This window comes from Buceros rhinoceros, unplaced genomic scaffold (genome assembly GCF_000710305.1).
Source record: "Buceros rhinoceros silvestris isolate BGI_N320 unplaced genomic scaffold, ASM71030v1 scaffold3868, whole genome shotgun sequence".
Taxonomy (NCBI): Eukaryota; Metazoa; Chordata; class Aves; order Bucerotiformes; family Bucerotidae; genus Buceros; species Buceros rhinoceros.
This window is the reverse complement of record NW_010428503.1, coordinates 1,328-61,363: the sequence shown is the minus strand read 5'-3', so window position 1 is coordinate 61,363 and position 60,036 is coordinate 1,328. Positions and strand designations below refer to the sequence as shown.

At 39.6% G+C, this 60,036-nt stretch overlaps 1 protein-coding gene across 1 annotated transcript; it reads right to left on the bottom strand.

The window, feature by feature from the left end:
- Nucleotides 1-25,038: 25,038 nt before the first annotated feature.
- Nucleotides 25,039-26,727, bottom strand: LOC104498862 (patched domain-containing protein 4). Its single transcript, XM_010142297.1, has one exon. The coding sequence runs from the start codon at nt 26,725-26,727 to the stop codon at nt 25,039-25,041; it is 1,689 nt and encodes a 562-aa protein (XP_010140599.1).
- Between the last annotated feature and the right edge of the window lie 33,309 nt (nt 26,728-60,036).

Genomic DNA, 60,036 nt, shown 5'->3' with positions numbered 1-60,036 from the left:
AAGCAGATGTGTTTTCTCATCCTTTTTGTTCCCTCCATATAGTTTCCAAATTTCTGAAAGGTTTTCTATTTCTAAAAGAATAATTGCCTTTGAAATCTAATCTTAAATTCCGTATCCAGGAGTAACAGTCAGCCTGTGGTGCTTGTTATAACAGAATAGCTGCAGTACTATGTTGTGGTTTATTGACATCATTAATTGCAGTGGTGCACTCAAAACTGTTGTTGTCCATTGTATCAAATGTAGCTAAGGCACTTTATATGTTCTTACTTAGTGAGGCTTCACCTTTTAAAATGGATATAATATTGCATAAGAGTGTTAGTGACCCCATGACAACGCAGAAATTGAAGAAGTTACTGTTGATAAAGACATCCTGGGAACTGACTTTGCTTGGGCTTAAAAAGGTATCAGATGCATTTACAATGTTGTACTTTGGCCTGTGTTGGCAGAGAGTCCACTTGTGATTGGTACTGCACTACTTACGAAAGGGCGTCAACCCATACACCCATTGTGCCAAACGCTGTACTTATCCAGGACAAACCCTGCTCAAAGAGCTTATCATACATCATGGTACCATGATATAATCCTCTGGCGCAGCTCTGCTGCTCTCAAAACCTTGAGCACATGGGTAGGCTAAATTTGAAATTAGTGCCAGGTTAAGCGTTCACAAGGATGACCCCGTTCTGTGTCTTATACACATGCATCAACAGCCACTTCCAGTCCGTGGAAGGTTGAATGGATCTGCACAGCACAATGAAATGCGTTGACACGGGACTTTGCAAATGCAACTGCATAATTTTATTTCACATGGCTGTCCCCCCAAAGAGACAAAATACATGCATATTTATTTTCCTTATTTGACAAATCTTTAATTAGAAAATCAGTCTTTTCTTTACTACAAAATTTCACAGGCTGATAAATCTTGGTAGGTTTTAGAGAGAATATTTTTTCCATGAACCTAATATAAAAGTTAAAATAAATAACAGCATTCATCAGATTGTCTCTCCCCCCCCACTATGTTACCTATTACAAAAAAGCCTGCAGTCATCAATTCTTATTTAAAAAATCGTAGATGTATATTGCAGCCTTTTATGACTTGAAGGTATGATATTAATATTTGATGATTTATTAATCGTTTTCTGTGACTCTGACTGATGGGAGTGGAAACGCAGCAGGCTTGCATCTGAATCCATACATGGAATTTTAATGTGAACTCAGCAAAACAACTATCTGCAGGAGATCGCATTGTCAAATTCAATGACTATAATGCTGTCCTTTTAAAAAGAAAACCCCAAGTATTAATTAGCATTAAAACATTGAAACTGGTTACACAGCAAAGCTTGCACTATTACATACGGTTTTCGCACCAGTGTGCTGCTAATGTTGTGCTGGTGTGTTGTGCTACCTATGAGGTGTGGGCATACCTATGAACCAGGGCTCTCCAGCTGAACACCACAGGGCTGCCATTCGCATGAGACTGGTGTGGAGAGACCTTGACCAAAGGTGCAAGACTGTAACCTGGACATTTTATATAGAACTGCATTAAATGACATGATCACTGCTTAACTCACCCATGCACTGACATGCGAGGGTACTTGAAAAAAGGCCAAAGGTTTTTACGGTGTGTTTACAAAGCAGCTGTTCCCCTGGGAAGAAGCGTCCAAGTGATAAAATGAAATCTCGTGTGAAAAATGAATATACAGTATCTACATTATCTTACGTTCCTCATTACAATTACGAACAGTTTATCATTCAAATTTAATTAAGAGAACAGAGCCTAAAGTCTGGGATTTTGTATCTGTTTTGCATAGCCCATTTAATACCCGGTATTTTCTTGCTTGCATGATTAGTGTCTAAGAGAAACAGTTAAATAAATACACAGTCATTTACATAATGTCACAGTTTATTTAAAGCATTTTGAAGCTGAAAGGATGAAAAGAGGACTGGGTAAATTACTTGGCAAACTGCACATAATTTATTACTACACTGAGCAAGTATATTGCACTGTCTAAAACAGTCACTGTTAAAATACCAACTTTTAGATAGAATTACCTAACATCTAAATAATTTTCTGTGATTTTGCCCTCCCCTGCCCAAGCTACAAATAATTATACGGTTTTAAATCTGGATTTTAATGGAAGCCCCATTGAAAATAATTAGTTGTTTTCACCCCAAGGGCAGGATCAGCAATGAATATGGCAATAATACAGCTCTTGTTAGACACTTCATTGCTGATACCCCCATATGCATCCATACCTCTTCTGAGGCACATTTGTCAACACGTTCTCAGATTTTTCTCTCAGGAGGCTTGTTCCAAAGCCCGCTGATGCTCATAAAAATATTCTTCTTGTTAGGCTTCAGGCAGGCCTTATATGTGCCTCATCCTGATGTTTGTAGTCTTCCTGCTACTCCCTGGGAACAGTTTTTGCTAGATATTTGGCTGTACCCATTGTTCTGCCTGTTGGCTGCCGTCCTCAGGGGAGACATACTCCAAAGAAATCCCTTCAGAAACACAGAGGACTTATTCACCTCACCTCACCTCTGCGAAGTCAACATCTATGCCTTAACTAGACCTCCCAAACTTCCTTCCTCATCAAGAGAAAGAAGTAGGTACTTTTACAGCATAATTCATTTGTTCTGCTTATTTTTAATCTTTGTTATGATACAATGGATTGTGTCCAGGAAAAGCCTACTTTTCTCTCTTGGCCAAGCATGGACTCTACAAATGCCCTTTTTTTGGTCAGATGAATCCCAGGATCTCAGGAGACAGTGAAGCCATCCTCAGAGCAAGCAAGTGAAACATAGATTGCGACAGAATGACCAAAAGTGGGAGCCTGTATTCAGAAGAACTGAAGTCCTAAAAGCAGGACTCAAAATGTTTGGTGTTCATACACTCTAGTGATGGCCATGGTATGAAAGTTTGCATAGAGCCTCACAAACAGCTGTTCAGCAAGCATTGCTTATACTGCCCTTACAGAAATATAATCTAAATTATTTTACTAAAACACTGGACATCTTAATGCTCAGTGGTAAAAAATATCAGGAAATGCTGGAGCACGGAAACAGAGATCCTCCTTTGTGGTGTGCATTGCCTTCCGTTTGAGTGATGCACGAGGTGTCACACTTTGCAATGCGTGCTCTGAGAAAGCAGAACCAATCGCTGATTCATGCTGTGAATTTTCATCCTCATGGAGCATGAACTAAACTCTGGGTCATGAGCTGGTAGAATCTATAAGTTGATTACAAATAGCTGTTTAAATATATATATACACATATAAAATAAATGAATCATTTATTTACACTTGGCAATAAAACATGAGGTTACTCATCCATTATTTATCCCTGCAGTAGAAAACAAGAATGGGGATGCAAAACTTCACGGAAAATTTTCTTGCTTGTGCTGCACAGCACTATGTTCTGAAATAAATTCCCTGGTGCTCCTTCTCCCTTAAATTTTGATCCAAAGCAATCAGTGAAACTTCTGCACAGATGGGAAAACACATGGTACTCCTTGCCCAGGCTTTCAAGCAGGGAAGAAATAGCATCTTATTTTTGCTATCTTTTTCTTTTCTTTTTTTTTGTTAAGCATAGTTTGATTTCACATGTCACAAGCAAAAACCTGAGACAATTATGAAAGTAAGAGGGAGATGTGACAGCTGAATCTCTACTCATTTTTTTCCACAATAAATCCATTGTAAAACTATTAACATAAATTTTACCAATACTGGAGTGATATTACATAGGTAGTACAGTGTGGGAGATTTCATGGGACAACAATTACCAGCATTTTCTCATTATTTCATCATTATTTCATCTACCTCACTCTGTGTGTCTTTATCCACTGGCCCTCCCCAGAGTGGTAACTCCCTTGGTTCAGTCTTTGGTTTGTTTTTCTGGGTGGGTTTTTTTTGTTTTTTTTTCCAAGAAAGCCTAAACAGCAGAGCCCTACGAGCTCTGCTGCACATCTAATGGTTCAGCACAAATCATTTTCTAGTCCTTGGAAAATACTGTTTTGTCAATGCTTGTTTTTCTTACAAACTGGGATGAAAAGTTGAATTTTACTATTACTTTTGTTATTTACTATTTAGTAATTACTATTATTTATTTTATTTTTAAATCCTGAAGGAGAAGGATTTATAAATTCTTCATTTTGGTGTGTTTGAAATGGGAAGGGGCATTTTAATATTTCTGCCTCACAATATTTTGTTTCAGTTTATCGAACTTACTCATATTCTTTCAGTTCTTGTCCTTGAAACATTAAAGGACTTTTTCCTGTCATGGCACACTGCCTTCTCTCAGGTGTTATAGTTCCAGCATCCCGACTGGCTCAGAGTGGAGCTACCCCTCCCACAACATCAATGCAATTCCCCTGGGATACAATGCTCCTGTGGCAACTTTCTTAAGGGAGACTTAAAGATATGTCACATTGGCACCCCGTGAGATGTGCCATTTGGCTGTAGAAACCAAACAATACATGGTGGAAAAACAGATCTTTGTACAACAACTCTTCGAACGTACTGAGAACCATTGGCAAATGGGGTTTAACGCTGAGCTGATGTTGAGGAGACATCACGTGATTTGGGAAACCTTAACCAGCTCCGATCATGGTTAAAAGCCTTAACGGGTGGAGAAACTCCACTACTGCCATGAGAATTTAACAACAGCACAGCCAAGGAGTCTTCCCACCTGTGGCCACTGTAATTAGTATTTGATGCTTGTTCAAACTTTACACAGAGAAAACTTCATGGGTGAAATTGCTGTGTACAATGCGATGAAAGGCATACCTATAACAAATGAAAGACGTAGCTCTCAGCAGCTCTTTTCACAAAGAATTGGCCATAACTGAGTGAAAATACAAGATGTTTACACACCCCTCTCAGGGTAAGAGACATTTGCACTGCCAGCAGATAAATAATTGTATCTTCTGTGCAGAAAAAATTTTCAATGGCTACCAAAGAAACCTGCTTTGTCCAGGAGAACCTTCTTTCAGAGTTAGGAGGAGCATTCATATTTTACTCACAGCCATGAAAAAACATTCATGCAAATTTAATACCATGGGTGATGTGCAAAAACAGAGAGATGTGCACACTGCAGAGCACGTGAATATCTTTCGAAGAGGCACGATCTCTTGAGGACAAAATAATTCAGTGTCCTCACTTAACACAACTCCTTACAGCTCCTTCAAGAAGCTGCTCATCCAGATTAAATCTAACAATATCCTCTTATTCTGTTGCTACATCTGTCCTCCTACTCTGTTGCTATCTCCTGTATCTTCCTTCACCCCCTCAATATACTCTTCACTGTGTTATCTGGCATTTCACGCTTTATCTCTGCTCTGGCTGCATCAAGGCATTATGTTTCTAGGACTGTCAGTCCATCAGTTTTCACAGTTATTATGATCACATAAAAAACCAAGAAATTTCTGATACACCCGTATCCAAAGCCTCAGATCTGTCTCTTCACACCCTCTAGAAATGTGAGCTCATTTGTTGCTATTGATCTTTGAGGAATTAATGCTATCTGGACATAATAAACCAAAAGCAGTACTTCACGTCATAAGTTTTTTCTCTGCCATTCCTGATGTCCTGGTGGATGTATTTATTTTGTTGTCAAGTTTCTCAGATCCCCTAATTTTTCAAAGTTTTTTGTTTATGATGCTAATTATACCAGGGATGCCTGTAAAAATATATTCCTGATAGTGGCTGTTAGTGTAGAACTAGTTTTTCTCTTCTATCTGCTTTATCTAATTTAAAAGTAAGCTCCTATTTGGCTTTCCTCTGCTTAAAGTTTATCGAGTTCCAGGTCACAGCAAAAAAATTACTTCATTTCTTGGCTTACTCAGCTAAAAGGTACTCACTGACTTGACATTCTTTCTTCTGCTCTTATTTATTTGTTTTTCAAACATCTCACATCAAGCATTCAGACGCAGTTGTTTATGAACTTCAAAATAGCAGTCAGAAAAACAAATCACACAAGGGCACAGTTTTACGCCCAATCCCAAACTCTGCAGCGAGTGAAACCAAATCACTGGCTCTGGATCGTCTCCACTTAGGAATGACCTAAATGACAATATGGATGTGTTTCATTTCTCAGACAAGCAGCTCTAAGGTGTAATCCAAAGATTATGGCTGCATGCTGAGTGATCTTCAGTCATCAGCGAGATCTCTGAAAAAACTCCTGTCGACCCGAGATGTGTCAGGACAGTGCAGGCCACCTGCAGAACAGAGGGGAGGAGGGCAATGTGCTACCTGATTATTAAAAAGCCCTCGTTAATAGGGGTTCTCAACTTAGCTCATGCAGGAGGGGCTTTTGTAGACAGAATTTAATTTTTTCTCAACTGTGTATGCCCCTTGCCTCCGCGCCACTTACATGCAATTTCCTCAGATGTGTCCTGTCCATTTCCCAAAGCGTTTTCATTTTGAGTGTTTACACTGTGATGTAATCAGGATTAAATTTTTGCTTGGATTTTTCTTCCAGAGTACAGACTTAACCATTTTTAAGTAGCTGATCATGCAAGTGGGTCAGCCCGGGTAGAGCTCTACATAATGCAACTGATTTCAGTGAGTTCCTGCCTGCATCTAGGGAACAGGATTGATCTTTTCCTTTCTGTTAAGTGAAGTTAGAGGGTTGAGACATCAAAGGAATTATGACAAGATTTTATAAAAAGCCTCTTTTAGTTGACTTTACCTGCATCAGTAGTGGAACCTATACCTTACATTATTAAAAATGAATGACTTTTTTAAACATTAATGCACTTTTAACTGGTTTTAACTGCTTTCCTTCTGCAGCACACTCTTCAAAAGCACTGAAACTTATTCGGACTATTTCAGTTTTATTTCCAGGCGATTTCACATTTTTGGGTTCTCCCATTAACACTAGGATGACCAGGATATTGAAGCACATCTAAAGATTTTTAAATCCTTGATTAGATATCCCTTACTGGGTGCAAAAGCGGCAAAAGTACAGGCTCTGAAAAATGGGCCTCTTGAAGCTCTGAGTCTGGGAAGCTCCACTAATGAGGCAATCATCTCAAAGGTGCTGTACAGCCAGGCTTTTCAAAGACTTTAGAATGATAAAAGTACATTTCTGCTAGATTTTTAAAATGTCCTAAGCAACGAGCCTCAATAGGACCGAAGCACCATCTTTAGGTATCTCTTAAAAAAAATCTATGACATTTCCTGATTTTGTAGACGTTGGCCACCTTGGGTCATTAGTGCTTTATAGAGGTTGCTTATACTTTTGGCAGTGTTTCAAGGGGGTTTCTGTTACATTGGAGCTTCTATTTTTGGTTCAGCCTCATCTATTTTTAGCAAGCGAACACACAAATCACGTTGCCAGGAAGCAGCTGTCAAGGGACTGCTTGTTAGACTTTATGAGCAGGAGATCCCTTACACTTCTGCGGTCTAAAGAGAGTTATTCCTCTGGGAATTCCCGAGAAGAATCAAAAATAGCAACTTGGCTAATTGAGAACGCAAGTGTAAATTTATTCTAAGGAGATGAGTTATAACAGCATGGCCAAGATGACATGAAAAATGTGTGCTTTTTAGAGGCCACTGCTGTATAATATATCAATGAAATTTTAAAGAAAAAAGGGCCGCCTATGTTTGAATGCCAGGGGGTGAATTAAATGCTTGGAAAATGAGAGAACAATAACGTACAGAAGAAGTACACAAAATTTATATGCTGCCAAGCTGTCGGTTGATACAAATCATATTATCTTTAAACTGAGGCTTTTCCATTACAAGGATGTCAGAAAAAATTATAATGAAGTCACCCTTATTTGTATTCCATCCACTTACAAATTGATTTGGGGAAGCGTTTTAATGTTACAGTCCATATTAGACAGAAATTGATACTTTTTCATTTAGAAAGTTGTCATCTCTGTGGCTGAATATGGATGGGAAATACGTGCCAATGTAACTGCATTTTTATGATCACAGTTATAAGCCTAATTTACAGCACTAGCCGAAACATTGCTGATAGCAGGAAAAAGGATTTCAATGAAAGATTAATTATTTTGCCTGGTGGATGTAGCACAGTACCTCCCAGATGCAGTTCTGATCTGAACTGTCTGTAAATATCAAACCTTGGATTTAGTTTCATTCAGAGCTCTCAGAGGTCAAGCCCTGCTCTTTGTTGTTCTAAAAGCCAAGGACAATGTTGTGGCTGAGCCTATCCATTACTAATCATGTCACGTACCATAAATGATGGTGTTGGTGCTGCCTTTCTTACACCCAGTGATATTTCATAACCAATCATGTAGGGTATGCCTCAGGGGAAAAGAAAAAAGAAGGCTGAGACAGTAAAATGAAGTATGCAGCTCACCTACTGAGCCAGGGAGTTGAAACACGTATGTCTCCATCCATCACAAGCCCGTGGCGTTACCCAGAAGGCGCAGGGTCTGTGTGGGAAGGGGTGACTTGACTGATTTAGGTTGTTTGAACCTCGGTGTATGAAGGAAAGACAGATAGGAAGACTGTTGAAGACACAAGGAAATCAAAGACATAGAAATAACCAAGACTGCAGCTGAACTGGGAGCATCGTTCTGAAAAATGCCTATGGGAAACTTCTTGGTTTGAACAGGGGAAAAAAGAGAGGACTTTCTCTGAGCCAGAGAAGCTGCCTCCTCCTGCCTGGAAACAGTGTCTTTCACGTGCCTCATAGGTGAAAGAGGAAGACACTGAAGAAATAGATGAATGCTTTATTGATGAGTCCTGCCAACAGAAATTACTCCAACCTCCAAAATCCAGATAATTGCCAGGAAAGGAAAGAAAAAATTATTACAGCTCTAAGAACAGACCTACTCCTCTCACTTTCTGTTCATATTTTGTTGTTAGCTTGTGTTAGACCTTGTGTATGTAGGAAGGGAGTGAGTTTTTCCTTCCTCAGTTCTAAATTTACTAATATTCTGAGGGCTGTGGACTCCTTCAGAGATTTTAAGATGTACTCTGAGAAAATGGTTGGGACTGCAAATTTCCAGCCATTTGACAAGAGATACTTGCAAGCACCTTTGAAAGAAAATGTTGCATAACTCTGAAAGTCTCTTTTCTGAAAATGCTCGAGCCTGGAGAGGTTTTCTAGAATAGCAGTTCTGTATTGCCACGGGTGCAAATTTTATTGAGTAGTCCTAAGACAGCAGATGCTTAGCAGTATTTTTCAGGGATTTGTTCAAATCTGTTTCTGCTGACCTCTGCTAACACCATTACCTGCAAACATAACTATTTATTCTCTAAGTATCATGACTTTGAGCTGATACAAGAAATCACTGACTTCTCAAAGTGTCATGGCCCTTTGGCACAGAGGGAACTAAACATGTCAGGTAAAATTCGAGCTGTTCCACAGACACACACTCAAGGAATTATATTTTGTCAACTACTTTTGTCAACCAATAGTGTGATCTGTACAGTACAAAAGAACAGAGGCAGAGAGATAGGAGCTGCATTTACCTTGTCCGCAGATAGAAGAAATATGAGCCCGATGTTTATGACGAGTCATAAGCTTCAAATTTACAGTGGTAGTTACTCAATCATTATCTTTGGCATTATTTCATTGACAAGAAAACCCCTTAGATACAAATTTTCATCTACACAAAAATTCTGGTAAAAAGGCTCCGACGTTACACGAATTGAAAAGAAGGCACTTCAACATATTCTGTTTTGCTCTGACTTATTTCCATAACTTTATCATCTGTACCCAGAAGCATTTAGTCTTCTAACAAGAAGCCAAGAGGAAACGGTAGCATGGTTATGATATAGTTGTTTCCTTGCATTGCTAAATTTCATTTTTGGCTTTATAGTTTTCTTTCCTCAACCAAGAACAAAGCAAATCCCATTTGCAACTGGTCTTTGTTGCTGCCTTAGAAGGAATAAAATAACCAGCTACTTACAGTTCAGTAAACTCCTCAAATCCTGTGTGAACAAAATGAACAAAGCTCATGGGCACATTCTTCTCTCCCACAGACATCAGTGAGATGTGAACCTGTGCTTGAAAGATATGAGCAAAAGTGGGAATATCTATGTTTTTAAAGCTATGCTGTGTCAGACATATTAGTGTTAATTGTAGGGGATCTGTGTAAAGATACTAGCCTGGTTTTGAAAATGTCATAGTTGTGTTGGTGTGATGTTACTCACATGATAGCTTTATTTCTGAGCAGGAGTGACAAGCTCCAGCACAGTATTATACTGACACGCTTGCAAAGCTTTCTTGTCTTCTCATCGTTGCAGCACTCCTCAGTGAAGAGAGGCTCGCTGCAAGGCTATAGGTTTGCTCAGATTTTGATTTCAGTAAATAGATTCCCCTGCATACTGTAGGATAAGGCTATACAAACAATGCTTATATTTGTCAGTGATGTCTTATTGGCCAAACAGCAAAGCGGATGTTTCAGGACCTAGGCATCAAGTTTTGAGAACTATTAAGAGTTACTCCGGGGAAACGTCAGTGCTACGAAGCCACTTAGAGCAACTGCAGGAGCTGTTACAGAGCTCAGGGGAAAAGCTTCTGTGAGCTGGGATACAGCGCTGGTTGCAAGAGGCAATGACTACATCGTGAGACTGAGCAACTCTACTTGCTCCTTTGGCTCTAGAAATCTGAAGAATTTCCACACTGCATCACTGATTAAGGTCTTAAAATGCCATGGATTTGGAAATGGTGGAGTAATGATGCGAAGAGCATGTTGCCTCAGCTCCTTCCTTTGACAGCCTCAGTACTCTGGTATCCAAATTTCCCACATCTACCATAAGCAAAAACATCTATGGGAAAAAAAAAAAGGGCTTGTGCCCTGGATCTTGAATTGAGTATTTTTGAGCTCATCTGTTGGGAATAACCCAGGTTTCCAATCTCTTCAGCTGATGAGTAGAAGAGATTGGAGTGATTCTGAGTGAAAATGTAGTAGATGCCAAATATCAGCACAAACTTACACAGCGGATAACATCCAGAATAGAGATGACCTTCTTGTCTATCATAGCTCAAAAAGTATTATGGGATTCCAATTTAATGTCATAAAATGTCATCACAAATGTGAAATTCTAAAGCCATTACTCAATGATATTATGGCAAACTGCTCTGAATACTAAAGCTACTATAAAAGGTGAATAGTCTCTTAATTAGCAAAGATGCAGAAAATGTGTGAGACTGACTCATGTCTGGGAAGGCTCCAATTAACCTGCCCGGATTGAGGTGATTAGGAGAGCAGCTCCAATTGTGCAAAGGGTTTAAAAACTGCAGGCGTGGTACTAAGTCTTGTACCTTTCTACCCTTTGGTCTGTTCTTCAGTGCTACCTTCAGGCACATCATCTGTTAACATAAAATTAATTCCTGAACTGGCTGCCGAAAACCAGGCCTAAATCCAGCAAGCCCTGATGTCACTCTGCAAACCTTTTTGGTTATTAACTCCTTCAGTGTATATGATCTGTACAGCAATTTTTCTGTCTGGATGTCACATGATCCTGTTCAAGTTATTGTTCAGTATTATTGCAGGCAAGTCTAGACCAAAAGGATTAGTAAAATTACCACCCCAGACTAACAGAAAGCAAGAAACGACGCCTTTCCATATAGTGGCATCTTGCGGACACAACACCTCACACTGTGTCTCTGATTGTTGCGTTGTACCTGAGAAGCTGCTTAGCCTGGACTGATCTTACACCTAACAAATTCAGTGGCTGCTTCTCATTGACTTCAGCAAGAGAAGATCACACCACCTCCTTCAGATTCAGACTACAGGAGTACTGACCTGTCTTGTCCTGCCGATCACTGTACAAAACCAGAACACTGCAATGTGTGTGGGAGCCAGAGTTTAATTTAGTTTTAACAGCAATAGCATAGTTACTACTGATAATCAGGGCAATGGGGATTTCTGCACAAACCAATCACTCAAGCACTTAGCTTCTCAGAAATGTTTTGTCTGCATCCCATACTCTAAAACTCAGATATGTCTGTAAAAGCTGCAGTCATATCTTTGCAATATGTCTTGGGAAAGAGCACTAAGTAGTTATATTCCTTTAAAGGAGAAATGGAGAAATAACCATCAGCACAACTGCAGCATTCCCAAGAAAAATGAAATTACAGCTAGAAATCCAAAAGTGGTCATGAATGAGAGGGGGAGAGTAAAATATGCTAATTTTTTTTCCAATCTCTAATGCTTCTACATGCACCCACAATCAGCCAGGATATAGGTCAGGTCACTGCAGACAATGGGTCCTTACAACAGCACCACCAATAATGTTTCTGAAACATTTCGTTTGCTTTAAGAAACCATGCCAAACCTTTTAATTGCTGGGCCATATACATGTTTTCATTGCATGATGCCATAACCTCATAGAAACACCAAATGTTAACATCAACCACATAATTTTTCCACATGCTGCCATGAAGATACCACCTGTCTGCCACACTGTACTGATTTCTGAGGTGCATGGGAGAGGGCAACTCAGAATAGAACTAAGGTTCATCAGTCAACACACCGCCAAAATCCATACAGATCCAATGCTGAGAGTCCAAGGGAGTTATTTTCAGGAATAATGCCAGTGAAAATGGACTTGCTTTGGTACAATTAAAACTAAAAAGTCAATCTGCATTAAAAGAAGGAATTAATTGAAGATCTCTTTAATTGGGGACGGTTTAACTTAGTAGGTCAGAAATTAAGTATTTATGTTTTTTTCACATTCAAATCCACGTTACGTTACCTTTTGCTTCTCACAATGAATAGTTCTGCGTTTACTTTCACTTTTTCAAAAATTGCAAATAAAATAACTGCAATTATATTATTATTGTTGTTATTATTAGACACAAACTGGCTAAAATTCTCAAATGAGGACTGCAATTTTCTGTATGAATTCAGGAAAGTCTAGAAATAAGCTGCTACAAAAGACTAGGGTATAGATTGGAAGTACAGATGGGAACAACTATCTTTATCACTGGAGGGCAGTATAAGTACCAATATAAGCTCAAACAGCAAAACCCCAGCCAGTATCCTCAACTAAGTGACTTTATCTGCCAGGACAATAATTGCTGCTTCATCGTAATGACTGGCTACAAACAAGAAATTCTGCAGACAGCAGGTCAGACCAGTCACTGAAAGACAGAAAGACAGTTTTCTTGTCATCAATTTTTCTCTCTTGTTAAAATTTCCCAAACCGGACCTGGGCTGTGAGGGTGAAATTTTCTATGGCCAGACAGCTTCTAGAAGAGAAATATGTTTGCAAAATTTGTATTGAGGTTTTCTCTAACTTTAATAGCAAATATAGTTGCAGAAGCCCTCCTCATGTCACAGCTACTACCAAGCTGAATGCAGCCCCAAGCCTTTTGGATCTCTCTCTTACTGCCAGGCATACCATGGAGCTCAGCAGAGTTTGAGGGCTTGCTGGTTGAAAGGAGACTCTAATTGTTTCCTTTGCAACATGCACAGAAAACTTTATCAAACTTCTCTATGTCCTTGGCAATGAAGAGGAGAATTTCATGCCACAGTCTTGGGCTACCTTTTCTTATTCATAGCAACCTACGAAGTTTTGGGACTATGCATTCCTTAGAAAACAGTGAAAAAAGCATGGGATACCTCTGTTACTTTGGGTCGTATCTGCGTCTTTCCTCATGAAAGCGAAACTAGCACAGAATGAAAACAAATAGGAATGGCAGCATCTAGTTCAGGCCAGGAGAAATAGTGCTGACTTCTGGTTTCATGCAAAACCAGAGCCTCTGAGGCAACAGTAACTCTCTGCTTTGTTTGTCTAGGCTGGTGTGAACATTTAGACTGAAGTAAGACTGTATAAGGAGCTATGATATAATCAAGGAAAATTCTTTTATGTTTCCCCTTCAAATAAATCTCTATGAAGAAAAAAGGAGAAATTTGTGTGCTTTACACCAAATTAGTTAAAACAAATAAAAAGAGAAAATGGAAGAGAAAGAAATTAACTCTTATGGCAATGTTAATAAACCGGTTGGGCTAATATTTCTGATACAACAGCCTTAATCAGACACAGAAACTTGAGGACAAAGTCCTCAGTAGATACGGAAGTGGGCTTCATTTGCAGCTATAAGTTTCTGGATGGCTTATATGAGCTGGGATTCATGCTTATACATGCAGGAACCATTCCGATAAGCTAAACAATTTGATTTCCAGAGGAGCCTGTGCAATGGATTGACAAGAGGGCATTTGACATGGGACCATCGTAGGTATGTTGGTACAGCTGAGTGTCTATTTTGTAGGCTACAGTATTTGGTAGCCCTGAATTTCTAGGCAGAAACCTGGTAAATTGCTGTAGTATGACGAGTATTTTGCCACATGAGCTGAACAATTTTGATGACAAATAATTCTTCAACTGAAGAACTTCCATGACTACTTGCAATTCAGCTGAACATCCTCAGTATCACTCTACTAACACACATTTTTTTCACACTTGATATTACCTATGTTTGGCAGCTGATGTTTTGCAGTTCAGAGACACAATACAGTCACCACTTCACCATGCGAAATCATAACTAGCCACTTTCCTTTCACCAAGGAGAGTTTCCTCAGCAACAACTATCAGAGGCAGTTTTCTATCAGTGACCTCTTTTTAGTACCTTTTTTGGGACCACTAGCTGGGTTTAGAAATGGAAAATAAGTGTGTCTGTGGAAAATAGCCTGACAAATATGGACAGGCCTACATTCTGGGTCAGGTGCCCTCTCCAATGTGACTGACAAGGTCATGTCCTCTGATACTGCACCATCTTCTTTTCATTTGAAAGGAAACCAGATTCACGGGTAAAGAGAGAGTCTTAGGACAGTAGGTTCATTCTAGATAGTGTACCAAGGACCAAGTCTTCAGGATACAGCCAGTGATTTCAAGGAAAAACCCAAAGGTTTCCATTTGTACCTGATGGGGTGAATGTGAATAAATGTGAAGTATATGATTTAATGTGCCCTTCTAAGCTCACTATTTACTCAAGGACCTGAGAGATGCTCATGCTGGTACCTCCATTATCAAGAGCAAGGGAAGTGATAACACAGAGGTAGGGGCAGATCTCATAGGTGTGGGGCAACATTGTAAGCACAATGTGGGGAGGTTCCCCCAGGCTTCCCAGAGATGATCAGAGAAAACCTGAGAAAACTGCGCCCTGGGCCTTTGCACTTGAAGGTTTTAAACTCCCACTCCACCACTGCAGAAGGAGAAGATGAGGGCTACCAGGATTGCTGAGGAGAGACGAGAAGCCTGACTGTGAAAGTGAGAGAGAACTTGGTGAGAATGGAGCTGTTAGCAAGAGCTGTTGATGAAGAAAGGAACTGGATTATGTCCTACAGAGACCATTGTCTATTCATCTCTGTTTGGGAAATTGAAACATTTGGTTGCATTTAGCATAGCTTCAGGGCAGCTGTAAATCATCTATCTGCCCATAGTCTGTGAGGGACCATTTGCCAGCTCACGGTTGCCAGTTTCTTGACTCTGACCCACTCTTCCCAAGCCCTGAAATGCCCTACACCTCCTGGTGCTGCCCAAGGTCTTAGCTCCACATTTGCTCTTAAAAATACCCCTGTTTATTTCCTCTAAAACTAAACATGAGGGGACAGGCACCTGACAAAATGGTCCTGTAATATGCATTAATGCTGAGTATCTTTCTATGAAAGAAAGGGAAAATTCTAATGATTAAGAATAATGTATTTTATTGAAGATTTCAGTCTTTCAAAGAAGTAAGTATTTGGTATAGAATTTCAAGCTCAGTAAAAGGCTGTTATACAAATATGATCATGTTGTAATCTTGAAAAATATTAACAGTTTTCAGCAACAAGGGAGCTTTACGAGGGAGGAAAATCAATATTGACTTATGGTGTTTATTCATAGCATAGTAAAATTGCCTACACCTGAGAAATTCCAGTAATTAAACACCTAATGCTAAATTCATTAAAAAAAAAAAAGTAAGCAAGTTCTGCAACTTAAAGAGAGCTAGAAAAGCTGACCATTGCAGGCTAGGAAAAAGAACGAGTGTTACATTAAAATAGGGTGCAAATGCACATAAATAACAACTGGAAAAAATGACCTTCATCTTCCCTACAGTACTTGCTTAATGCTGTCCTTTTTGTAGAGACCCTTGGCTGCACACAACTGCATTGCTTGCAATGCTCCAGTCACTCAGCTGCCACCCTGGAGCCCTAATGACCCAACTGAACCCCCCAACAGTTAGTGAACAGTAAACCTGATTATTGCCCATCACTTCAAAAGTATTTCTCAGTGAACAGAGATGCCTCAGAGGGATTAGTCTGACCCCACTTCAGACACGTGTTCTCAAGTATATGAACTAGTTATCCCAGGCTATTCACCAGCTCTGGCAGCTGCCATCAGACGCGTACCATGACCCTCATCCTAAAGTAGCTATATGAGTTAGATGAACTGCAGTACCTATGTCTTTCCCTTGACTATAGCCTAGGAGGGGATGTCTTTGATATCTGATTTTTCCATGCCCCTTTCCATCAGGTCATGTGCTTCTGTAAAGTATTGGCTGCAGACACCACAGGGGAAGACTTATTTCAGGAAAAGATATTCTTTGTCATTAGACTCTCAAATGCTTATAGTGCTTGTGTTTCTATTGAGGAGCTTATGTTTTAGGGCAAAGCTTTTAAAAAAGCATTGTTCTTACAAGAAACAGAGATCAGTTATGCCAACCTTTTTAAGGATGTTGAGGAAATGTCTCATTTAAGACCCTCTGTCTCCTTTGCGGCTTGCTTATCCCAGTCCTCATACTGGCAAAGGCATATGGGCATATCTTTATATATCTTTATATACGCCCCACTGAAGCCAATGGAATTATTCACAATGTTTACAGCTTGGCAGTTGCATCTAGTTTTTGCAGGAGTGGGAACTTGGTTTCTTTTCATGGTATACAGAAACGTTCTTCACCAGATGCAGCCCAAGGACACGTGTAGTGTGATCCTCCACTTCTGCCCTATTCATGTCACTATTCACATTTAATTTGATGAAAAAAGCAACAGATGATGCCATGGCAAGTTTTACAGTAGGCACAAAGCCACCTTTTTTTTTTTTATTGGCAAAGCTGAATTTAACTTAATCAAGCAATTCCTCTCTTATCCATAACAGAGGCATATCCAGCACTTCTCCAGAGTATCACTTGAAAGAAATAATGAATTACATTAAATGAAAAGTTTCAATTATTCTTTCAGAAATGAGCTTTAACATCATAAAATACTGTATGCTCATTCTGAGTCAAATATCTAGTTATATTTCCAGGAAAAGTGCTCAGCAAGGCTTTGTTCTTGCCTGAGTGTAGTATGACTGCAACAAATCACTAAAATGTCCCTGAGATGTCTCACATCAGGGAAATTGAAACCCTGAAATATGTATGTGCTTGGCACGGTCTTTCTACATATTGTGAAATTGCTACTATAGCTGTAGGATTTAGTATGTTATGGGTAAAAAGGTCTTTTCTTCAGAAGTAAAATCCTAGTATGAATATAGGTTGCATTGGTATGTAAAGTTATATATTTGCTAGTAAACCCAGCAAAGTCAGGAGTTGCTCTGCGGCCCTGGAGGAGGCTGGGATTTTCTGTCAATGTCCATACAATTAGCTATTCCTGTAGTTTGAAAAATGGGTAACTGTAAACAAGCTGTCTCTGGACCAAAGCTGTGCCAGTGACTTCCCTAGATTTTTAATAGAAATTCCAGTACCTGTGTCATTACAAAAACTGGAAAAATGTCTAAAAGTAACTGCCTTGGGTTTAAGAGGTTGTACCTTAAGTTTGGTGCTTCAACTGGTTTTATCATACCTAGGACTTAGATCAGGTTTCACAATGTTGTTTAGTTGCAGTTTTAATTTTGTATGTGTGGCTCTCTGAGGTAGTGAGAAGAGAACAAATTGTTGCTCAGGGCTAGATGCTGTCACCATTTAGGCTTTCATAGGTAGATGAGCCGTCTCCAAAGTTCTCACACAAGTACAATAACTGAAGCTAGCCTGGCACCTTGGTCACTCTTTGCTTTTCTATCTCATGGTGGAAAGTGGATCTGGCTACAGAAATGAATTTTGCAACTACCTCTTCTTTTCCTGTAGAGGCAAGATCACACATCCTACAAATCCTACATATTTAGTATTTGAGTCTACACATTGGGAATGAGTGCTTGTGTCTGAAAAGGTACTAACAACACTTCTGTGCCAGATGATGCAAAATCTCCCTTGAAATGCAGTTGAAACAAATGGAGTTTCCTCCAAAAGAAAGCCTGGTTCTGGCAGACAGGATGTTTTATAAGGTCCGGGATTAATTTTGGTGTGATAAATGTGAAAAAAATTCAGTCCTTACTGGTGAAAGGAAATACTATCAGAGAAGTATTATGTTAGAATTGCAAAGGAAATGGGAAAAGAAATGGTGTGAACCAAGATTTCTCCCTTCACAGAGGCTTTCATTGGCTTGTGTATTCAAATTCTTGTTCTAAAATATTTCACGTCATATTCTCAAGTTGTTTATTAGAATGAAAGTGTTGCTTTTTTTCCTTTACAGAGGAACTCAGTGCAACATCCAACATACAACTGGGAAACTAAAGAAGCAGTCTTACAGTAGAGGTCTTGGGATTTGTCCCTTCTCTAGAAAAAGCTGTGCTAATCTGTTCGTTATTTTAGTGCATAAAATGGGTAGACTCTGATGTGTGCTCAGGAGAACGGTAACAGCTGATATTACCAAAACAATGGTGTTGCAAGTAATGGGGAGACCATTATCAATCTGTGTTAGAAACATTGCCTGGCATATCCAGCAAGGCTGATGCAGAATACATTTGAGGTTCCAATAATTTTTCTCTAGTTAAGGTTGCATCAGCATTAGCACTAGGATACTTGTTTCCAGAGGCTTGTATAATTCAGCCTGGAAAATGTGCTCTGAACAGACAGTTGGCACAAAATGTTCCAAGCATGGGCAATATTTTTTTTGAGGGCATGAAGAAATACCCTTTTATTTTTGTTGTTGAGACAGAAAAGCAGTGAAAAATTAAGCATTTCTATGATAAAATTGTGCTGAAAAAAGAAATGCCTACAGTAAAAGGACTCAGAAAGAGTAGAAGATTCTGTGATAAAAAGAGAAGAAAAATGGAAATTTAGGCTTAATTATTTGAGTTTTCTTACAGGCATTTTTCTATCTGACTAAAGTTTTTAGCTATTTGGGTGCTGTTATAAATTAGCTAGTTCTGTACCAGAGTCTGCACTTTGATGCATCCAAACATCTTCCATTTATTTCAACATCGTTATGCTCTCAGAGTTTTCAAAAATAAATAGAAAAATTTTGAAGTGGTTGAGAGCACACACAGAAGATTAAAGCACAAAATAAGTTGAGCTGCAAAGGAAAGATAGCCTCAGGGAGCACGAAAGAGAAACTTTATTTTCTTTAATGAGGAAGCAGGAAAAAAAATGAGAATAGTGTTGTGGGCACATTGGTATGTCAGAGAGGAAAAAAAAAGTCAAGAAAAGATGAAGTTTAGAACTGCTTCACATTTACTTGTTTTCAGCAGAATTTTCATTGCCTGTCTGGGCAAGAAGGCCTGGAAACCCACAAGCCACCTAAGCCTTATGGTTAAACAATGATATTTCACACCACTATGGGTAGGATGAGCATCCAAGTTTCACATTGGATCCTTCGCTTTTAAGCCACGAAGAAGGTGGAAACAGTGGGGGAAAAGAAGTCCTTGAGTATTAAAGGAAAAGTCTCTGGAAAACTTTCTTCTACATGACTGATGTATCAGAAGAAGCAGTTGCACTTCTCCAGTGCTGGGCAGATGAGGAGATATGTGGGGCTCTGTAGTGAGAAATGGGGATCTCTCAAAGGACACCTCTAAAAAAGCCCTTAAACTCTTCTTGGTCAGAAGTGTATGCCTGTGAGCTGTGGTGATCACAAATTCCTGGGGAAATTCTGAAAGCCAGCACTCAGCACCAGATAGGTACACTCTGCGTATTGCCAGGAGATTGCGCTGCTGCTGCTCTTAAGAAGGTAGAGAGCAAACAATGGGGGCATGCAACACGTGCTTGCAGTATGGTGTGCACCTTACAGCTCTCATTCACACCTTCATCATGTAAGGGGGCAGCTCCGAATCTCCTCCTCAAGGATGTATGATATCCAAGTTGGGATCCCTTTCCCTGCTGTACATGAAAAACAGGTCATAGGCCCGTGCTGAGGTGGGAGCACAGGTGAGCCCATGCACGCACTTGGCTGTGACATTGTTCAATGCAAGACTACAGTCAAGAGATCTTTCTTTCCACATTCAGTTTCGTTCCCTGTTCAAATGCCTTGTTGTTTGTGTAAGATGGTTTGAAAGAAGAATCAGAGTTTTGACTGCCTACAATTTTATTACACTGCCCTCCAAACAATATGTTTCACCTGCTTTCCAATTCTCCTTAATCTTCTGAGATAGCCTTGACATAATTTCTTAAAGCCTTGTGTGAGGATACACTGCCTTTTTGTGAAACATCCTTTTTCCCCAACACTACAACATGTCTTGAGCTCACTAACCATCTAACTTCGCTTCCTTTTGGTGTTTCCTAGGACATCAAATGAGAGCTTGAGGCACTCAAAAACCTAGTGTTGCAATGAAAAAGAACTTATTAAAGTTTATAATTACATAAAAATTAATCAAAGAGGCTTAGCGTGGTACTTGCATAAAGACAATAAGCCAAGATCTTGTCATAGTGAAATATGAAATAACTCAATTGAAATAAATCTTAATTATGCTAGATTCACTACTCAGTGTGACTTAATTAAGAGTAGAGAGTGAAAGCCTTTTGGGAGAAAAGATCACTGATTACACAACTACTTTACTTCGTATTTCTTCCTTCCCCTCTTGGTTCTTTTCCTTCCCACTGGAGAAAATTTCAAAACTGGAATTGTTCAAGTGAACTTGAATAGATGTTACCACTTGGCAGGTTACAACCCAAACAGGAATTTTTCGAAGTAAACAGCTGAGAATGAAAACCCTGAAGATAATATCTTTAAATTATGCATGCAAGGTGCCATGCATCCATACCTATCTTGGCCATAAAAGGTATGTTGCTTTGTTAGGCAATAAATTTATGAAACATCAAGAACTGGACTACAGAGGTGAAGCCTTAACCTAACAAAAAAGACAGAGGAATAGATTAATTAAGGTTAAAATAACCTGCACCGAAAAGTGTAAAGAAGAAAATCCAGAAAGAAAATATACCTTCAGTGCAGCCTCCGGAATGCAGCATGCAACAATGACTGTATAGAGAGATAGATTGTTCAACAAGCATATCAACAATGTAAGAGGTTCATTTGTCATGATTTCACTTCTTACCAGACAGAAAGCATGCAAAGCCAGATATATCATGGCAATAAATCTGTTGACTTCAACAGAGTTATCTCGACAATGAATTCAAACCAATTTTCTTTGATGGAATGAATCCAGTCCAAGCTGAAAATTCACACAGTGTTCTTCAGCACTTATGTAGAGCCTATATAATACCAGACATTAAAGGAATATGTCAAATATCCCAGGGTCTTGCAGTAACTGGGAAAAAAGTGTATAATGAAGATCCAATATGGAGTATGTATCAGAGTGTCAAATTGTTTTGCATGGCTATGTCCTTTCTTCACAGGTAGCTCCAGCTGAGCTGAACAGGTTCCACAAAAGGGTAGAATTTATTGGAAAGGACTGAAAGCAAAATAAACAAAAAAAAAAAAAAAAAAAAAAAAAAAAAAAAAAAAAAGGAGAAAGAATTAAAAAGTATGGACTTCCCACCCCCAAATGATTTTGGTGTGAACTGAATTATAGAAGAACATGATCCCTTTTTTATCTTGAGATGAAAGTTTTCCTTGTTTCATAGACTGATGTAACTGCAGGAGTAATAGCTGCAACGTATTTTTCTTGGTGGCTCTGGACAATGGTTAAGAAAGAAAGAAATAAAATTATATCCATGGGAAATCTAGTTTGTTTTCTGCTCCACATCTGCATTGATGCAGAAATAAAAAACTTCCAGTCCCAGAGTGTAATCTATGGTTTTTTGTGTCTGGTACATACAAGTGCTACTGTGCATGCATGATGTTGAGAGAGAAGCTGGTTTAACATCTCATCAAACGCTAGCTCATTCGTGTGAGCCCACCTTCAATATTGACATCTTCTGATGTCTGAGTTCACCATTACTGCTAGGGGAATTCCAGTGGCAATTTTAAAGCGATCTGTTCTGTGTAAAAGCCTCATAAGCCAAACATAAAATTTGAGCTGAATTGCTCATGAGGCAAGTTTCTAAGTTTTTGGTTTGGTTTTTTTTTAATTTTCTCTTTCGGTTCATATTTGGTCATTTTAAGTTGGACTAATCTCACCAAATCTGGACGAGTCTGCATTGCTGATATCTGTGCCTGAACTAATTGTGCTGAGCTTCCTTTATCACCAATGGACAGAAATGTGCATTTTTTTAAGGTGTGATTCATTTACTCCTAATGTGCAACTGTAAAATGGGTCAGAAGTGTCTGTCCCTCTCCTATGGCCATAAAGGAAGCTCAGATATAAGTATCTACATTATGAATCCTGGCTTTGATGGCTTTGGAAAACACCACTTGCTTCAATACAGTGCATGACAGATCCCCGGGATACATGTTGGCAGTACAAGAGAAGACCAGCAACTTCCCCAGTGACACCTCCAGAAGTGACACCCAAAGGTCACAGCTGTGTTGTGGCAATCCAGGTTTTGAATGGACAGTGGAGGAAACGCTAGAAAATGTTTGGAAAACTTGACATCCGTAACCAACTGTTCTAAAAAGGATGGATACTGCACAGTGTCTTCAAGATGCAAATCAAGATCAGTAAATACTCCCAGCTAGAGACACACCTAAGCTATAACTAAGTCTTAAAATATCCCCAGCTCCTAGATCTTATAAACTATTTAGGTCTCAGTTCTGCAGTTGGCCCTTGAATATTTTGGGTCAAACCAGTAACTCTGATCCAGCTACCCCTGAAGTTTAGATCTGGATTCAAACTTTGGAAGCTCTGCCTATCTGGAAAGTTTATCTTTCTCTAAGACCAGTTGAATGCAAAAGGTTCCTTGAACAATCAAGAGGTTTGACCACTCCTAAAACACAGAGGTCATTTTTGGCAAATGGTAATGGAAAAGAACAGAATGAGTAGAGAAGAGGTGAAACTGCATTCCTTGGAAACTGAAGTAGCTAATGAATATTAGAACTGGCATTCAAACGGCTTTTTGTGCTGCGGGTGAATTTTCTCTGGCTCTCCCTAACCATGAAACAGTAGGAAGAGGTAAGACATGTCACATAAGAAAGAATTAGCTTCTTGCAGAGAGCTCTTTAGTAAAACATATATACACACCCTCACCAGCAAACTCTGCAGGTTTGAGTTAACCAGCCACAAATGTATACGTATACACATTTTGGAAAGCAAACAGCTTCCAGACGTCTTTGAAAGGTACCCACAAGTAATACAAAGTAGACATCAACACTCCGTTTAGTGATATCTTTACATTGTGTCCTCATGGATACTATATATTTAGGAAGACATTGCTCATGTAGGTGATGCTATACCATGTTCCAGAGAGTAGAAAGCAAGCCCTTTTAAAATACTGAAAGGGAAGATGGACATGACAAGCTCCAGTGCAGAACTGGGGGAAGAGCAAACTGAAATGCCTAGATCTGTTTTCACCCCTTCTCTTGGGCTACTAAGCTGTATAGACTACAAAGCAGAGAAAGTAATCAATAGTTCTTTACAGTACGATTTCTGGTGTCACATAGTAACTGTAGATTTTCTGCACTCTCCTGTGATAATTAAACAGCTGTAACAAAGCTTTAATTTGCAGACAATCAACACTCAAATATCTAGGAATAATAATAATAAAGACATTCGCTCTCCCCTCCCCTTCCCACAGGGGACTGATCTGTCTTTTTACAACTAGGGGTAGATTCAGCCCCGCGTAAACCTTAACAAGGTCTTTTTTTGTGTGTGTGGCAAGCATTTGACTGATGTTTTGCTTAGAGAAGGGGAAAATCCCACTTCCTGCAGCATATTGCAGGGACCAGCAAACATATCCCTTTGTTCGTTGGACCACATATTTAATGATAATACTGTGCAGGTGCTCCAGAGCTGACTCAGCTATTACACGATCACGTTATGCCTGTGGTATACAACCCATCATTATGTTTAAAGCATCTGCTTGATTAATATTCAGTATTTAACGTCAACACTGAGAAACCGGAATTTTAAAGTGTTGCACTGCAGGAACTGCAAATACTGCTGCAGTGGCAATGGCCTGGGTTAGTTCTGTGAGATCTGTTAGTTCAAGGGGGATTTCACAATTCAGAAATACCAAAATGTGTGTATGGTATTAACTACCAGCTGTGACCTCTTGGAATAAAGGCCATATGTCGCAATTAAAGAAACTAAATGTTAAATTTCAAAATGGCTATGGTTACTTCTTCTCCTATATAAACAGTACTTCTACCCCCTAGCAGTATAGCTTTGCCATCCATATTCACAACAACACTCTAATTGTGGTGTTACAGATATACTAGAAACTGGAAATACTTTGGCTTACATTGTTTTAAACCTCTACTTCCCATGTGCATAGGTTTCATCTTAACCAACTTGTTCAAGAAAATAAGAAAAAAATACTATGGCATTTTTTAATCTCTCTTGGTCTTGTTCCCTTTTCTCATTTGAAACATTTTTTCTTTCACATACACCATTTTATCAAACAAATCCACCTTTTGCCTAACTTTTCTTAATGATAACCCCTTTTTTCACCTTTGCTTCAGTCCTGCATAAAACAGAGCAAGCAATTCCCATAACAGCTACAGTCTGAGATTCAGGAACACTTAATGGCCAACACACTCTTCCCTGGTGAAGAACAAGGATTCAAAGGAAACATTTGAGATTATTTTGCTTTCATTATTTTTGTTAAAAAAAGTTTGCACCTTGATGTGTCATGAATACCCCTTCTTGATCTTCCTTTGCCTTCTCAGACCTGGCCAGCACAAGCAGCTGAGATCTTTGCTCTATTTTCCCTGCATCTCTGTGCAACGCTTTTTTAAAAAGAGAAAATAATATTATTTTTCTAAGCCTTTCAGACTGCTGTAACATGATCAGGATTCTCCTGTATCTCTATGCATTCAATCTCTTCTCGTTCCTTCCTTTTGGCCCGTTTCTTTTTCTTGTGGTGCTTTTTGGAAGGTGGGAAAAAGGTTAGAAAGACAGGCAAAATAACAAAACAGTGCAGAAGTGTGCAACTGCCGGCAAGCAGCAAGCATTTGAACAGTGTGAAGGTCAAGTTTGAAGGCACAAAGAGAAGGGGGACCAACCCAATAAGAAAAGAAGAAACATTCTGCAAAATGGCTGTCCCATGCTCTTGGAGGGAGTTCTTTATACACTGAGTTCGGGTGTGCTCAGTAGCTAGTACAAATGTATAAAGCAGGGGTGCACAGTGATCTATGGCAAAATTCAAAGTGTAGATAAGGCACAGTATAGAAATGCAATCCATGTCTACATTCCATAGGGTCATCAAGCCAAGGACACCCAGCTCTATTGAGGTGACACTGAGAATTAACCAGAAATTTCCCAGAGGATGTATAACCAGGAAAAATGTCAGTATTAACATCAGCAGGATGCCAAAACCAGAAATCAGGACAGGCATAGTTACTGATAAACCATAGTGGTCCATAAAAACAAAAGTAGGATTGAACACAATGAACTTGATGCTTTGTATAAGAGAGAGTGGCCTCAGCTTCTCCAACAATTCTACTGCTTCCCTCTGTGTGTTTTCACTAGTCCTGGCCACCAGGTACAAACGAGAAGCAATTATGCTGTTCTCATCTCCAGCTTTGGAGAAAATGATGTCATTTTTGAAGTGCTGGAATTCTGGCTTTTTTAAAAAGGAGCTCTGGAGGATGCTGATAAAGTCACTTTTGTTGGCTGCAGTAATATTACCCACTCGAAGGTACTGGTAATACTGTTCGATCCAGGACACTGTATTGAACCCTCGGCTTAGTGTTTTCAGGTCTTCTTGCACAGTACCATTCCAGTACTCCAGAGGTTCGTAAATGTAGAAGCCTATCACTGGGCTGTAGTTGCTGAAATACTTTTGCTGTATGAGGGCATAGGAGACGCTTGGAGACTCACTGGCAAGAAGGTTGATAATGTTGGCTCCATCATTAATCTGTAAGCACCCCATAAAGGAGAAAGAGGCATAGATGAGATACAGTATCACCACAAATGGCTTGACATAGATATTGGTAATCCACTCATTGTAATGCTCTCGGAGGAAATGCTGGATAAAGTGGTGCTGGTACGGATTGGTCTCATGATGAGAAGTATGGTGATGACCATCATTCATCATGGTCTGGAACCACACAGGTTTTCTGTCCAGGTATTCAGCTGAAGGGATTTTACAGCAGAAGATGCTGTGATAACGGTTCTGCTCCAACTGGCCAGCAAAGACCAGGCAGGAGCCAAAGAAGGAGAAGATATAGAAGTAGTTCAGCAAGATGGAGACACACATGTTCTGGCAAAAGACTTTTACAGCTTCAATGTTGGTGAAAGGGCTTGCACCCATGCCAAAGGCTATGAAATACAAGGAGCTTGTCATTGTATAGGAGACCATGACATCTGAGTAGGCATCTGCTACTCTGTCCTTGAATGGCAGATTCTCTCTGGTTCGACGCCATCCTGAAAGAAGTTCAAATACTCCTTTGGTTCCATGACCTGAAATGAGAAAACAAAGTATATACGTGTGCATATATAAAGGGGGTCTCATCATCCCCCAGGTTTTTCATTCTCCAGCAGTCACAAAGTAAGTTTTGCTATGATCTGGTCACCAGTTAAAGAAATGGAAAATTGTGAAATGTCTGTCTAAATCTAGATACCAGAATTCATATGCCTGATATTCTGAGACTCTCCATGCTCAGAAATAAAATGAAATAATCTCTAAAAGACACTCATTGATTTTAATGGACATTGAATTAGTTCCCGAATGGACTGCATAGATAGGACAAAGAACATGAAGTTTAGTTCAAGTCTGGGATTCATTCTTGAAATTCCTTGCAGCATCCTGTGACATCTTTCAAGGTTTAAGGGATTCAGCTTGAAACCTTAAAAGTGCAAGTAACAACATTTCCTACCAGAAAGTATAAATCCAAGGCATTGTTTGAGAAATGAACAGGAGTAACCACGAAAGGGACATCTTGGTTCTTCATGCTGGGCAAAGGAAAAAAATATACTGCCATTAAGTAGAAATCATGAGAATAATTTGAATGATTGTTCTCTACCTACTGAGTGAAATTGGAACTTCTCAGAGACAGTACACAAGTTTCTACACTGTATGGAAGTTGACATGCTGGTGATAATCATGGAGAGTACAGTACTGGCTTAATCATTGGTTGCCTTTAATTGTCTATAAATGTATGGGGTGTTTTTCATTATTACGTCTCCATCTCTTTTTTCTCTCTCAGTTATCCAGAGTTCTTCCTGGTGAGAAGGAGTTCTCTTAGCTCCTGTGAGAGAACATTTAGAAGAGTCAGATGTGGTCAGTACTCCATGACAGGTTCTTACTTTCTAGTCCATCCTGAGAAGTATTTTAGGGGTATGATTTTTTTGACAATCAAAGATCAGTTTTATTTTACTTATCATGGTCATAGCCCAGAAAGTCTAACAGCTATTGAACTTTGGGACAGGATGATAAAATAGAAACTAATCTTACTGGAAAAGCTTTAACTAGTAAAAGTTATTCATTATGTATACATATTCATATTATTTATATAAACACCCATATTCTTTTATTACCCATTAGATAATTTCAATTTGAGAGGAAATATGCAAGCTAGCACTAGAAAACACAGCCAAAGGGATTTAACTTTCAAATTAAAATTTTGGTCAAAAACTAAAAACACATATTTGGGTTTGGATGAGAGAGCAGAAAATTCTCTGCACTTTGGATCAAGCCCTCACAGAATTCTGGACAATGAAAGGAAACATGCTACTGAGCAGAGAGAGAATGAGAAGCAGATTGCAGATGCTCGTGTCTCTGTGTGCCTTCGCTCTCTGCAGCAGAAGAATTATGTGCAACAAAGCATGCACAATGGTAACTTTCTTGTAACAAACCCAGAAATATGACAACAGGAGATTTGCAAATAATCAAGTGTGTAATAGTGAACAAAAAGGCTGTTGAGTTTGTTGTTTGATTTAAATTGTTTGGATTCTTACAGCTTCTTATGTTACCTGAAATAGACTCCTGACAACCATTCTAGTCAGGGAATATTACAGCATAAAACGTCAAGTTCTGTGGGTCTTACCTGTTTTACTGCAAATCAATATCCCCAGTGAAAGATAAACTTGCAGTATTACAAAAGCCTTGCAGTTAGCAAAAAGCCTGTGTGGAAATGCTGTTCTCTTATCAGTCAGCATCTTGGTTCAGGAGGGACCTTGAATTTTCTGGTAAGTTTAGGTGAGTCTGTTCAAATTCTCAACGCATGGCTGAAGAATTGGCCCCTTGGGCTGACTAAAGCTGCAGCATCCAGTGATTTGCATGCAATTTTGTACTATGCTTAAAGAAACCACGTAAGTACCTTGCAGGGTGTGGACCAGGCTGGATGGTCATCACTCACGGTGCCCGTAACCTGGCATGGCTTAATTTAATGCTACAGGAATCAAACATGTAGCTTGGAAAGGACTTTTAAGATCATCAGGTCCAACTGTTGACCTAACACTGCCAAGTTCACCACTAAACTACGTCACTAAGTATCAGCAGTGAGTACTTGGGTGCGTTTAATCATAGGGTAGGTACTAACAGAAAGGGGCTTTGATGTGGAACATGTACGTATGCAAAGACTACCCAAGAGCATACACTAACGCGTATGCACAAACTTGTGTTAATACTGAAGATTAAAATTCTGTAATTAAACTCCAGAATTTTTTCAAATGGAACAAGTAATTCTTAAGGAAATACTGATATTTGTAACTTCTTTGAGGATGAAAATTGGCAATGATTTTCTTATGATTAGTATTATTACACAAATGTACGACTTCCACTTATCCTTCTTTTACAGATAACTCCAGCTCTATCACACAAATACAGGAATTAGGTAACACAATGAAGTAATTCCCCTGCTGCTACAAGAAGAAATCTTTGCCTGGCGGGTTTTCCCACTCTTTAATACATTACTCTAATACAAAATTTTCCAGTCAGTCTCTGTTGTTCTTCCCAGATAAGCAGGTCTATTCCTTTTCCCAATAAGGATACAAATCCATTTTTTCCTGAACATTTTCTGAAATTTTGAGATTCAGACACGAAAGTCACTCTGTAAAATTCTGTTCCTTCAGTTTCATCACTAATGTCAGCAACAACATTGACAGAGGAATTAAGTTCACTGAGCAATTCTAGGAAGATTCACAGGGTCTTTGGCTCTGGGTCAAAACTGCCAAGTTTCTTTGGTACTAACATGACATGAATGAAGTACAGCAATTTTTTTATGTGACAGACAAGCAATGGCCTATGACTACTTAAGAAAGGAGAAAACAGAAATTTTTATTCCATTACTTGTGAGATTAAGAGGGCAAATAAGGGAGGCTACAGAGAAGGAGGAAATACATACAGCTTTTCTTCCTCAAATTTCAAAATAAAATATTAATTATGAGCAAATATTTAAAATAAATTTGAAGAAGATAGGGATAGAAACAAGAAGAGTGAAATAACAGGCTAAAGGCTACTTGTTTCATTTAAATTTATTGCAGCTAGAAGAGCCTGGAGAAATGAGTCAATTAAAAGCTAAGCCAAAGCAATCTGAACTATTAGCAGTCACCTTAGAGAATGAATGTAGATGAGATGTTCCAAGAAAAATGAAGAGAACAGGCATAGTATCAATCTTCAAAAAGGAGAAGGAAGATGACCTGCAGAACTTAGTGTCCATCAGCTTAGTTCCTGTCTCAAAAGTTCATAGAATAAACAACGGCAAAGCAATTTACCATCACCAAGAGGATAGGAAGGTGACCAGAAAAAAATGATACAGATTTATCAGAAACAAATAATCTCAGTTAAATGTGATTTCTTGCTTTGAAAAGTAATTAGCCCAATGGAAAGAAAGAGAATGAGACAAGCTATCTTATCTCAGTAAGGCTTCTAATCTCTTTCTACTGGGTTTAGCAAGTTTTATTGTAACTATTATATTTAGTATTCTAACAAAAAGATTAAGGGAATTCTGTCTAGAGGATGTATGGGAAATACATATTCAACTGATTGGAAGTGTGCACATACAGAGCTGATTCCAATGATTATCAGTTTTCACAGGGAAATTTAAAGAGTAGTTGTATCAAAGGTTCATCTCGGGCCTGGTTCTTTTTGCTGTTCTCTGTTAATGATGTGGACACATGGAATTTGTGTGTGAGCCAAAACTGTGGAGGAGTTCAAACCCTCTGTACGAGACTTTAAACTTGGAGAAGTGGTCAGAAATCAGGAAGATGAAATTTAATGAAGATAAATGCAAGGCACTTTGTTTTAGGAAATCAAATGAAGAAATACATAAGGAATAACAAGTGAAGGAGAAGTGGAAACTTCAGAGAAGAGAATGGGGAACTTCAAAGGGAATAAGTAAAAATGTTCTGGTACAACATGTAAAAAGCTTAATTAACAGCAATAACATAAGTAACAGTAATAACAGTAATAACATAAACATTTGGAGGTGATAATTTTGCATGCTCTAGTATGATGGAGGCCTAAACTGGAGCGTTGTTTTGAAACAGGGCATGTTATTCTCATAGAATCGTAGAACGATTTGGGTTGGAAGTGACCTTTAAAGTCATCTAGTTCCAGCCCCTCTGCTCTGCGGAGGGAAATTTAAAAACAAAAAAGGAAAAATTAGGGTGAACGCTTTGGGGAATAAAGGCAGCAAACAATAGCCTGTTTGTGAAATATGAAAAGCACCAAGCAAAGCTGTATGAGTTGGCCTTTTTCTTTCTCTAGATTGGAATGCCAATGGGGACTCAATAATATTCAACACGAAAAAGTTACTATGAAGAGACCAGCAATCAATTCTTTTTCATTTCTACCAGAAGGAGAAAAGGAATCACTGGTTTCGTTTGCATAAAAAGACATTTAGGTTAAATATTAGGAAAAACAAAGCTTTCTTCCTTTAAGATTCATTAGACACTGGAAGACACTATCCAAGGAGGTCATAAAGTCATTGCAAGTCTAAAGGTTAGGTTAATAAATGTTACTGGAGGTGCTAGGTACATCCTGTCTTAGTGCTGTGAGGTGGATTCTATGCAGATTCCTGAAGTCTCCTACTTCCGTACTATCATACCTATTACTTAAGCATGAAAACAAGTCTGCCGTCTGTGTTGTCTTAACCAAAGCTTTCCTGTTCCTCATTTACCTCTTGCTTCTGCAACCCCTCAGCTTCTTGGGATAGGTATTTGACTGCATTTATCACTCAAAGTATCCACTGAGATGCCAGTCTGAAGTCACTAAGCAATGCTGGAGGTAGGGTTTGGGTACTGCCAGCTTTTGGAAAATTTCTAGGAAGAAAGACCAGCATGACTCTGGGTCAAGATAGAAAGAAGAGGGTTTGCTGGTCTAGGCAATGGCAGTCAATGTGGTGATGTCCTTCCTGAATATGCTGTATTCCAAATTTTAAAAAAAAAAGCATTAAAAGTAAGTGCCATATCACAGCTTTTCTGAACACTGCTGCACTAAGAAACACAAGTGTTATACTCTGTTTTCATTAACAGCCACACCTGAAATCTTGCCATGTGTAAACAGGATGCAAGGACATATTTCTCTAAATCACAGTGGTGCACAGTAAGTATACTTTGCATTAAAATTTTTGCTGTGAGTCTATTGGAAATAACCCTTCCATTACTTTATGTAAAAAAACAACCTATAACTCTTTGAGAGGGAAATATTTTTCTTCCCCCCTGGGAATAGACAAACAGGGCACATAGAGATTCTTTTTTTCTTCCTTAGCACTAAAGAGGCCAATTCATCTCCTGGAAAAACTGGGCTTGTTTTATCTAATTAATGCCTCATAATAGCAAGGGCAATGGCCATTAGTAGAATATTAACATGAACTATTCTATGTCTAATTAAATGTTTTAAGGCAATATACTTTATTTAAGTGAAAGTTAACAGTCTGTGGTATTCAGAAGGTGAGGCTGTGATCTAATATTCTCTCCTAGCCCTAAAATTTATGAAACTGTGAACTTATCCAGGTCTATTGATTTGAAAATACATCCCATTTTAGATCCTTTAGGCTCACACAATCACTTTTTTACAGAGGAGGAACACTGCATCTCAACATGGTGCAATGTAGGATGCATTTCTTCTTCTGCTTAATCTCTAATATTATCTTCACTTACATTTAGAAAACTGAAGTACAGAGATTAAGCGAATTTATCACAGTTGCCAAGAACCATTCACATTTCAGAGGGGAAGAAGCAACAGAAAGAATGATTAAACTGTTTTATGAAGAGTCAGTAAGTCCTTGGGGTCCTTGACGTAGAAGGCGAAGACAAGTTCAAGCTTGGTGATACCTTAGGTAGCATTAGGATATATGAGGAAATGTGTGCCTTAATCTAGACCCTGTTCCTTAAAGATAAACATCAGCACAATGCATCCAGGCAAGAAATGAACCGTGACCACAGGGCTGAGTAAACAGCTTGCCAGCTTGATTAAGGATAAGTAGAATATAGAGTATATTTTTTAAAACTATTCTAAAATATACGTAGGAAAATAATGGTTTTAATTTTATATATCCTGTGAAATGATTGTAACTGAATTGTTCACGTAGCGGACCATTGACTATGTCGTCCTTATTTCATTTTCCCTTAGCTATTGTGCTGTTTTAGTGGTAACTAGAGTAATTAAGGTGGTCTGATGTGGCAGACAGCGGACTGAATCGCTCTCACGGTGGTTAGCGGTTTACTCTTCCTTGAACACTTCAGTACCAGAAGTGAAGCAGGACTTTGGGGATAGAGGGTCTAACTTGGAGCAATGCTGCGCTGACTAACATTGTCCAAAGGGAGGAGTTCTGTTCAGCCATAGGGATTATCAGTGGTATTGCAGTGTTTAGATCTTCTGAATGTCGCTGTTATTGCATCAAATATATAAAGTCCAACCAAGATCTAACAATGAATCTCCTGCAAAAATTTTGTTTTCACTAAACATATGACTCTTTACCTCATCTGATACACAGCATTTTGTGATACTGAAAATCACTTAAACAGAGAAATTAAATGATTTCTAGGTACCTTCACCTTGTGATGCACTTTTTTTTCTCTAACCAGAATTATACAGACATGCTGACAAAGGGGTTTACACCCTGCCGTGCCTTTACACCTTGAAAAGTGTGCAGGGTAGAATTGCTCCTTTAAGTAACCACTCCCTTTCACAGAAAGTTGGCTAATATACAGAGCTGGGTTTTATAGCAGGAGTGTTTAACCCAGTGCAATGAAACCTTAGCCAGTTGAATCACGCATCTTTAGCACCAAGGACCTCAGGGAAATCTCTGGTGCTTCACAAGGGATTATGGTATTGTTAGATTTCAGCACTTTTGACAAACACAGCAAATGCGCTTAAAGTTATCACAAATATAATGAACGAGGTCAGTTATGCTTAACATATATTTTGATTTCCTCAAAAATACTTCTGTCAGCCTATGGCTACTTTGCAGCCCTGTACACATTAGTGGCTTCCAGCTCCCAAGTTTTGGTGGGTCCCCATTGCAATATTAACCCCATTTAAAAAGTACAAGTGCAGCACAGGGCACTTTTGTTAAACACAGACTACGGCTGATGCCTTCATGTGTGCTCCATGTCACTGCATTTATTTCTGCTCACATGAGCACTTCTGAAAGCCTTTTAAATAATTCTGGGAATTGCTGATGAGACCAAAACATAAAAGAGTTAGTCTCCTCATGGGCATTTCAGTGAAGCCTGGCAGAGATCAACCCTGAGTGTTTGAGGCTAAAAAGCAGCAAGTAGAGAGGCAAACATTTGATTCTGTCTGGTGTTTCCTATATTAATGGCATTTCAGAAGAGGTAAGTGTCAGCCTAACACTGCTCCCTTGAAATATTGCCAACTTCTCAACCACAGCCATAGCTGTTGCAGCCAATCTCCCTGCAGTGACTATAGCAGTACGTGTTGACTGCTTTAGCCTAAGGTCTGAGATGTGCACAACTCTCCCAATGAAATGCCTCTCTTTCCGTGTAGTAGAAAGGGAGCCGAGACTTTTAGCCTAGGAGCCTGACTTTTAGACTGCTAAAATTACTTGCGAATAATAATAACGTCTGTCTCCATCCTTTTCTTAAATCTTTCCATTGCAGAAGGAAGTCTGTATGGAAACACCGGCTTGCAGAAGAATATTATGCAATGTTGTAGCAGTCATAGTGGAGTGTCTCTCTTAATTTGCCTTCCAAGACCCTAAGGAACATCCATCTGTAAATTACATTAACATCAGTCTGTTGGGAACACAGATGAAAAGTGACAGTTGGCTTGCACTTTTGGAATCCTTTTGTTTACGTGCTCTCTTCAGTTAGTCAGCTCCACAGTTCTTGGCAGCCCCCTCACTCTACCCTTTCCCAACCACCTCAAAATGGATGTTGCCCCAGACAACATAAAGAAGCACAGACATGAACAAATAACTATGGGAACTGGGCTAAACTGCGTGGTGATCATTTACTTACATGTCACATCCCTTTGGCACATCCTCAGTCTGTCATCAGTTTCTGTTTCTCATTTTGCAACTCTCCAAAGCAAACAGTGTTATGCCTGTTCGCACAGAGACCAGCGCAGTGGGACCTTGATCTTGATTTGAATTAAGAATAATTAATGCTAACATGAATTTGGCATCTCTGATTTTGAATCCTATCCAATTTTGGGATCTTTCATATTGACAAGGCCTTTGCAGAGATTCACCATAAACATCCCTGGGTAGAAGCCCAGGGCTGAGCTCTGGCGATGAGCCAAAGAACAGCTAGCCCAGACACAGACATGTTTCTAACTGAACCGTAGTGACACCACTTTGTATTCAAGGTTTGTTTGCCACAGTTCATTTTGTGACCAAATTTTAAATTTTTTCATGCCTAGAAGCTCCCCTTCTTCCTGTTAGAAGGAACTGAAATATTAAATAGCAACCCCCGCCACCCTGTGCATTGAAACAGAGCTGAACACCAGCATTTCAATGGATGTGATTAGTCACCAGGTTGCACACCTCATTATGTGAGATTTACATCTGAGCTAACATATACTGCTTGCAAATTGTATATAAAGTTGGAATCCTGCTCAGTTTTCTGCTGTGCTTAGCAATGAATTAAAATGCTTTTCACTCTTTCTCATCTAAACCTTTTAATGAACACTGTAAACAAGGACTGCACATATGGAAATTGCTGTTCATTGATAGGAGTTTAAGTGACATATAGAAGACAGGGGAATGATTTTAAATCAAGTTATTAATGAATTTATTATATATTCCTTTATGCTAATAGCATAAGATAGATTTCTGGCACTGATCAGAACGCTTTATCACCTGGATTTGATAATCCAGTAACATCCAAAAGAAAATCAGGTGAATAAGGCACAGGTGAGTCTCAAGAAAGGAAAGGATTCTGGCATCCAGAAAAAATAATCGATACTTGAATCATTATAGAAAAAACGAGTTTAATCATTTGCTACTTTTTGGCAGAGAGAGCGAGCTATTATGGATTCTCCAAAGAGAAGCAAAAAACCGGTTAAATAGTTGAAGAATCAAATAGAAGGTCATAATGAATACGTGTCTGAACAATGATCGTTTGTAAGTCTGAGCAAGTAAAGAGAGCACATGAGTTCATGAAGAGTGTGGAACAAGTTTCTAAAGTTTTCTGTGAGGGAAGTATGTAATGATATTTTCAGGGATGGGACCCAGTTAAGAAAGGGAAAAACTTTAACCTTTCAGTGCCAAGTTGCATTTGTCTGCACAATCTGAAGTTGCTGAACTGCATGATGCCAGCGTGTAACAAGCAGTAAGCAGGAAAAAATTCACCCTTCACCTTCCCCAGTGAAATTAGTCATCTGACCAACTGATGTCCCCTTGCTTGAAGACATGGAAACTCTCCTGGACAAAGCTTTGTAGGGATTTGTTTTCCTTTGAAAGGGATATAGTCTGTCTGATTGCGGATTTTTCTCATACATCCCCAAATCCCAGCAGGGCCCCATCTTTTCACACTGGCTGGAGATCTATCTAGTCCTGTGATTAGCTTTGTTCGTGGGGTTTGTAATATGCTAAAGAGCATGAGCACTGCATCTTGGCTTAAGTATCTCATTTTTGACTACTCTCCCAGGGCCAGATTCTAGCTGAGAAAAGCAGAGCTAACTTCTATCCCAATAGTTAATGCAGGTCAGACTTGTTCCTTCTCTAATAATTTCCGTCTGGAAATTACTCCAGCGGTGACACTGCACTGCAGAGCATAGCATGCCTGCTCCTCACTCTGCCACTGAGATTTTCCATTAAACTACTTAACTTGATGTAAAACCACACCTTTTCTGCAATGAAGAGATAGCTCCAGTCCAAAGGGAATGAACCTGTCTGCTGACAGGGTGATATTTTTAACAGCGCTCTTAGTGCAGGATTTGCTGACATTTGTTTACTTTGGAAAAGGGAGGAGAAGGCAGAGCAGCAGACATTAGCCTTTTGCTTCTGTTTGCTGGGAGTGAAGGAAATACAGAGGACTGACTCAGCAATTTGAAAAATACATATTAAATTTCCCCTTTGCTTCCCCCAAAGCCCAGGTTCTTCACTACACAAGAATGTGCTCTGCTGCCCTTGCCAAGACCATGAAGGCACTTGGGAAGGCAGAGTTCAGAGCTCTGCAGCACCACAGCTCCAGCCCAGGTCACCCCACCAGAGGGACTGCTCTTGTTCATCTGTGAGATACAAACAGCTGCCAAGCGGTTGATGCAGCGGTGTCGCTGCTGCCCTTCTTTGCAATACACAAGCTGTGCTGCTCACACAGCAACACTGTGGGGGAGCAAGACCCTCTCCCACATCCCAGCTCGTCCCTGTAAATTCACCCTGGGGATCACAGGTTGCGCATCAGGATGTGTAGGTTGCACATATACCAGTTGTCAAACAGCAGTGCAAGCTGCTGTAGATGCAGGAATTCATTCAGCCAAGCTGCCAAATGGTTATAACAGTCCTCAGCATGTCTCTGCATGGCCAGAAGTCTATCCTTGGACCTACAAGTTTCCTCTCACTAGAGAAAGAATGAAAAGCAAAATGAATCAAAGAAACATCTGGAAAAAAACCCTACACCTTACATTTCATTATGTAGCTCTACTGAAAAATTACAACTGCAACATAGTGATGCTGTGCCTGATGCCTCATGACTTTGAGCTAGTCATATCAAAATCATTCAAAAACCTGTAACAATAATATGGACCATTCAGGAGGTTAAGAGGACTTGCATACAGTCATGAAGGAAAACTGCAGGGAAAGGGTCATTACAGTCAGAGTCAGCACTTCGGGATGTGGAAGCCAGAGAGACAAGAAGCAGCTGGAACCTGGGTGAGTATTTTGAGAAAATCTGACTTTGTGCTTGACCTGTTGAAATCCTCATTTTTAAAACACTTACCATTAGCTACTACCAGAGGTAGGTTGCTGAGCTACATAAACCCTTTGGCCTGAATCAGTCTGAGTGCTTTTACATCCCTATGTATTCGTGGGGCTGACTGTGTTAAAATCCATATGTGAGTGAAGACTGGGTTAAAGCTGTGCAGCTCTTCCAGCCCTTAATTCTGGCATTTAAGCTTTTGACTTTACTAATTCTAGGCTTATAGTACTGCTGTTTAGAAAACTCTTTCTAAATTAATACAAATACTTGCCTCACACTGCAGGGTCTCAGATCCTACCTACCCTTACGGTTGTACACAGCATTCATTACAAATTGAATATTTTGCCATGAGTTGATACCATAGCACCTGCATCAATTCCCACATGCACTACATGCATTGACGAATATCATGAGCTCTGTGAGATTGTTATGGGTATTATCCTAATTTTATGGTGGGGAAATTGAGGCAAAATGAAATCCAGTTTTAAAATATCACCAGGATCTCTCAGTGGACACTTGGCATTGATCAGGCCTTGCTGTCATCATTGTAACACAGAACTTTCATTGCAGTGTATATGATTAAAGCCTGATATCGACCAATATAAATATACTTTGGGGATTTATACTCTGGGTGTTAGAAAAAGACACAGAAGTAAACTGCAATCTAATAGGCATCTGTTAAAATATGTTATTTTTACAGTTTTGAAGATAGCACATGTCTGCTGCTTTTCCCTCAAGCCTAGACTCCTTCCTGTCTTGCTTTTCAGCCTTTTTAAGAGGCTAGGCTGCCATCAACAAAGGCCCCTCCTTCCCTGAATGGCTCTGATTCACTCCTGAATCAATGGACAGATGACTCCGTGAAGAGCTGGAATTAGACCAACAAGCTCTTTCCCAGTTTTGTGGCGCACGGCCTCATCTTCAAGATGCTTCTCATAAAGCCTGGTGAAATGGATGTAAATAAAGCACAATATGAGCTTTCTTTTCATGGCAAAACTCCCACAAACATCTGATATGCCCAGCGCTGGCATTCAAAATATGAGTGGGATGGCTTTTGCAGACTTAAAAAAAGCCTTTCCAGTTAGCATTTAGCAGCTCATTAATGTGTCTGAATCCTGACCTTTCACAGTCTGTCCCAGGGGGCTATAATTAGGATTTCAATTAATTATTATGCTGACTAAACTCACTGTAGCCTTAAAAAAATATATGAGAAATGCTCCTGTTTTCCCAGGAATACTGGGAGCAGTGAGCCAGTTGGCTGCCCACCCTGTCCCCAGTATTATTTTGATTATCCATAATTTCAGTTGTGAATAATTTTGAACACGAAATTAGTTTGAATGTGTACTTTCCTAACACTTCAAGGAGGAAGAGAGTGGGAGGTGGTCTGGAGAGGGAGTTTTTTCTCTCATGAATCCTTTGTTGTGCATAGGTCCCTACAGAGGTCATTGGAGATTCCTAATCTACACCGGCTCTAATGAATTAAATATTTCTAGGGTTAATTTTCTGTCGCAGAGGCCAGCTGGTGCAATTTAAGCATTGCTATGCTATTTTACTTCTTTAGCCTCCAAAATAGAATGGCTGTGTCCAAATCCTAATTTGCACCTGGGGAATTATTTGGGAAAGTGCCACAGGCAGAGCAATATCATGCCAGGGAGAGTGCAAATGATTTAATATCGTATGGAGAGTCACCGGACCTGGCCCTCTTCTATTTTCTAGAAAAGGCTTTAGCCAAAGGGTGTGACACTGTGCACACACAAGGACCACACTGATGCTTAATTTCCTGGTTCTAGTGAGGTACTTTTCATGTTTATATCTATAAAGACGGGTGGAAGTCTTAATCCCTTCCTGCACACAGGAGAAAGCACAATATTCTAATTTGGTTTATCATCCTTTTATAGGGATGACCATGCTGGTTGAAAGTACTTACATTTGTACTGGTGGGAGGGAGAGGCTCTGCCTTGCTTAACAGGACAGCTGACACAGTAGCATATCACTAGTGACAGCTTTAGGACCAAACCTTCGGAGCCTGACACTACTGTGAGCATTCATTAGTTTCTGCAGCCACTAAGAAATGGCAAAGATTTTCATGGTAATAGGAATTAGGGAGATGATCTCTGCCTCTATTTTCATCTGATGTGCTGATTCAGCTATCTTTCTTCTCTAAAAATTCTGACAAATGCATTACCCCTTACAAGAAGCCCTGTGCTGTGAAAGAAAAAGAAGGAATGAGGAAACTGCTAGATCCACCTCCTTCAAATCCTCCAGTTTTAGTGCTTTTGATACACACTTGAAAATGTTGCATTGCCCGTCATTGCAATGGGCATAAAGCAGAGATAACCTGAGCCCAGACTACAGACCACACTGAACTGCGTGGTAGATGTAACTGAGAGAACTCCAGAGTAACCGGAGAGAAGCAGTCTGTTTGTCTGTTACCAAAAGAGGGTCTGTTAGCAAAAGAGGGTTTTGCTTCCTAAGATCAAAAGAAAGAAAATTATAACCTACACCAGAAACAAGGTGGTGGCTCTTTTCAATGAATTTATGATCTCTGGGCTCGTTTCTTTTTACTACTTTGAACTCAGCAAAGCTTTGTGAGTAAGACTTCGCTGTGTGTTCTAAGCACATTGAATTTACTCAGGGAGGTCAATAACAATAAATATAAAATGAACAAACTATATTTATAAATCACTGCAATTTAAAGTTATGTTTTGTTTTAGAAAGAGATATTAAGATTGTTTGCCTCCTACAGGAACCTATATATCAGTTTGTTTTAGATGATTACTTCTGAGAATGTCGTCCATTCATCCAAACTATGACATTGCAAATTGCTGTTTCTCTTCAGTTTTAAAGAACTAAAAGTGGTTTTAGATATTGTCATGAGTTATCATTATCAAACTGAGGCAGAAATTTGTACAGTTTCGGTCTATATCTCTAAAGCTGCTAAGTGACTGTCATACAGGTGTTTTCATTCTTAAAGCTCCAACTGCACTGTACAGACTTGAAAGATTGCTAAATACAAACCAGAGCACTAGGGCAAAAAATTAAAAATATAACAGCGAGGAGTATTAAAATTCATTTTCTTACATTCTCTGAGGTCTGTAAGATGTACCTTGTGTCTTCCAAAGTATATTTTTCAAGAGAAGTAAGTAGTAAATTACCAAAATGAATGTTTACCCATGAAAACATTACTACATAATCTGCATTTTGAAACCTCTTTTTAGATATAACTTATTCTTACATATAGAGTGTTAATATTAAATATCTTTTCCTTTTAAGTGGGAAGGTGAAAGCTTCACGTAGCTGTGCTCTCACTATACATGGAATTCTGCTGCTCTAGAACCAGATTACTGCAGCCCTGTGCTGTTTTTTCAGGATTTGCTGTGGCACCCAGGATTCCCCCAACAGCTCCGGTTTATGATGTCCCAAAGACTATGCAAGAATCCCGACCCTCAGCCAAGCAAAATCAAGTTTTCTACGTTCTTAGTATGCCAAGAAAGCCCTTGAATTCTGATACCAGACTACTAGGAGAGCAGAAAACAGTCAAAGTATCACTTTCTTTCTCTTTGCTTCCCCTTTGCCACTCTCAGAAATTTAAAGCCACTTTCATAATGAATTCTGCTGCAAAACTTTCACCCTATTGAACCTTCTTCTGGGCAGTGCAACTGATTTGTAAGTGCTTCTCATGCTTCTGCATGAATTCCAGTAAGCCATCTAATTAGCAACTCTTCACTGTCTTAAACGTTATCTATGGAATGTAAGAAGTCTCCTTCCTTTAATGCATCTTTTTTACTTCCCCGAATTTTGGTTAAGCAGTAAACCACACAACTTCACCTCAGCTGCTACGATTTCAGCAGGTAATGCCTTGCAGAACCCATATTAAAAGTTTACTGGTTGTATAGGGTACTATTCTCAACATTAAGGATTTACCTCACTGAGCAGGGGCTATAGGTTTCCAGGGCAAAGCAGGAAAGGAGCTTTTCTCTTGCTTTGTCCCATAATGCCTGTCCATACCTGCCAGACAGTCACACATGCACTTCCCTAAATCAACCACAGCTGCCCTAGGTGACTCCCCATATCACAGGAAGAGGGTGAAGCTGATGAACTAAAGATGGGATTTGGAGCAAGACGTTTGGGAGAAATTCTGTGGATGAACAATTTAAAAAATGTCATATTCAACTGGTTGGAGACAACACATTGTTTATTTTGCTGCTGCAGCTGCTCCTGCCATTGCCAGTGCCACTGGAAAACAAGCCATTTCTGGAGATTACCCTGTTCTGGAATAGCTGTGATCAGCTCCAACCTGAATCATTATCACAGGTTGCAATGGTGTTGACGATGAGGTGTCAGGGTTGGTTTGCTTTCTCCAGGGTGTTTCATTGTTGGCTCCTTCTATCTCTGAAGCACCTGGCTCATCTCCATGAGACTTTGAGTGTGCTGCACTGTGACCAACACATCTCAGAGCAACAAGCTGAGGGGCCTTGCTAGCACCTTGTCCTTCTAACCTTAGCATGGCATACCACAGCTCGTCACAGGCAGACCTGATATTATTTCCCTCCTCTTTCAAGTCTAGGATGATTTATCTTGTCTATCTGGAAGTCTACAGGTGTCTGTCTCCTTTCATTGACTTAGAGGAATCTCAAGAAGACAGAGGTGCAGATGTAGACAACTATTGTCACGGGGGATGAGTTCAGGTGTGTGTAAATACAGACTAAGATGTATTTTAGGAATTGGCTCATTTGTAGAGCTAAGGATTTGCCCTGAAGCCAAGGAGGTAGCTGGCAAAGATGGATTTCTACGTCATGAAATGATCAGGCAAGTTGTTGCATTTTGGCTGTTATGTGTTGGGGTTGTTTCTGTGGAGTATTCTGAGACCTTATGGAAATATGTGCTGATGGGAACTGAAAGTCGTGGTGGACTTGAGCTGTAACTGTTAGGTCTGCCTTTCCCCATGCTAACATGCCAACAATAGCTAGAAGAGATGCCCTTCCATAGCAGTGAGAGCAATATCTGATTAGCAGGAAATAAAACCATGGTATCAGCAGATCATACAAATATTATGGGTGCAAACTGCCAAGAAGCCTGTCATCAATTAATTTTCTTATAAACCATTCTGCAGAAAACTCTGCTTTTGGCACTAGCAAAACGATGATGGCAGATTTCATTACTTCTGGAACAGCAGAATGTGAGATGGTGTGTCCAAGCAGACTTGCCAGCAACCCAACTGAAGGCAGGGTATGCTCATATATCTCCTCTGCCTGTTTCCTGGGCTTTCAGGAATGAACTAAGCAGAACAGAAGATGAAAGGCTCGTCTCATATTGGCCCTTTTATCTTCTTTTTCTTTCTTTTAGCATAGCAGTTTGAGAGACCATTCTCAGTTGCTTTCCGCAGATTATTTGTTCAGGTTTAACTTTCTTCTTCTCCTTTGTCTGCTTAGACACCCTTGGTAGAAGGGTGCTCAGTATCCCCTTACACCTGGTGACTCCCACTGCAGTAATTCTTTGCAGCTTGCCGGGAAACCCAATCCCAGCCTTGCTGTGAAAGATTGCACTTCTTCTAGGATTCCCATTTTTGTCTGAACATACAAAAAGCTTAATGCTGGTCAGTTAGCCCTGAGTTTGCCTTAAACAGAAGACAAATTTCTTATGGAAATCACAAGTTTTTGTTCGAAGTAAGTAACAATTTTAAGTTCTTGGGTGAAGAATCTAAACTAATCAAAAATCAATAATAGAGGTTACTTAAGTCCTATTTTGGTTCTTGTTTCAGGTTTGTTAGTCAGGGAACTTGCTTGCACAGTAGTTTATCCCGCAAACACTATCCCTTGAGGAAGGACTTTGGCCCCTTATCAAAATGAACTAGCTGCAAACGGTTTTGTTGTGGTTATACTTAGCAAGTTTTATCACTGCTCTTGAAGTATACCATCAGGTCTCAATCCTTCACATCCACTTCTTAATTTCTGCTAAAAAAGAGGAATTACTTTAACCTTGTTGGTAAGTATTCAGCATCCATAGGAGTCTTTTAGGCTTATTTGAGAGAAGGTTTGGAACAATGAGGAGTCTTGGTCAGAAATTTTTTACACTCTTATTCTTTCAGGACTGAATTGTTAGCATTATGTTTCACTCTATTTGCTGTCTTGTACCATAAAGTTTGGTTTTGGTTTGCTATAAATTTACAGAGTACAAACATAGCCAAGTATTTTTTTTTCCCTAAAACACGTAGTTCTTTCCTCCCCTGTTCTTAGGACTTGGCTTTGAAAGTGCCTTTTAAATGCATAAACCAAGTGAGATGAGACAAAGGAAGATGAGAGAACAGAGAATGACTGTCTTGTTTGGGGATTATGTCACTCATCTGGGACTGAATCCAGTGACAACTCAATTCAATCACCAATTCAACAAATATTGTCAGGGCAGACTAATGGTGCCTAGATAGGCCGTGTCTCACCCCAGTGCTCCTGTCGCATGGTGATACTGGACTGTGACCCCAGTGGGCACTGATGCTCTCAGGCAGACAGGGGAATTAAACCTGGATCTGGATCTAAGCAAGTATAGATGTTCTTTAAATTGATCTACTGCCAGGAAGGGGATTCTTTTCATCATTTGTTAATAGACTTTCCTTTCCCCTTTGCTTTGCTTTTTTTCCCCCCAGAATCTAAAACTGTGGTTTGATTCAAGTCGAATTGACCATTTTATGCCAAATATTTATCATCATTTTGGCAAGGAAAGGATGGAGTGTTACATGCAAGTTTTTCAGACTGAGGCTCCCCACCTTGAAGCTGAATTTTATGAATCCATGAAGAAGGTCTCCTATAGCAAATCCTGAGGTGCTTAAATGTAAGTTGATAGACTTCAAAGAAACTTTGAGAAGAACTTCAAAGAAATGTTAGAGGACTGTAAGAAGAACCTAGACATTCTTCTGTCAGAAAGCAACCCCAGTGAAATTTCCACTTGAATTTTAGATGCTTTAATACATGCCGTCAGTCCTACTCTACATCTTACATGCTCAGCTTATTCACATTCATTTCTCAGTCCACAATTAACTAAAATAGGAAACAAGTCTGATGCTCCTTTAGTTTCCATTTCCAGCTGTTTTCTATGCCCTGATATTTCTTGTTTACTCTTCAAAGACACCATGCCAAAGACAGGCACCTGAGCTGCCTCCTCAGAGAAAATAATAAAAAAAAATAAAATTAAAAAAAAAACAAACCAGAAAAAAAAAAATGGATCTGTAAATAGGTGGGATGGATTGTCCTCTGGGGATACCCACCTCACATCACTGACTATTGAGGGAGTCTAGACATTTAATTTTCAGACTGTTAACTGTAGGTGATATAACGTAGAGATTTTAGGCCTTCATGAAATTAAAAAGACAATTAAAAAATACAGACAGCGAAACTGGCTGATAGACATCTAAGTCATTTCTCTATCTACCTCTAAGGCATTTTCTAAAACCTCTCTATGTCTTCATGTGTAGACATACTAACATTTGTCAGTTTTCCCTTAGACACTTTTGAAATTTGTTTTATGCTCAACTTCACAAATGTCATCCTACCAATTTTCCTGAGAACTATTTTAAACTAAAAAAGCTGAGAAAATACTGACAATCTACTTGCAGAGAAAGATGAGTGCACTAAGCTTATTCAGTGTTTATACATGTTTCTAGCCGCTGAACTCTTTACTGGAAGTCAACTTATAATGCAGAGCAGGTTTCGTGTAATGAAATACTGTGATTAGGAGTCCACACTGAAAAGCCCACCATGATAATACTGTGGGGGAAAAAAATTGAATACTGTAGACACCTTATAAAACCTTTAGCAGAAAAACACTGAGAGTGAAGCCTTGGGCTTTCAAAAATACTAGTCAATAATTTTCATCTTAAATCCTAAGGACTTCAGATCCTCATAAGTCATTTTACTGAAAGGCTTTTGCTCTAAAAAGGCTTTTAAATTCAGTGTTGTTTCTGTAAATCAAGAGCCTGATCCACACCTCTTTTACATCAGTGTAGTTGGCATTCTGAGTACCAGTGGAAGTGTTGGGGAAATCGGCTGATAGCATAAATGCAGAATGCAATTAACTGAGAAATACTGACAATGATAGACACAGATGTAGAACTGTGATTCAGGAAGCGGCAATCTCTCAAGGACGGGAGTGATTTCTCAAATTCTGGTACAAGCGCCTCATATCATTCTTGCCAAGGTATGGCAATTACTGCAGAGTGTCAATTGACAATATGATGTTTTTCTAGGAAATGTACCACACATGAAACAGAGGCATTTGACACACGCAAGACTTAAAAAGCACACGAAGAGAGACTAACGATCTGGCACTCATTCTTTTTGGGAAAATGAAAATAAATAAAAAATCACTAAAATAAACCACTTTACATGTCTCTTCATGCTTCTTCTCCATCAGGGAAGGATATCAGATTGATTGGATGTGACCTGTTCTTGACAAATACATGTTGGTTGTTTCTTATCACTTTATTATCCTGACAGTGTTTGGAAAGTGATTATTCCACAATCTTCTCTACCTTTGTGACTTCCACAGTTAGGTTGCCTGGTCTGTAAGTTTCTGGATCCTTCTTTTTTTGTTGCTGTTTAAAGGTAAGTTTTATATTTCACTACTTCCATCCTCTGGGGCCTGCCAGAGAATGTTCTAAGGGAATAATTGCTGAAGTTTACAAGATTATTTCAGATAGTGTCTTGAACCTTTGAAAAATAAATTCCATCAGACTCTGCTGGCTTGAAGACATTTACCTTACAATATATGGTTACCCAAAATCCCTAGGGTCTCTATTCAGATGCCTAAACTTGTGTCCAGGAATTGAGTATTCAACATACTCAGATGACTGACAGGTTTCAAACTCTTAGAAAATTGAACTGAGTCCTGAAAAATTAACTTATTTGCTGGTTCAGACACTCAGAAAAATGGAAAGGATTCAGGTGCAGACTCGGGTGCATAACTTTCAGTGTAGGTATGCACCTGGGAGGTAAGTATTAACGATCTCATTGTAGCAGTAGCCCTTTCAATAGTCAGTGAAATCTATAGAAATATTCAGCACATCCAGAAGCGGTCAAATATATCTGATGAACTGAAAAGCTCTCTTGACTATTTCTGTTCACTAGTGATGAAATCTGGTTGTGGAAACATAGACATCCACTGGCATTTCAGATACCTTTAAGCATCTGACACACAGACCAAGGCAAGGCAGAATGATAACAGGGTCTCTTCATGTCTTTTTGATTTGGCAGCTGAGGCCAGACAGAATATATCCCAGGGCTTCTGAAACAGCACAAGATACTTGCATTTAAGCAGCTGAATCCCACCTTTGACCTCTGTTGGTACAATGGCAACCAAGAAAGCCTTATCTTCATCCAGGTGCCCCTGGATAGACATCTCATGCCATTAAAGATGTCCTAAGGTAGACAGCCCAGTGGGTTGGTACCTGTGATTCAAGAAAAGCACGAGTTTCCCCTAGATCTCTAAAGTAATGTCCCTTAGCATGATTCAAGCAGCAGTAGACATCATTGATTAAGTAACTGAATCAACTTCTGTTGCACAAGAAATGTAAACACCTACTATTCCTAAGTGAAATTCTTTTATCCTTTTTTCATTTTCAAATATAATTTTTACTGTAATACTATTCTTCTGTAGAGAAAGTTTATCTTCTGCAATAATCCTACAGTACCACTTAAAATTATGATGATGCTAAGGTAAGCCTTGTGGTGATCTAACAGGTCTTGTCTATTGTTCCCCGAGAACCCAAGCAAGCTTTTAATCACCTTGGTACTCTGAAAGTCTAAATTTTCAGAATGATTTAAGTATTTTGTTAGTGTTAAGGTTACTGAAATTCTTATTGCACCTATTCCCACCAATATAATCTGTGAATTGTCAGGACATACCCGTTGTTAGACTGGTTCACTCATTATTTTTTTACCCATGTGTAATAATACTGTGGAACTCCAGATTCATCCTCGACTTGACTTAGAAAATAAGCTGTAAGCATAACTCCATGTTGTTGTGATTGCTTCACATTATATAAAGTGATCAGAGGCAAACCACGTAGTCCTTTTCTGTTCTGCTTTGCCTTCAGTTGTTTGCCAGTGCCCTCTTTGATGCCTGTTTCCCGTTGTATCTCCTGTATTCATATATACTTAGGTTACCCACAAAACATTCCCCTTTATGAGCACCAGCTGTCATTCATTCTCACTATATTATCACCTTCCTTTGTGGCTTCCAAATCTCTTTTTATATTTTATTGCAAATGGAGACAAGACAACTCAGAGTTGGATTCAACATGAGCTGAGGTATTTTCTTGCCATTGTCTCTACTTCAGTGTGCTACAGGTTATTGAAGTCCAAATTCTTAAAGCTGTGCTATAAAGTAATTTTCAGTGGGTGTATCCAGCATCCTGGAATTACCACTGCAAAGCTATTTGCCATATTTCTGATTGTCAGAGAGGTTCCTGACACACGTTTGGTCTGGGCCAAGTAACATTGTCCCAAATAGTTCCCAGGCACACTTTTTAATATATTAGAAGGCCAGGAACCATTCCCAATAGGAATTCTGGACATGGCTGCTCTCTTCTGAAGGCCAGGAGAGTTGAAACATATGAATGTTGTCAGATAATGCCAGCTGGCCTCCAGGATGACAAATAAAAAGAGTGGCACAGTCTTGGTAAGTGGTACGGATAAAACCATTGCATCCACTGGTGATTAGATGTATAAATACTTAAGAGAATGGGAATACAAACTACAGATTATTAACTTTTTTCTTCCTTGCTACACATAGGTATATTTAAAATCAAATAGCCTCTATTTGAATTTTATGCCTTTATAAAACATCTTGAGTGGAGTTCATCTGAAAACATGTAACTCTGAGCTAGCTGTTTAGACACTCTTTTCAGTCCATGAGAGAGGAAAGTTTTCAGGATCTAGGAGGGATTCTAAATCAGGACAGACAAATTATGACCCAACAGTGCATATATCATCCCACTGATTACAAAATGAACCTAGAATGACTTGCTCAGAGAACCAGCTCAGGCAGCTATACTTTGCAGAGATCAGCCTTTATTTCTCTTGGCTTCTGTGAGTCTCTGGATTTTGATTTTGACTTGTAATTTGGTTTTTACAAAGCTTTTACTGGTCAGCCAGAATTAGTTGCCATCATAATCTTGAAACCAAGAGGCTTAAAAACAAAGACAGAGACAAACTAAACAAGGCCAAGATCAGTCTGTTGTCTTTCTGGTTTTCTGTGATAATAAATATTTTACTCCATGTAATTCCTTTTTAGTCCTCATTTTAAGAAACTCCTTCATCTAGTTACCTTATTTCTTTCCTGTTTGTAGAGTTTACACTTTGCATAGGAATGGTGATCAATGTATATCTTATCTATTCTTCAGGATTTTCCAGCTAATGTTTTAATGTCTTAATGATTTTATGTTTCAGAGTCTGCATAACGATTCTAAAGCCTTTCAAAATTATCTTTTTTTGTTGATGAAGACCAAAGAGCTATAACATACTAATAAACTTCTCCTTGGAGTAGTAAATTCAACCATGTATTAATAAACACTCACCCTTGCCTTTAAGCTCTTGAATATTTTCCCCCATTAGTCAACACAGACTTCCAAACTGTCTCGATTAAATTGCTTGTTCAGAGTGTCAGAATAAATAATTAACATTGTTCAGTAATTCTATGCTTTTTCTCCCCATAACCGATTGGTAGAGGTGTCTTATGAATAAAAAGAGTCTCTATTCTTTCCTAAAACTTCTAAGGTGCACAGGAACTTAACCCTCATCTTATCAGTGGGATAAAATATCTGAATCACAGAATTATGGGATTGTTTTGGTTGGAAGAGACCTTTAAGATCGCCAAGTCCAACCGTTAACGCAGTAATGCCAGGTGACCACTAAGCCAAGTCCCTCACCACCACATCTACAGACCATTTAAATACCTCCAGGGATGGTGACTCCACCACTGCTCTGGGCAGCCTGTGCCAGTGCTTGACAACCCTTTCAGTGAAGAAAATTTTTCCTAATATCCAACCTAAACATCTCCTGGTGTAACTTGAGGCCATTTTCTTTAGTCCTCTTGCTTGTTACTTGGGAGAGCAGACTGATCCCCATCTCGCTATAACCTTCTTTCAGGTAGTTGTGGAGAGCGATAGGTCTTCCCTCATCTTCCTTTTTCTCCAGGCTAAACACCTCCACAGTTCTGTCAGCCAGTCCTCATAGGATTTGTGCTGTGGACCCTTCGCCAGTTTTGTTACCCTGTTTCTGGACACACTCCAGCACATCAATGTCCTTCTTGAAGTGAGAGGCCCAAAATTGAACACAATATTCGAGGTGTGGTCTCTCACCAGTGCTGAGTACAGGTGAACAATGACTTCCCTCCTCCTGCTGGTCACCCTGTTGCTGACACAAGCCAGGATGCTATTGGCTGCCTTGACAACCTGGGCACACTGCTGGCTCATATTCAGCCGGCTGTCAGCCAACACCCCCAGGTGCTTTTCAGCTGCATTGCAGAAGAAATCTTTTTACTGCTCCAGAAACTGAGGTAACTGCAGTCTGACTCTGATCGGTGTTCCTTCTATCTGCGTCTGTCTGGGTGGAAATTAAAATATGCGTGCCCACAAGCCATGTGAATTGCAGCTTTATAGGCTTATACAAAGAGGTTCTTGACTGACGTGTCTCAGCTCCCAACAGAACCTGAGAACTTGAGGAGTCGGCACTTCCCGCTGGGAAAATACCTTTCGTGCCAAGAAGGAAGGCAGGGAGAGGGAAATTCCTCCCTCCACATGGAAGCCGTCATTTTCTAACTATCACATCTTGTTGTAGAGGAAGATCAGGTTGGTCAAGGTGGACCAGCCTTTCTCAAAGCCATGCTCTCTGGGCCTGCTCACCTACCTGCTTGTCCTGTACTTGCCACATGACAGCACACAAGATAAGCTGCTCCATAACCTTCCCTGATGAGGTCAGGCTGACAGGCCTGTAGTTCCCTGAATCCTCTTTCTGGCCCCTCTTGTAGATGGGCATTATGTTTGCTGGCCTCCAGTCAACTGTGTCCTCCCCAATAAGCCAGGACTGCTGGTAAATGACGGGAAGTGACTTGGTAACGTTTCTACCAACTCCCTCCTTGGGTGGATCCCTTCCAGACCCTAGACTTGTATGTGTGTCTAAGTGGTGTGATAGTTCACCAACCATTTCCTCATGGACTGTGGGGGCTTCATTCCACTTCCTGTCTCTGTCTCCCGGTTCAAGGAGCTGGGCACTCAGAGAACAGTTGAACTTATTATTAAAGACTGAGGCAAAGGCAGCATTCGGTACTTCAGCCTTTCTCTCATCCTTGGTCACTGTGTTTTCCCCCATGTCCAATCAAGGATGGAGATTTTCCTTAGCCCTCCTTTTGCTGGTAATGTCTTTATAGAAACATTTCTTACTGTCTTTTACAGCAGAAGCCAGGTTAAGTTCTAGTTGGGCTTTGGCCCTTCTGATTTTCTCCCTGCACAGCCTCATGAAATCTTTGTAGTCTTCCTGAGGGGCCTGCCCCGTTCTTTCATAGGCCATAGACTTTCCTTTTCTTCCTGAGTTCCAGCCAAAACTCCCTATTTAGCCAGGCTGGTCTTCTTCATTGCTGGCCCGTCTGATGGCACACTGGGACAGCCTGCTCCTGAGCCTTGAAGATTTCCCTCTTAAGGGTTGTCCAGCCTTCCTGGACTCCTTTGCCCCTCAGGCCTGCCTCCCAAGAGACCCTGTCAACCAGTCTCCTAAGCAGGTCAAAGCCTGCCCTCCACAAATGAAAGGCCTCTCTCCTTGCTTGCCCAGGAATTGGATACTACTACTACTATTTCATGGTCACTATGCCCAAGAAGGCCTCCAACCTTCACATCACCCAGAAGTCCTTCTCTGTTTGTGAACGAAAGGTCTAGCAGGGAGCCTTCCCCTCTTCCTGAGTTCCAGCCAAAACTCCCTATTTAGCCAGGCTGGTCTTCTTCATTGCTGGCCCGTCTGATGGCACACTGGGACAGCCTGCTCCTGAGCCTTGAAGATTTCCCTCTTAAGGGTTGTCCAGCCTTCCTGGACTCCTTTGCCCCTCAGGCCTGCCTCCCAAGAGACCCTGTCAACCAGTCTCCTAAGCAGGTCAAAGCCTGCCCTCCACAAATGAAAGGCCTCTCTCCTTGCTTGCCCAGGAATTGGATACTACTACTACTATTTCATGGTCACTATGCCCAAGAAGGCCTCCAACCTTCACATCACCCAGAAGTCCTTCTCTGTTTGTGAACGAAAGGTCTAGCAGGGAGCCTTCCCCTAGCTGGCTCCCTCACCAGCTGGGTCAGGAAGTTGTTTTCCACACACTCCAGGAACCTGTTTCCTCTCTGTTGTATTGTATTTCCAGCATATATCTGCTAAGTAGTGGTAAATACATCTGAGGTTCTGGGTACTTGTCATCTTCAATTATCTCTCCTGGATTGAGTGACATTTTCACTCTGACTCAAAGGCCTAAGGAAGATATTTCTTTTATTCATGTGTTCTGCTTGCATGTTGCCAGATGGGCAAACATTAAACAGCTTTGCAAGCTTAGGCACAGCCCCTTGGCAGAATTTAAAACAACTGATGAACTCTTCTGAAAAGAGTCTGCAATAATCTGCAATAGATAAAGTTATCAGATATTCTTTCAAAATAGAAGAGGGGGATGCAAATCTCATCTAGTGTCTGATTTTGTTTCCTCTGATTAATTTTTCCCGTTTTCTCACCTTTTTCTCTTCTCTCTGTGGCCATGATCCTCCTTCAATGTCAAGCATTGGTTTTTGTGATTGCTTCCATACAGACATCGTGGTCTGGCAATGAAATTCTATGTTACTCCTGCATGGGTGCCAGACAATCCCACAACCCCTCTCCACTTCCCCAACATCAGGTACTCGTCTATAGCAGAAGCCCCATATAAAGTTCTCCCCATCAGGTGAAACTTTCCAAAATTATGTTTGCCAACATTTATCTGCTTGGCTTTAAGAGTCCTGGAATATTTTCAGTCCCACACCTGGAAACAGATGGAATTCTTTCAACAATTTTGAATTGTTGGGATTGTTTCACCATCAGGAAGCATTCACAGAAATAAAAGCCTTTGTTTTGAAAGATCCCACTTGGAGCATGAGCTTCGTTATCAGTGTTACCATGACAGACTTGACATTGGAGAGGGACTTATATAAGCTCCACGTGTAAATTTGATAGGAAGAGGAAAACATGTAAAACGAATATATGAAAATGACTAGAGAAAGGGCCAGGAGCAGAAGTCAATAAAGTGGATAAGAAGTCAATGCTGACAGCAGTAGTGTTTTTTTCGACTAGAAAATACAGGTAAGTGTGGTTGCTTTTTTTTTTTTTTATCTTGTCATTCTCTGTTTTATGCCATATCAAACAACTGCCAAGTTAAGAACTAGATCTTTTGTTTCCAGAAGACTGGAATGATCCCAAGACCCGCTGTTTTATGGGGACTATCTGGACATGTCTGGAAGTCACTCTCAGTAGCGCTAGCAGGTTTCATAAGTGATCCACTCATAACGTTCCCTGTTTCTACCTACTCTTCTCTACCACTGCAGCTCAGGGAAAATTAATACTTTCACCCTCCCTTTTTCTCCAGAGCTAAGAAAAGATGTCTTCCTCCACTTCCCACCACCCTGGATTTTGCCCTTCGACTTGCATAATTAATCTTCTTACTGCAATACTTTCTCAGAAAAAATAGATTAAGGATAAGCTGTCAGTGCAAGAAGAAGTTCTTAGTGCAATATGACAATCATCTCCTGAAGTGACTGTTTAAAAAAATATTGTACACCTTCTAATAAAAACAACATCTATCTTAGCTAAGATGTCTGGAAGTCAAATTCAGCAAGCATTTTCTGTGAGGTCAGCAAACACGGGCACAGGTTTGCACACATCAAGCAGAACAAAAAAGAGTAAATATGAATGCAAAAATTTAATGCAGAAAACTCAGGTTTTGCTCGGTTTGTAACTGTGGAGGCAGGTCAAAGAATGTTACTTTTCTCCTTCCTTTCCTTCCAAACATGAGGTGTAGATATGAAGGAACATAATTTTTCACATCTCCAAGAACCTTGACCTAAACTGTTAGTTCAGCTTGGAGACAAATTTACAGTGTGTTATACTGGTTGTGTGCTTTAACATGGGTTCTAATCACAACAGGTGACAAATTCACTAGAGTGGCTGGAGTTTGAGAGAAGGAGATGTGACCAAGGATGTCTTGTACAAATTGTATCAATTTGATTGTACCAATGCCATTGTACAATCTGCTGTATGTGTTGTGTCACATGAGGCAGGCAAAGCTTTACAGCCTCTCTTGTGTTTTTCACTTCTGCTTTATTGGATCAGATTCCAAACAGTTTTTTAAAAGAGAGAATAAGGAAACTCCAAAGCATTTCTCCTTCAGATATAATGCCATCAAAACATATTGCAAGCTTTAATGGGTTTGGAAAACGTACCTTTTGAATTTAGACATCTTTTTATTTCACTGTGTGATTCTCCTGCAAAACAGATCTAGTTGTACTGGGCAACAAGGTGTAAATTGGAAACTAAAGCAGGATACCACTCATATCAATTCATTTTTTCTTTCTGATGAGGTTACATTCTTGCACAGTGAAGTGTCCTAAATACAGAAAGGACTTAAATTACCATAAGATACCATTTTTAACAATGGACCATTAACTTTGAAAAGCCATTTGGCAGTAAATATATTCTACTAAAATATTGTCCAGAGACATCTGTCTGGATTAGAAATGCATTAGCATTGGTTCTTTATGGCACAAAGGCTATAATATATGTTATCTGAAGAGATTCAAATGTGGGGGAAGTAAGAAGTTATCTTCCATGACATTAATCTGAACAAAAATCTAATTGCAAAACCAGCCAAGAATATTCAGCTGCAGTGTTGTGGTAGTAGCACCAGTAATGCTATCAGTTCAGAAATGCGAGGGCGGAGGGAACACGAAGAGCCCAAAGAATGAAGAAATACCAGCCCGCTTTCTTTTCTTATGCAAGATATCTAAAGAGATGTAGGTGAACACAGTAGACATGTTTCCACAAAATTAGCTTCACACCCACAGCAAACCTCATTAGAGATAAGACTGCACAGTATTTCAAGAAGCTTATAAAGAAGAGTTCAGAATATCAGAGTTAGTGAAAAAAGCAAGTTATTTTCTATCAGAAAGTTAATCTTTTGGTTAAGTCTTTCAAGGAATGTCTCTAATATTTTTACTGTTTCCTGTTTCAGGCAGCTGGAACTTTTAGCTGATTCCAGTTAACTAGAAACAATCAGATGCCTTGCAGTCAAAATGTGTTGCTTTTTGCCTTAAAGTGTTTGTTGAAAAGCAGCATCAATGGTTTTGTTTTGTTTTTCGCAAACAAGCATTACCTCAGGGCAAAAGCATGTGCTGTCATGTAGAAATTCTTTAGCTGAGAATGCTTTCAACAAATTATTTTCTGATCTGCTATGCTTTAGAAAGAAATAGAGGGGAAACCTAAATGCAAATCCCAGAACTCACTTGCACAAATGCCATAATGAAGCATTGCTTTATATCACACTTCCTCAGCCACTGCCTTGTGGTCTCAGAGAATCTAGAAGTGTCTGGAAATAGAGATGCCTCTACTGCACTGCTGCATCTGTCCATAGAGAGGATGATGTTATGGACACCAAGGGTGGTTGGGAGTAATTTTCCCCATCTCCAGCCAAAGGGAAAAGAATCTAGTCCAAAATGATCACCTCTGCTCCCTCTTTGGTCACTGGACAGAGAAAGGAGACCCTCCAGGTACCTAAGACAGGTATCCTTTTCTACTGAGAAATATTAAGAAGTGATTATAGCTTATTTATTTTAAAATAATATCTGAAGACTTAATCATGCTAGACAATACACAGGATACAAAGAGATTTTTACTTTCAGGTTCCTCATCCTCTGCCCTGTAATGATTGATCTTCTTAAAGAGATTAGTCTCTCAAGAGACTCTTTATGATGACTGATGTGTGGGCGAGAACTGAAATTCTCAAGTATCACAAATCTTAGAGGTCAGAGTCTGAGAAAAAGTAAGTAGACATAGTGTGTGTTTCAGGAGAGGAGTTTGTAAATGCTTAGATGTGAAACAAAACTGGCTGTCTCAATAGCTAACATTTTTGGCTTGTTGAAGTATTCCAACAGAACTTTGAATTTTCACATACATTGTTCACCATATATTCAGTATATATGATCTGATTTTCCTCACCCTCTTTCCTGGGGCTGTCCAAGCCTACTGCCTAACAGTTCAAAATATAATGGTGAAGTAACTGAAGCTCTCAGAAAAAAATTACGAAGTCTAAATTATTTTTTGAGTAAAGAAAGAAGTCAAAATGGCCTTTAATACAGAGCCACAAGTCAATTCAGCATAATAAACAGTAAAGTTGTTTTAAAACATCATCAGCACTTTAAGTTTCCCATTCAGAGTGCCTGTGAAGTGTGACATTACCTAAATATACTGCACATCATAAAACGGGAACATCAGTCTAGACTCTAGGCCGTGATTCAGAAAAGCATCCCATTCAGGAAAATACTTATGCATGTACTTCAGTGATTGGATTTAAATGTATGTTTAAAGCTAAGCATGCACAGAGATGGGGTTTAGGTCTGAGCTTAAATACTTTTCTGAATTGCCATCTCAATTATACTGTCTTCAACCCAAGTACTTCCGCTAAAATGTCTAAAATTACTTTGAATTCACTCCTGTATAAATGAGCTCCATTGGTTCAGCTTCATTTCAGTCACAGTAGACCTCTAGTCATCTAAGAAGTTGCACCAAGGATGAGGCTATCCTGATGGAAATTAGGGAAGGGGTGATTTTTTTTTTTTCCACAGTCCTTAGGAAGTATAAACACATTGTCATTTTTAGTAATTCTCTACAGAATTATTCAAGCATGCCTATGGTGGAAAGCAGAGGTAAAACATGCATGAGAAACATCCTAGAGGAGACCAAAAATATTTTCAAGCACATGTAAAATGGTTGGGATTTGTTTTGTTTTAAAGACCCCTGAGAATAAAAACATTCAGTATATATTTTGGCTGCTGGAAAAAAAAAAAAATCTTCTTTTGTTTTTAAAATATATTTGATTTAGCTGCCTTATGAAATGTTTGGTTTGTTCCCTGTTCTTTTGAGCCCACAGGGATTTTTCAACCTCGCTAAAATGCGCCATCTGCTAGAGACATCGTTATAATATTACAATGGCACAAATTTATATCCCTGCTTTATTCTTCGGAGAAACACCAACACCTTGAAGTTTAAAGGAAGTAGCATGCATTTACAGACTGACTTTCTTAAATTTTCTTTCCTCAATTAGTGTAATAAACAAGTAAGGCAAATTCTCACTAGTACTAAATAAGAGAAAATAATTTCCCCTGTGAGGTCAGCTAAGCTTATACGATTACTCCCAGCCCACTTTCCAGTCCAGAAAAAGCGAACTTTCTGCTTGGCCCCTCGAAATATCCAGCATGGCATAAATTTAAAAAATCAATTGAAAAATAAAATAAAGAAAGCAGATACAAATATTCTCAACTGCATAAAAGATGGTACCTTTACTAGTATTGTTTTTTGATTATACGATAATCAAAGGCTTGTGCTGTTGTGCACTAAGGAAGACATTTTGCAGAAACATGACTTTTGCAAGACCACGGATGTGTCAGTGTATATTTCATTCCATTGCATTGATGCATTCTTCCATGAGAGAGAAATAGCACCAGATCCACCACAGGGTGTTAGAGAACATAAGCTTAGAGAGTTAACTGGAAGTTTTCCTATTCAAGTCAGTCAAATAGCTAATCCATGGATTTTTTTTCCTTTTGACAAAAACTTGCAACAAAGAAATAGATTAAAGTGATAAATCATGCAATATTCCCTGGTGGTGGTGAATTATGCTGGATGCAATTATCAGAGAAGTCTACTGCAAAGCTTAGATGATATTTTGCTCTCATATTTTAACCTCCCAGGCTCCAGCTTCATTGCTCACAGTTCTATACTTGTTTCAATAATTCAAAAATAGAGCAAGTAAGTTTGGAGAGACTGAAGAATAAGAGATCACCTTCAGTCTACCAGGAGTGGCGGGGTCTCTGTTTCTTTGTAAAGGAGATCATCTCTTTTCAGCATGTTTTTTTGTGGCCTGAACTGACTCTCTTTCAAAAATGCCATCGATGAAACTCAACGGAATGATTTTCATGGATGGAAGACATCACAATGAAAACCGTTATGAAAATAACAATCTAATAACAAAAAGGAAGTCAAGATCCAACACCCATGTGAGTAATGATGGAGTAACTAGTTATGGTTAATGCTGAAAAAGACCAGATTGAGCAGGTGTTTTTTGTATTGCATGGTTTCAAAGAAAGGCTAATTCTGTTTAGATCAGCATAGCCTAAGGGATGGGGAGGGTACAATGCCTGTATAGATTTTACATGGAATACGGTATTCAATTTTAGATGTTGCTTCCTGGCTTCATCCCACCTAATTTTAGGCAATTAAGAGGCGCCTACACTAGTAGGTAGTTGCATTGGCCTTCCTTACAATCACTGGGAAGAGATAGATTACTGAGAACAGGAACACCTGCTGGAGATCCGTTTGGCTATAGAGCACCTTGGGCAAGCAGGCATCTCAGACGAGAGCAGGGGGAGCCACGTAGCGCATCAGAGAAAGCTGACGAATAGATGATGTGATGCATTTCCAACAAAGTAACCACGAGTTGAAGAAAGGGATCTAATTCAGAGGCACTTCCTGACAACTTTCTGTCTTCAAAACCCAGTCAAGGAGCAATTTTCTGTATCATGCTCTGAGGAAAACAACAAATGAGGCAAAGGGAATGAAATAACAAATATCAGAAGAATATGTGCAAGAGGGAACAAAAAATATCTGGTCATACCAACTTCACCCTCGTGACTTAACCTATAATTTTTTTTCCCTCTGCCATGATGCAGTATTTGTTTTAAGAAGTGCTTTTCTGTTTGAATAAGAACTGTGTAATCATTACAGTAGTGAGATATAATGCTGAGCAAGTAGGAATGAATGAGAAATTAACTCACAAAAGCGAGAAGAATTGCACTTTCCAGCAATGCCTAGGATGTCATGCAGCCTCAACCACACTCGCTACAACCCAAGGACTGCAGAGGAGATTCCAGCACCAGGGGTGTTGAAGGTGGGGAAACATCCAAACAGTGATGACAACAGTCTGTTTTTTCTCAACATGCAGCTATTGACACTCAATGTTACAGGCTGTGAGGAGCTTGAGAGCCTGGAATGTGTATTCCTCATTGTCACCACCCCCATCTCACTAGAAAACATTTCCTTGTCTATCTGTTCAAGCATCATGGACAGTCCTTAAACAAACTCATTTCTCCTTTCCCTTTCGCCTGGTCCATTTTCCACGTATGCAAGTTCCTTCCCTGTTTTGGTTTGGTTTGGGTTTTTTACCCCTTTTGCAAGAGCCAGGTTTCCTTTCGGTTGTCATTTGAGTTGGCAAACTCACAGGAACTATACCTGCTGTCAAGGGCTTCTCCCTGCTCCTATACACTCATCACGAGTGCTTTTATGCCCCGTGGTAATATTGCTTCCCAGCTCATCTGTCTATTGCCTGTTTTATTTCTGTCCTTCCCACTCAGTGCAGTGATCCTTCGGAATAACAAGACTGCAGCTTATATTTTTGGATGTTTTCATTCATTTTGGGGTACCCTTTTGAAAAAACCTCCATCTGTGCTTTTCACAAGGGCCATGAATCCAGGGTTCCCACCAAATTCTGTGGAGTAAGCAATAGCACAAGGAGGATGAGGGCGTCTTGTCTTTCATTCTTTTCTTGCTTTACTCGCTTCCAGAAACGCAAGTATTTCTACTGTCAGACCTGGAAAGGAGGTCACATCAGAAAATCAGAATGGTTTCTTTTGCCATTCTGTCCTACAAAGAATTTTATTTGAAAACTGCCAACGTCAGCTGCTTTTCCTCTTGGAGTAAGGATCTCTTAGCACAGACCAATGCAGTGTGGAAATAAATCCTTTGTAAAAAAGAAAAAAACAACTCTCAGCAAACCCAAAATAATCCTCTCCCACCTCTTTGGAGTGGAGCGTGCATCATTCCTCTATCAGGAGACCTCCAACCCTCATCTGCCGAGGCTGTGGTTTAATCAGCCCAGAGAGCCTGTTCCTACTTTGCCAGAGCACAGATTTAGCTGCAGAAAAAATTGCAAGGTTCTCACAAATGAAACAAGACACCTTAATTCTATCCTCAGAAATACAAACATATATTTACATACTTACTTCTATTTTAAGATCATTTTCCCATCGCATTGGACAGAGTAACTAAATGCCAGCCTAATTAGGGAATTTAAAATTTTGGCATGTAGTTGCACTAAGTGCACTAAGTTTATGGCAATTAGAGGGGAATCACATCATTTTGCTCTCAAGCAGAGCTTAAGCTCAGGAATGCGTGGACTATTATTCCCAGCG

Bases quoted from the DNA above. Each gene is read 5' to 3' on its own strand.
- LOC104498862 (XM_010142297.1), bottom strand. From the start codon at position 26,727: ATGATGAGACCCCCTTTATATATGCACACGTATATACTTTGTTTTCTC.